The sequence below is a fragment of the Salvelinus fontinalis genome, chromosome 25 (genome assembly GCF_029448725.1).
Source record: "Salvelinus fontinalis isolate EN_2023a chromosome 25, ASM2944872v1, whole genome shotgun sequence".
NCBI lineage: Eukaryota > Metazoa > Chordata > Actinopteri > Salmoniformes > Salmonidae > Salvelinus > Salvelinus fontinalis.
In genome coordinates this window covers 80433-152521 of record NC_074689.1, presented here as the reverse complement: position 1 = coordinate 152521, position 72089 = coordinate 80433, and the positions used below count along the sequence as shown (strand labels likewise).

The following is a 72089-nucleotide window of genomic DNA, read 5'->3' as shown; positions in this document are numbered from 1 at the left end:
ACGGCAGTTTTTGTGAAAGTTGTTTTGAATTTAATGAATCTGCTAACTTCTGACATTTTTTACCGAAGCCAGAAAAACAGGCGAAGGGTTACAAAAATAGCTCTAGTTACAGATTGGTAGACCTGATTTGCAATCCGACTTGTTGCTTGAAAAGCTGAAGATTAGGGTTAGATTTTATATAGAAAACATTGTTTTCTGTAAAATGTTGGGAAAGGGGTCAAAACGGCAGTTTTTGTGAAAGTTGTTTTGAAGTTAATGAATCTGCTAACTTCTGACATTTTTTACCAAAGCCAGAAAAACAGGTGAAGGGTTACAAAAATAGCTCTAGTTACAGATTGGTAGACCCGATTTGAAATCCGACTTGTTGCTTGAAAAGCTGAAGATTAGGGTTAGATTTTATATAGAAAACATTGTTTTCTGTAAAATGTTGGGAAAGGAGTCAAAACGGCAGTTTTTGTGAAAGTTGTTTTGAATTTTATGAATCTGCTAACTTCTGACATTTTTTACCGAAGCCAGAAAAACAGGCGAAGGGTTACAAAAATAGCTCTAGTTACAGATTGGTAGACCTGATTTGAAATCCGACTTGTTGCTTGAAAAGCTGAAGATTAGGGGTAGATTTTATATAGAAAACATTGTTTTCTGTAAAATGTTGGGAAAGGGGTCAAAACGGCAGTTTTTGTGAAAGTTGTTTTGAAGTTAATGAATCTGCTAACTTCTGACATTTTTTACCGAAGCCAGATAAACAGGCGAAGGGTTACAAAAAAAGCTCTAGTTACAGATTGGTAGACCCGATTTGAAATCCGACTTGTTGCTTGAAAAGCTGAAGATTAGGGGTAGATTTTATATAGACTGTAAAATGTTGGGAAAGGGGTCAAAACGGCAGTTTTTGTGAAAGTTGTTTTGAATTTAATGAATCTGCTAACTTCTGACATTTTTTTACCGAAGCCAGAAAAACAGGCGAAGGGTTACAAAAAATAGCTCTAGTTACAGATTGGTAGACCTGATTTGCAATCCGACTTGTTGCTTGAAAAGCTGAAGATTAGGGGTAGATTTTATATAGAAAACATTGTTTTCTGTAAAATGTTGGGAAAGGGGTCAAAACGTCAGTTTTTGTGAAAGTTGTTTTGAAGTTAATGAATCTGCTAACTTCTGACATTTTTTACCAAAGCCAGAAAAACAGGTGAAGGGTTACAAAAATAGCTCTAGTTACAGATTGGTAGACCCGATTTGAAATCCGACTTGTTTCTTGAAAAACTGAAGATTAGGGTTAGATTTTATATAGAAAACATTGTTTTCTGTAAAATGTTGGGAAAGGAGTCAAAACGGCAGTTTTTGTGAAAGTTGTTTTGAATTTAATGAATCTGCTAACTTCTGACATTTTTTACCGAAGCCAGATAAACAGGCGAAGGGTTACAAAAATAGCTCTAGTTACAGATTGGTAGACCCAATTTGAAATCCGACTTGTTGCTTGAAAAGCTGAAGATTAGGGGTAGATTTTATATAGACTGTAAAATGTTGGGAAAGGGGTCAAAACGGCAGTTTTTGTGAAAGTTGTTTTGAATTTAATGAATCTGCTAACTTCTGACATTTTTTTACCGAAGCCAGAAAAACAGGCGAAGGGTTACAAAAAATAGCTCCAGTTACAGATTGGTAGACCTGATTTGAAATCCGACTTGTTGCTTGAAAAGCTGAAGATTAGGGGTAGATTTTATATAGAAAACATTGTTTTCTGTAAAATGTTGGGAAAGGGGTCAAAACGGCAGTTGTTTGTGAAAGTTTAAAAACCACATGGTAGTGCATTTAGTAAAACTGCTGTAACGTAAATTCCATACTAAATAAACCTTCTCCGCATTTGACAAGCAGAGAAGTAGAGGGAAGTTTTAATCTAATATATTTTTGTCAAAGTCTTTGGTTTAGTGGTCAAAATGATAGTTGTTTTGAATTTAATGAATCTGCTAACTTCTGACATTTTTTACCGAATCCAGAAAAACAGGCGAAGGGTTACAAAAATAGCTCTAGTTACAGATTGGTAGACCCGATTTGAAATCCGACTTGTTGCTTGAAAAGCAGAGGATTAGGTGTAGATTTTATATAGAAAACATTGTTTTCTGTAAAATGTTGGGAAAGGGGTCAAAACGGCAGTTTTTGTGAAAGTTGTTTTGAAGTTAATGAATCTGCTAACTTCTGACATTTTTTACCAAAGCCAGAAAAACAGGTGAAGGGTTACAAAAATAGCTCTAGTTACAGATTGGTAGACCCGATTTGAAATCCGACTTGTTGCTTGAAAAGCTGAAGATTAGGGTTAGATTTTATATAGAAAACATTGTTTTCTGTAAAATGTTGGGAAAGGAGTCAAAACGGCAGTTTTTGTGAAAGTTGTTTTGAATTTTATGAATCTGCTAACTTCTGACATTTTTTACCGAAGCCAGAAAAACAGGCGAAGGGTTACAAAAATAGCTCTAGTTACAGATTGGTAGACCTGATTTGAAATCCGACTTGTTGCTTGAAAAGCTGAAGATTAGGGGTAGATTTTATATAGAAAACATTGTTTTCTGTAAAATGTTGGGAAAGGGGTCAAAACGGCAGTTTTTGTGAAAGTTGTTTTGAAGTTAATGAATCTGCTAACTTCTGACATTTTTTACCGAAGCCAGATAAACAGGCGAAGGGTTACAAAAAAAGCTCTAGTTACAGATTGGTAGACCCGATTTGAAATCCGACTTGTTGCTTGAAAAGCTGAAGATTAGGGGTAGATTTTATATAGACTGTAAAATGTTGGGAAAGGGGTCAAAACGGCAGTTTTTGTGAAAGTTGTTTTGAATTTAATGAATCTGCTAACTTCTGACATTTTTTACCGAAGCCAGAAAAACAGGCGAAGGGTTACAAAAATAGCTCTAGTAACAGATTGGTAGACCCGATTTGAAATCCGACTTGTTGCTTGAAAAGCTGAAGATTAGGGGTAGATTTTAATAGAAAAACATTGTTTACTGTAAAATTTTGGGAAAGGGGTCAAAACGGCAGTTTTTGTGAAAGTTGTTTTGAATTTAATGAATCTGCTAACTTCTGACATTTTTTTACCGAAGCCAGAAAAACAGGCGAAGGGTTACAAAAAATAGCTCTAGTTACAGATTGGTAGACCTGATTTGCAATCCGACTTGTTGCTTGAAAAGCTGAAGATTAGGGTTAGATTTTATATAGAAAACATTGTTTTCTGTAAAATGTTGGGAAAGGAGTCAAAACGGCAGTTTTTGTGAAAGTTGTTTTGAATTTTATGAATCTGCTAACTTCTGACATTTTTTACCGAAGCCAGATAAACAGGCGAAGGGTTACAAAAATACCTCTAGTTACAGATTGGTAGACCCAATTTGAAATCCGACTTGTTGCTTGAAAAGCTGAAGATTAGGGGTAGATTTTATATAGACTGTAAAATGTTGGGAAAGGGGTCAAAACGGCAGTTTTTGTGAAAGTTGTTTTGAATTTAATGAATCTGCTAACTTCTGACATTTTTTTACCGAAGCCAGAAAAACAGGCGAAGGGTTACAAAAAATAGCTCCAGTTACAGATTGGTAGACCTGATTTGAAATCCGACTTGTTGCTTGAAAAGCTGAAGATTAGGGGTAGATTTTATATAGAAAACATTGTTTTCTGTAAAATGTTGGGAAAGGGGTCAAAACGGCAGTTGTTTGTGAAAGTTTAAAAACCACATGGTAGTGCATTTAGTAAAACTGCTGTAACGTAAATTCCATACTAAATAAACCTTCTCCGCATTTGACAAGCAGAGAAGTAGAGGGAAGTTTTAATCTAATATATTTTTGTCAAAGTCTTTGGTTTAGTGGTCAAAATGATAGTTGTTTTGAATTTAATGAATCTGCTAACTTCTGACATTTTTTACCGAATCCAGAAAAACAGGCGAAGGGTTACAAAAATAGCTCTAGTTACAGATTGGTAGACCCGATTTGAAATCCGACTTGTTGCTTGAAAAGCAGAGGATTAGGAGTAGATTTTATATAGAAAACATTGTTTTCTGTAAAATGTTGGGAAAGGGGTCAAAACGGCAGTTTTTGTGAAAGTTGTTTTGAATTTAATGAATCTGCTAACTTCTGACATTTTTTACCGAAGCCAGAAAAACAGGCGAAGGGTTACAAAAATAGCTCTAGTTACAGATTGGTAGACCTGATTTGAAATCCGACTTGTTGCTTGAAAAGCTGAAGATTAGGGGTAGATTTTATATAGAAAACATTGTTTTCTGTAAAATGTTGGGAAAGGGGTCAAAACGGCAGGTGTTTGTGAAAGTTTAAAAACCACATGGTAGTGCATTTAGTAAAACTGCTGTAATGTAAACTCCATACTGAATAAACCTTCTCCGCATTTGACAAGCAGAGAAGTAGAGGGAAGTTTTAATCTAATATATTTTTGTCAAAGTCTTTGGTTTAGTGGTCAAAATGATAGTTGTTTTGAATTTAATGAATCTGCTAACTTCTGACATTTTTTACCGAAGCCAGAAAAACAGGCGAAGGGTTACAAAAATAGCTCTAGTTACAGATTGGTAGACCCGATTTGAAATCCGACTTGTTGCTTGAAAAGCTGAAGATTAGGGTTAGATTTTATATAGAAAACATTGTTTTCTGTAAAATGTTGGGAAAGGGGTCAAAACGGCAGTTTTTGTGAAAGTTGTTTTGAATTTTATGAATCTGCTAACTTCTGACATTTTTTACCGAAGCCAGAAAAACAGGCGAAGGGTTACAAAAATAGCTCTAGTTACAGATTGGTAGACCTGATTTGAAATCCGACTTGTTGCTTGAAAAGCTGAAGATTAGGGGTAGATTTTATATAGAAAACATTGTTTTCTGTAAAATGTTGGGAAAGGGGTCAAAACGGCAGTTTTTGTGAAAGTTGTTTTGAAGTTAATGAATCTGCTAACTTCTGACATTTTTTACCGAAGCCAGATAAACAGGCGAAGGGTTACAAAAAAAGCTCTAGTTACAGATTGGTAGACCCGATTTGAAATCCGACTTGTTGCTTGAAAAGCTGAAGATTAGGGGTAGATTTTATATAGACTGTAAAATGTTGGGAAAGGGGTCAAAACGGCAGTTTTTGTGAAAGTTGTTTTGAATTTAATGAATCTGCTAACTTCTGACATTTTTTACCGAAGCCAGAAAAACAGGCGAAGGGTTACAAAAATAGCTCTAGTAACAGATTGGTAGACCCGATTTGAAATCCGACTTGTTGCTTGAAAAGCTGAAGATTAGGGGTAGATTTTAATAGAAAAACATTGTTTACTGTAAAATTTTGGGAAAGGGGTCAAAACGGCAGTTTTTGTGAAAGTTGTTTTGAATTTAATGAATCTGCTAACTTCTGACATTTTTTTACCGAAGCCAGAAAAACAGGCGAAGGGTTACAAAAAATAGCTCTAGTTACAGATTGGTAGACCTGATTTGCAATCCGACTTGTTGCTTGAAAAGCTGAAGATTAGGGTTAGATTTTATATAGAAAACATTGTTTTCTGTAAAATGTTGGGAAAGGAGTCAAAACGGCAGTTTTTGTGAAAGTTGTTTTGAATTTTATGAATCTGCTAACTTCTGACATTTTTTACCGAAGCCAGAAAAACAGGCGAAGGGTTACAAAAATAGCTCTAGTTACAGATTGGTAGACCCAATTTGAAATCCGACTTGTTGCTTGAAAAGCTGAAGATTAGGGGTAGATTTTATATAGACTGTAAAATGTTGGGAAAGGGGTCAAAACGGCAGTTTTTGTGAAAGTTGTTTTGAATTTAATGAATCTGCTAACTTCTGACATTTTTTACCGAATCCAGAAAAACAGGCGAAGGGTTACAAAAATAGCTCTAGTTACAGATTGGTAGACCCGATTTGAAATCCGACTTGTTGCTTGAAAAGCAGAGGATTAGGTGTAGATTTTATATAGAAAACATTGTTTTCTGTAAAATGTTGGGAAAGGGGTCAAAACGGCAGTTTTTGTGAAAGTTGTTTTGAATTTAATGAATCTGCTAACTTCTGACATTTTTTACCGAAGCCAGAAAAACAGGCGAAGGGTTACAAAAATAGCTCCAGTTACAGATTGGTAGACCTGATTTGAAATCCGACTTGTTGCTTGAAAAGCTGAAGATTAGGGGTAGATTTTATATAGAAAACATTGTTTTCTGTAAAATGTTGGGAAAGGGGTCAAAACGGCAGGTGTTTGTGAAAGTTTAAAAACCACATGGTAGTGCATTTAGTAAAACTGCTGTAATGTAAACTCCATACTGAATAAACCTTCTCCGCATTTGACAAGCAGAGAAGTAGAGGGAAGTTTTAATCTAATATATTTTTGTCAAAGTCTTTGGTTTAGTGGTCAAAATGATAGTTGTTTTGAATTTAATGAATCTGCTAACTTCTGACATTTTTTACCGAAGCCAGAAAAACAGGCGAAGGGTTACAAAAATAGCTCTAGTTACAGATTGGTAGACCTGATTTGAAATCCGACTTGTTGCTTGAAAAGCTGAAGATTAGGGGTAGATTTTATATAGAAAACATTGTTTTCTGTAAAATGTTGGGAAAGGGGTCAAAACGGCAGTTTTTGTGAAAGTTGTTTTGAATTTAATGAATCTGCTAACTTCTGACATTTTTTACCGAATCCAGAAAAACAGGCGAAGGGTTACAAAAATAGCTCTAGTTACAGATTGGTAGACCCGATTTGAAATCCGACTTGTTGCTTGAAAAGCAGAGGATTAGGTGTAGATTTTATATAGAAAACATTGTTTTCTGTAAAATGTTGGGAAAGGGGTCAAAACGGCAGTTTTTGTGAAAGTTGTTTTGAATTTAATGAATCTGCTAACTTCTGACATTTTTTACCGAAGCCAGAAAAACAGGCGAAGGGTTACAAAAATAGCTCCAGTTACAGATTGGTAGACCTGATTTGAAATCCGACTTGTTGCTTGAAAAGCTGAAGATTAGGGGTAGATTTTATATAGAAAACATTGTTTTCTGTAAAATGTTGGGAAAGGGGTCAAAACGGCAGGTGTTTGTGAAAGTTTAAAAACCACATGGTAGTGCATTTAGTAAAACTGCTGTAATGTAAACTCCATACTGAATAAACCTTCTCCGCATTTGACAAGCAGAGAAGTAGAGGGAAGTTTTAATCTAATATATTTTTGTCAAAGTCTTTGGTTTAGTGGTCAAAATGATAGTTGTTTTGAATTTAATGAATCTGCTAACTTCTGACATTTTTTACCGAAGCCAGAAAAACAGGCGAAGGGTTACAAAAATAGCTCTAGTTACAGATTGGTAGACCTGATTTGAAATCCGACTTGTTGCTTGAAAAGCTGAAGATTAGGGGTAGATTTTATATAGAAAACATTGTTTTCTGTAAAATGTTGGGAAAGGGGTCAAAACGGCAGTTTTTGTGAAAGTTGTTTTGAAGTTAATGAATCTGCTAACTTCTGACATTTTTTACCGAAGCCAGATAAACAGGCGAAGGGTTACAAAAAAAGCTCTAGTTACAGATTGGTAGACCCGATTTGAAATCCGACTTGTTGCTTGAAAAGCTGAAGATTAGGGGTAGATTTTATATAGACTGTAAAATGTTGGGAAAGGGGTCAAAACGGCAGTTTTTGTGAAAGTTGTTTTGAATTTAATGAATCTGCTAACTTCTGACATTTTTTTACCGAAGCCAGAAAAACAGGCGAAGGGTTACAAAAAATAGCTCCAGTTACAGATTGGTAGACCTGATTTGAAATCCGACTTGTTGCTTGAAAAGCTGAAGATTAGGGGTAGATTTTATATAGAAAACATTGTTTTCTGTAAAATGTTGGGAAAGGGGTCAAAACGGCAGTTGTTTGTGAAAGTTTAAAAACCACATGGTAGTGCATTTAGTAAAACTGCTGTAACGTAAATTCCATACTAAATAAACCTTCTCCGCATTTGACAAGCAGAGAAGTAGAGGGAAGTTTTAATCTAATATATTTTTGTCAAAGTCTTTGGTTTAGTGGTCAAAATGATAGTTGTTTTGAATTTAATGAATCTGCTAACTTCTGACATTTTTTACCGAATCCAGAAAAACAGGCGAAGGGTTACAAAAATAGCTCTAGTTACAGATTGGTAGACCCGATTTGAAATCCGACTTGTTGCTTGAAAAGCAGAGGATTAGGAGTAGATTTTATATAGAAAACATTGTTTTCTGTAAAATGTTGGGAAAGGGGTCAAAACGGCAGTTTTTGTGAAAGTTGTTTTGAATTTAATGAATCTGCTAACTTCTGACATTTTTTACCGAAGCCAGAAAAACAGGCGAAGGGTTACAAAAATAGCTCTAGTTACAGATTGGTAGACCTGATTTGAAATCCGACTTGTTGCTTGAAAAGCTGAAGATTAGGGGTAGATTTTATATAGAAAACATTGTTTTCTGTAAAATGTTGGGAAAGGGGTCAAAACGGCAGGTGTTTGTGAAAGTTTAAAAACCACATGGTAGTGCATTTAGTAAAACTGCTGTAATGTAAACTCCATACTGAATAAACCTTCTCCGCATTTGACAAGCAGAGAAGTAGAGGGAAGTTTTAATCTAATATATTTTTGTCAAAGTCTTTGGTTTAGTGGTCAAAATGATAGTTGTTTTGAATTTAATGAATCTGCTAACTTCTGACATTTTTTACCGAAGCCAGAAAAACAGGCGAAGGGTTACAAAAATAGCTCTAGTTACAGATTGGTAGACCCGATTTGAAATCCGACTTGTTGCTTGAAAAGCTGAAGATTAGGGTTAGATTTTATATAGAAAACATTGTTTTCTGTAAAATGTTGGGAAAGGGGTCAAAACGGCAGTTTTTGTGAAAGTTGTTTTGAATTTTATGAATCTGCTAACTTCTGACATTTTTTACCGAAGCCAGAAAAACAGGCGAAGGGTTACAAAAATAGCTCTAGTTACAGATTGGTAGACCTGATTTGAAATCCGACTTGTTGCTTGAAAAGCTGAAGATTAGGGGTAGATTTTATATAGAAAACATTGTTTTCTGTAAAATGTTGGGAAAGGGGTCAAAACGGCAGTTTTTGTGAAAGTTGTTTTGAAGTTAATGAATCTGCTAACTTCTGACATTTTTTACCGAAGCCAGATAAACAGGCGAAGGGTTACAAAAAAAGCTCTAGTTACAGATTGGTAGACCCGATTTGAAATCCGACTTGTTGCTTGAAAAGCTGAAGATTAGGGGTAGATTTTATATAGACTGTAAAATGTTGGGAAAGGGGTCAAAACGGCAGTTTTTGTGAAAGTTGTTTTGAATTTAATGAATCTGCTAACTTCTGACATTTTTTACCGAAGCCAGAAAAACAGGCGAAGGGTTACAAAAATAGCTCTAGTATCAGATTGGTAGACCCGATTTGAAATCCGACTTGTTGCTTGAAAAGCTGAAGATTAGGGGTAGATTTTAATAGAAAAACATTGTTTACTGTAAAATTTTGGGAAAGGGGTCAAAACGGCAGTTTTTGTGAAAGTTGTTTTGAATTTAATGAATCTGCTAACTTCTGACATTTTTTTACCGAAGCCAGAAAAACAGGCGAAGGGTTACAAAAAATAGCTCTAGTTACAGATTGGTAGACCTGATTTGCAATCCGACTTGTTGCTTGAAAAGCTGAAGATTAGGGTTAGATTTTATATAGAAAACATTGTTTTCTGTAAAATGTTGGGAAAGGAGTCAAAACGGCAGTTTTTGTGAAAGTTGTTTTGAATTTTATGAATCTGCTAACTTCTGACATTTTTTACCGAAGCCAGAAAAACAGGCGAAGGGTTACAAAAATAGCTCTAGTTACAGATTGGTAGACCCAATTTGAAATCCGACTTGTTGCTTGAAAAGCTGAAGATTAGGGGTAGATTTTATATAGACTGTAAAATGTTGGGAAAGGGGTCAAAACGGCAGTTTTTGTGAAAGTTGTTTTGAATTTAATGAATCTGCTAACTTCTGACATTTTTTACCGAATCCAGAAAAACAGGCGAAGGGTTACAAAAATAGCTCTAGTTACAGATTGGTAGACCCGATTTGAAATCCGACTTGTTGCTTGAAAAGCAGAGGATTAGGTGTAGATTTTATATAGAAAACATTGTTTTCTGTAAAATGTTGGGAAAGGGGTCAAAACGGCAGTTTTTGTGAAAGTTGTTTTGAATTTAATGAATCTGCTAACTTCTGACATTTTTTACCGAAGCCAGAAAAACAGGCGAAGGGTTACAAAAATAGCTCCAGTTACAGATTGGTAGACCTGATTTGAAATCCGACTTGTTGCTTGAAAAGCTGAAGATTAGGGGTAGATTTTATATAGAAAACATTGTTTTCTGTAAAATGTTGGGAAAGGGGTCAAAACGGCAGGTGTTTGTGAAAGTTTAAAAACCACATGGTAGTGCATTTAGTAAAACTGCTGTAATGTAAACTCCATACTGAATAAACCTTCTCCGCATTTGACAAGCAGAGAAGTAGAGGGAAGTTTTAATCTAATATATTTTTGTCAAAGTCTTTGGTTTAGTGGTCAAAATGATAGTTGTTTTGAATTTAATGAATCTGCTAACTTCTGACATTTTTTACCGAAGCCAGAAAAACAGGCGAAGGGTTACAAAAATAGCTCTAGTTACAGATTGGTAGACCTGATTTGAAATCCGACTTGTTGCTTGAAAAGCTGAAGATTAGGGGTAGATTTTATATAGAAAACATTGTTTTCTGTAAAATGTTGGGAAAGGGGTCAAAACGGCAGTTTTTGTGAAAGTTGTTTTGAAGTTAATGAATCTGCTAACTTCTGACATTTTTTACCGAAGCCAGATAAACAGGCGAAGGGTTACAAAAAAAGCTCTAGTTACAGATTGGTAGACCCGATTTGAAATCCGACTTGTTGCTTGAAAAGCTGAAGATTAGGGGTAGATTTTATATAGACTGTAAAATGTTGGGAAAGGGGTCAAAACGGAAGTTTTTGTGAAAGTTGTTTTGAATTTAATGAATCTGCTAACTTCTGACATTTTTTACCGAAGCCAGAAAAACAGGCGAAGGGTTACAAAAATAGCTCTAGTAACAGATTGGTAGACCCGATTTGAAATCCGACTTGTTGCTTGAAAAGCTGAAGATTAGGGGTAGATTTTAATAGAAAAACATTGTTTACTGTAAAATTTTGGGAAAGGGGTCAAAACGGCAGTTTTTGTGAAAGTTGTTTTGAATTTAATGAATCTGCTAACTTCTGACATTTTTTTACCGAAGCCAGAAAAACAGGCGAAGGGTTACAAAAAATAGCTCTAGTTACAGATTGGTAGACCTGATTTGCAATCCGACTTGTTGCTTGAAAAGCTGAAGATTAGGGTTAGATTTTATATAGAAAACATTGTTTTCTGTAAAATGTTGGGAAAGGAGTCAAAACGGCAGTTTTTGTGAAAGTTGTTTTGAATTTTATGAATCTGCTAACTTCTGACATTTTTTACCGAAGCCAGATAAACAGGCGAAGGGTTACAAAAATAGCTCTAGTTACAGATTGGTAGACCCAATTTGAAATCCGACTTGTTGCTTGAAAAGCTGAAGATTAGGGGTAGATTTTATATAGACTGTAAAATGTTGGGAAAGGGGTCAAAACGGCAGTTTTTGTGAAAGTTGTTTTGAATTTAATGAATCTGCTAACTTCTGACATTTTTTTACCGAAGCCAGAAAAACAGGCGAAGGGTTACAAAAAATAGCTCCAGTTACAGATTGGTAGACCTGATTTGAAATCCGACTTGTTGCTTGAAAAGCTGAAGATTAGGGGTAGATTTTATATAGAAAACATTGTTTTCTGTAAAATGTTGGGAAAGGGGTCAAAACGGCAGTTGTTTGTGAAAGTTTAAAAACCACATGGTAGTGCATTTAGTAAAACTGCTGTAACGTAAATTCCATACTAAATAAACCTTCTCCGCATTTGACAAGCAGAGAAGTAGAGGGAAGTTTTAATCTAATATATTTTTGTCAAAGTCTTTGGTTTAGTGGTCAAAATGATAGTTGTTTTGAATTTAATGAATCTGCTAACTTCTGACATTTTTTACCGAATCCAGAAAAACAGGCGAAGGGTTACAAAAATAGCTCTAGTTACAGATTGGTAGACCCGATTTGAAATCCGACTTGTTGCTTGAAAAGCAGAGGATTAGGTGTAGATTTTATATAGAAAACATTGTTTTCTGTAAAATGTTGGGAAAGGGGTCAAAACGGCAGTTTTTGTGAAAGTTGTTTTGAATTTAATGAATCTGCTAACTTCTGACATTTTTTACCGAAGCCAGAAAAACAGGCGAAGGGTTACAAAAATAGCTCTAGTTACAGATTGGTAGACCTGATTTGAAATCCGACTTGTTGCTTGAAAAGCTGAAGATTAGGGGTAGATTTTATATAGAAAACATTGTTTTCTGTAAAATGTTGGGAAAGGGGTCAAAACGGCAGGTGTTTGTGAAAGTTTAAAAACCACATGGTAGTGCATTTAGTAAAACTGCTGTAATGTAAACTCCATACTGAATAAACCTTCTCCGCATTTGACAAGCAGAGAAGTAGAGGGAAGTTTTAATCTAATATATTTTTGTCAAAGTCTTTGGTTTAGTGGTCAAAATGATAGTTGTTTTGAATTTAATGAATCTGCTAACTTCTGACATTTTTTACCGAAGCCAGAAAAACAGGCGAAGGGTTACAAAAATAGCTCTAGTTACAGATTGGTAGACCTGATTTGCAATCCGACTTGTTGCTTGAAAAGCTGAAGATTAGGGTTAGATTTTATATAGAAAACATTGTTTTCTGTAAAATGTTGGGAAAGGGGTCAAAACGGCAGTTTTTGTGAAAGTTGTTTTGAAGTTAATGAATCTGCTAACTTCTGACATTTTTTACCAAAGCCAGAAAAACAGGTGAAGGGTTACAAAAATAGCTCTAGTTACAGATTGGTAGACCCGATTTGAAATCCGACTTGTTGCTTGAAAAGCTGAAGATTAGGGTTAGATTTTATATAGAAAACATTGTTTTCTGTAAAATGTTGGGAAAGGAGTCAAAACGGCAGTTTTTGTGAAAGTTGTTTTGAATTTTATGAATCTGCTAACTTCTGACATTTTTTACCGAAGCCAGAAAAACAGGCGAAGGGTTACAAAAATAGCTCTAGTTACAGATTGGTAGACCTGATTTGAAATCCGACTTGTTGCTTGAAAAGCTGAAGATTAGGGGTAGATTTTATATAGAAAACATTGTTTTCTGTAAAATGTTGGGAAAGGGGTCAAAACGGCAGTTTTTGTGAAAGTTGTTTTGAAGTTAATGAATCTGCTAACTTCTGACATTTTTTACCGAAGCCAGATAAACAGGCGAAGGGTTACAAAAAAAGCTCTAGTTACAGATTGGTAGACCCGATTTGAAATCCGACTTGTTGCTTGAAAAGCTGAAGATTAGGGGTAGATTTTATATAGACTGTAAAATGTTGGGAAAGGGGTCAAAACGGCAGTTTTTGTGAAAGTTGTTTTGAATTTAATGAATCTGCTAACTTCTGACATTTTTTACCGAAGCCAGAAAAACAGGCGAAGGGTTACAAAAAATAGCTCTAGTTACAGATTGGTAGACCTGATTTGAAATCCGACTTGTTGCTTGAAAAGCTGAAGATTAGGGGTAGATTTTATATAGAAAACATTGTTTTCTGTAAAATGTTGGGAATGGAGTCAAAACGGCAGTTTTTGTGAAAGTTGTTTTGAATTTAATGAATCTGCTAACTTCTGACATTTTTTACCGAAGCCAGATAAACAGGCGAAGGGTTACAAAAATAGCTCTAGTTACAGAGTGGTAGACCCGATTTGAAATCCGACTTGTTGCTTGAAAAGCTGAAGATTAGGGTTAGATTTTATATAGACTGTAAAATGTTGGGAAAGGGGTCAAAACGGCAGTTTTTGTGAAAGTTGTTTTGAATTTAATGAATCTGCTAACTTCTGACATTTTTTACCAAAGCCAGAAAAACAGGCGAAGGGTTACAAAAATAGCTCTAGTAACAGATTGGTAGACCCGATTTGAAATCCGACTTGTTGCTTGAAAAGCTGAAGATTAGGGGTAGATTTTATATAGAAAACATTGTTTTCTGTAAAATGTTGGGAAAGGGGTCAAAACGGCAGTTGTTTGTGAAAGTTTAAAAACCACATGGTAGTGCATTTAGTAAAACTGATGTAACATAAATTCCATACTGAATAAACCTTCTCCGCATTTGACAAGCAGAGAAGTAGAGGGAAGTTTTAATCTAATATATTTTTGTCAAAGTCTTTGGTTTAGTGGTCAAAATGATAGTTATTTTGAATTTAATGAATCTGCTAACTTCTGACATTTTTTACCGAATCCAGAAAAACAGGCGAAGGGTTACAAAAATAGCTCTAGTTACAGATTGGTAGACCCGATTTGAAATCCGACTTGTTGCTTGAAAAGCTGAAGATTAGGGTTAGATTTTATATAGAAAACATTGTTTTCTGTAAAATGTTGGGAAAGGAGTCAAAACGGCAGTTTTTGTGAAAGTTGTTTTGAATTTTATGAATCTGCTAACTTCTGACATTTTTTACCGAAGCCAGAAAAACAGGCGAAGGGTTACAAAAATAGCTCTAGTTACAGATTGGTAGACCTGATTTGAAATCCGACTTGTTGCTTGAAAAGCTGAAGATTAGGGGTAGATTTTATATAGAAAACATTGTTTTCTGTAAAATGTTGGGAAAGGGGTCAAAACGGCAGTTTTTGTGAAAGTTGTTTTGAAGTTAATGAATCTGCTAACTTCTGACATTTTTTACCGAAGCCAGATAAACAGGCGAAGGGTTACAAAAAAAGCTCTAGTTACAGATTGGTAGACCCGATTTGAAATCCGACTTGTTGCTTGAAAAGCTGAAGATTAGGGGTAGATTTTATATAGACTGTAAAATGTTGGGAAAGGGGTCAAAACGGCAGTTTTTGTGAAAGTTGTTTTGAATTTAATGAATCTGCTAACTTCTGACATTTTTTTACCGAAGCCAGAAAAACAGGCGAAGGGTTACAAAAAATAGCTCTAGTTACAGATTGGTAGACCCGATTTGAAATCCGACTTGTTGCTTGAAAAGCTGAAGATTAGGGGTAGATTTTAATAGAAAAACATTGTTTACTGTAAAATTTTGGGAAAGGGGTCAAAACGGCAGTTTTTGTGAAAGTTGTTTTGAATTTAATGAATCTGCTAACTTCTGACATTTTTTTACCGAAGCCAGAAAAACAGGCGAAGGGTTACAAAAAATAGCTCTAGTTACAGATTGGTAGACCTGATTTGCAATCCGACTTGTTGCTTGAAAAGCTGAAGATTAGGGTTAGATTTTATATAGAAAACATTGTTTTCTGTAAAATGTTGGGAAAGGGGTCAAAACGTCAGTTTTTGTGAAAGTTGTTTTGAAGTTAATGAATCTGCTAACTTCTGACATTTTTTACCAAAGCCAGAAAAACAGGTGAAGGGTTACAAAAATAGCTCTAGTTACAGATTGGTAGACCCGATTTGAAATCCGACTTGTTTCTTGAAAAACTGAAGATTAGGGTTAGATTTTATATAGAAAACATTGTTTTCTGTAAAATGTTGGGAAAGGAGTCAAAACGGCAGTTTTTGTGAAAGTTGTTTTGAATTTTATGAATCTGCTAACTTCTGACATTTTTTACCGAAGCCAGATAAACAGGCGAAGGGTTACAAAAATAGCTCTAGTTACAGATTGGTAGACCCGATTTGAAATCCGACTTGTTGCTTGAAAAGCTGAAGATTAGGGGTAGATTTTATATAGACTGTAAAATGTTGGGAAAGGGGTCAAAACGGCAGTTTTTGTGAAAGTTGTTTTGAATTTAATGAATCTGCTAACTTCTGACATTTTTTACCGAATCCAGAAAAACAGGCGAAGGGTTACAAAAATAGCTCTAGTTACAGATTGGTAGACCCGATTTGAAATCCGACTTGTTGCTTGAAAAGCAGAGGATTAGGGGTAGATTTTATATAGAAAACATTGTTTTCTGTAAAATGTTGGGAAAGGGGTCAAAACGGCAGTTTTTGTGAAAGTTGTTTTGAATTTAATGAATCTGCTAACTTCTGACATTTTTTACCGAATCCAGAAAAACAGGCGAAGTATTACAAAATTAGCTCTAGTTACAGATTGGTAGACCCGATTTGAAATCCGACTTGTTGCTTGAAAAGCAGAGGATTAGGGGTAGATTTTATATAGAAAACATTGTTTTCTGTAAAATGTTGGGAAAGGGGTCAAAACGGCAGTTTTTGTGAAAGTTGTTTTGAATTTAATGAATCTGCTAACTTTTGACATTTTTTACCGAAGCCAGAAAAACAGGCGAAAGGTTACGAAAATTGTTCTAGTTACAGATTGGTAGACCCGATTTGAAATCCGACTTGTTGCTTGAAAAGCAGAAGATTAGGGGTAGATTTTATATAGAAAACATTGTTTTCTGTAAAATTTTGGGAAAGGAGTCAAAACGGCAGTTTTTGTGAAAGTTGTTTTGAATTTAATGAATCTGCTAACTTCTGACATTTTTTACCGAAGCCAGAAAAACAGGCGAAGGGTTACAAAAATAGCTCTAGTTACAGATTGGTAGACCTGAATTGAAATCCGACTTGTTGATTGAAAAGCTGAAGATTAGGGGTAGATTTTATATAGAAAACATTGTTTTCTGTAAAATGTTGGGAAAGGGGTCAAAACGGCAGTTTTTGTGAAAGTTGTTTTGAATTTAATGAATCTGCTAACTTCTGACATTTTTTACCAAAGCCAGAAAAACAGGTGAAGGGTTACAAAAATAGCTCTAGTTACAGATTGGTAGACCGGATTTGAAATCCGACTTGTTGCTTGAAAAGCTGAAGATTAGGGGTAGATTTTATATAGAAAACATTGTTTTCTGTAAAATTTTGGGAAAGGTGTCAAAACGGCAGTTTTTGTGAAAGTTGTTTTGAATTTAATGAATCTGCTAACTTCTGACATTTTTTACCGAAGCCAGAAAAACAGGCGAAGGGTTACAAAAATAGCTCTAGTTACAGATTGGTAGACCCGATTTGAAATCCGACTTGTTGCTTGAAAAGCTGAAGATTAGGGGTAGATTTTATATAGAAAACATTGTTTTCTGTAAAATTTTGGGAAAGGTGTCAAAACGGCAGTTTTTGTGAAAGTTGTTTTGAATTTAATGAATCTGCTAACTTCTGACATTTTTTACCGAAGCCAGAAAAACAGGCGAAGGGTTACAAAAATAGCTCTAGTTACAGATTGGTAGACCCGATTTGAAATCCGACTTGTTGCTTGAAAAGCAGAGGATTAGGTGTAGATTTTATATAGAAAACATTGTTTTCTGTAAAATGTTGGGAAAGGGGTCAAAACGGCAGTTTTTGTGAAAGTTGTTTTGAATTTAATGAATCTGCTAACTTCTGACATTTTTTACCGAAGCCAGAAAAACAGGCGAAGGGTTACAAAAATAGCTCTAGTTACAGATTGGTAGACCTGATTTGAAATCCGACTTGTTGCTTGAAAAGCTGAAGATTAGGGGTAGATTTTATATAGAAAACATTGTTTTCTGTAAAATGTTGGGAAAGGGGTCAAAACGGCAGGTGTTTGTGAAAGTTTAAAAACCACATGGTAGTGCATTTAGTAAAACTGCTGTAATGTAAACTCCATACTGAATAAACCTTCTCCGCATTTGACAAGCAGAGAAGTAGAGGGAAGTTTTAATCTAATATATTTTTGTCAAAGTCTTTGGTTTAGTGGTCAAAATGATAGTTGTTTTGAATTTAATGAATCTGCTAACTTCTGACATTTTTTACCGAAGCCAGAAAACAGGCGAAGGGTTACAAAAATAGCTCTAGTTACAGATTGGTAGACCTGATTTGAAATCCGACTTGTTGCTTGAAAAGCTGAAGATTAGGGTTAGATTTTATATAGAAAACATTGTTTTCTGTAAAATGTTGGGAAAGGGGTCAAAACGGCAGTTTTTGTGAAAGTTGTTTTGAAGTTAATGAATCTGCTAACTTCTGACATTTTTTACCAAAGCCAGAAAAACAGGTGAAGGGTTACAAAAATAGCTCTAGTTACAGATTGGTAGGCCCGATTTGAAATCCGACTTGTTGCTTGAAAAGCTGAAGATTAGGGTTAGATTTTATATAGAAAACATTGTTTTCTGTAAAATGTTGGGAAAGGAGTCAAAACGGCAGTTTTTGTGAAAGTTGTTTTGAATTTAATGAATCTGCTAACTTCTGACATTTTTTACCGAAGCCAGATAAACAGGCGAAGGGTTACAAAAATAGCTCTAGTTACAGAGTGGTAGACCCGATTTGAAATCCGACTTGTTGCTTGAAAAGCTTAAGATTAGGGGTAGATTTTATATAGACTGTAAAATGTTGGGAAAGGGGTCAAAACGGCAGTTTTTGTGAAAGTTGTTTTGAATTTAATGAATCTGCTAACTTCTGACATTTTTTACCAAAGCCAGAAAAACAGGTGAAGGGTTACAAAAATAGCTCTAGTTACAGATTGGTAGACCGGATTTGAAATCCGACTTGTTGCTTGAAAAGCTGAAGATTAGGGGTAGATTTTATATAGAAAACATTGTTTTCTGTAAAATTTTGGGAAAGGTGTCAAAACGGCAGTTTTTGTGAAAGTTGTTTTGAATTTAATGAATCTGCTAACTTCTGACATTTTTTACCGAAGCCAGAAAAACAGGCGAAGGGTTACAAAAATAGCTCTAGTTACAGATTGGTAGACCCGATTTGAAATCCGACTTGTTGCTTGAAAAGCTGAAGATTAGGGGTAGATTTTATATAGAAAACATTGTTTTCTGTAAAATTTTGGGAAAGGTGTCAAAACGGCAGTTTTTGTGAAAGTTGTTTTGAATTTAATGAATCTGCTAACTTCTGACATTTTTTACCGAAGCCAGAAAAACAGGCGAAGGGTTACAAAAATAGCTCTAGTTACAGATTGGTAGACCCGATTTGAAATCCGACTTGTTGCTTGAAAAGCAGAGGATTAGGTGTAGATTTTATATAGAAAACATTGTTTTCTGTAAAATGTTGGGAAAGGGGTCAAAACGGCAGTTTTTGTGAAAGTTGTTTTGAATTTAATGAATCTGCTAACTTCTGACATTTTTTACCGAAGCCAGAAAAACAGGCGAAGGGTTACAAAAATAGCTCTAGTTACAGATTGGTAGACCTGATTTGAAATCCGACTTGTTGCTTGAAAAGCTGAAGATTAGGGGTAGATTTTATATAGAAAACATTGTTTTCTGTAAAATGTTGGGAAAGGGGTCAAAACGGCAGGTGTTTGTGAAAGTTTAAAAACCACATGGTAGTGCATTTAGTAAAACTGCTGTAATGTAAACTCCATACTGAATAAACCTTCTCCGCATTTGACAAGCAGAGAAGTAGAGGGAAGTTTTAATCTAATATATTTTTGTCAAAGTCTTTGGTTTAGTGGTCAAAATGATAGTTGTTTTGAATTTAATGAATCTGCTAACTTCTGACATTTTTTACCGAAGCCAGAAAACAGGCGAAGGGTTACAAAAATAGCTCTAGTTACAGATTGGTAGACCTGATTTGAAATCCGACTTGTTGCTTGAAAAGCTGAAGATTAGGGTTAGATTTTATATAGAAAACATTGTTTTCTGTAAAATGTTGGGAAAGGGGTCAAAACGGCAGTTTTTGTGAAAGTTGTTTTGAAGTTAATGAATCTGCTAACTTCTGACATTTTTTACCAAAGCCAGAAAAACAGGTGAAGGGTTACAAAAATAGCTCTAGTTACAGATTGGTAGGCCCGATTTGAAATCCGACTTGTTGCTTGAAAAGCTGAAGATTAGGGTTAGATTTTATATAGAAAACATTGTTTTCTGTAAAATGTTGGGAAAGGAGTCAAAACGGCAGTTTTTGTGAAAGTTGTTTTGAATTTAATGAATCTGCTAACTTCTGACATTTTTTACCGAAGCCAGATAAACAGGCGAAGGGTTACAAAAATAGCTCTAGTTACAGAGTGGTAGACCCGATTTGAAATCCGACTTGTTGCTTGAAAAGCTGAAGATTAGGGGTAGATTTTATATAGACTGTAAAATGTTGGGAAAGGGGTCAAAACGGCAGTTTTTGTGAAAGTTGTTTTGAATTTAATGAATCTGCTAACTTCTGACATTTTTTACCGAAGCCAGAAAAACAGGCGAAGGGTTACAAAAATAGCTCTAGTAACAGATTGGTAGACCCGATTTGAAATCCGACTTGTTGCTTGAAAAGCTAAAGATTAGGGGTAGATTTTATATAGAAAACATTGTTTTCTGTAAAATGTTGGGAAAGGGGTCAAAACGGCAGTTGTTTGTGAAAGTTTAAAAACCACATGGTAGTGCATTTAGTAAAACTGATGTAACATAAATTCCATACTGAATAAACCTTCTCCGCATTTGACAAGCAGAGAAGTAGAGGGAAGTTTTAATCTAATATATTTTTGTCAAAGTCTTTGGTTTAGTGGTCAAAATGATAGTTATTTTGAATTTAATGAATCTGCTAACTTCTGACATTTTTTACCGAATCCAGAAAAACAGGCGAAGGGTTACAAAAATAGCTCTAGTTACAGATTGGTAGACCCGATTTGAAATCCGACTTGTTGCTTGAAAAGCAGAGGATTAGGGGTAGATTTTATATAGAAAACATTGTTTTCTGTAAAATGTTGGGAAAGGGGTCAAAACGGCAGTTTTTGTGAAAGTTGTTTTGAATTTAATGAATCTGCTAACTTCTGACATTTTTTACCGAATCCAGAAAAACAGGCGAAGTATTACAAAAATAGCTCTAGTTACAGATTGGTAGACCCGATTTGAAATCCGACTTGTTGCTTGAAAAGCAGAGGATCAGGGGTAGATTTTATATAGAAAACATTGTTTTCTGTAAAATTTTGGGAAAGGGGTCAAAACGGCAGTTTTTGTGAAAGTTGTTTTGAATTTAATGAATCTGCTAACTTTTGACATTTTTTACCGAAGCCAGAAAAACAGGCGAAAGGTTACGAAAATTGTTCTAGTTACAGATTGGTAGACCCGATTTGAAATCCGACTTGTTGCTTGAAAAGCAGAGGATTAGGGGTAGATTTTATATAGAAAACATTGTTTTCTGTAAAATGTTGGGAAAGGAGTCAAAACGGCAGTTTTTGTGAAAGTTGTTTTGAATTTAATGAATCTGCTAACTTCTGACATTTTTTACCAAAGCCAGAAAAACAGGTGAAGGGTTACAAAAATAGCTCTAGTTACAGATTGGTAGACCCGATTTGAAATCCGACTTGTTGCTTGAAAAGCTGAAGATTAGGGGTAGATTTTATATAGAAAACATTGTTTTCTGTAAAATTTTGGGAAAGGTGTCAAAACGGCAGTTTTTGTGAAAGTTGTTTTGAATTTAATGAATCTGCTAACTTCTGACATTTTTTACCGAAGCCAGAAAAACAGGCGAAGGGTTACAAAAATAGCTCTAGTTACAGATTGGTAGACCTGATTTGAAATCCGACTTGTTGCTTGAAAAGCTGAAGATTAGGGTTAGATTTTATATAGAAAACATTGTTTTCTGTAAAATGTTGGGAAAGGGGTCAAAACGGCAGTTTTTGTGAAAGTTGTTTTGAATTTAATGAATCTGCTAACTTCTGACATTTTTTACCGAAGCCAGAAAAACAGGTGAAGGGTTACAAAAATAGCTCTAGTTACAGATTGGTAGACCCGATTTGAAATCCGACTTGTTGCTTGAAAAGCTGAAGATTAGGGGTAGATTTTATATAGAAAACATTGTTTTCTGTAAAATGTTGGGAAAGGGGTCAAAACGGCAGTTTTTGTGAAAGTTGTTTTGAATTTAATGAATCTGCTAACTTCTGACATTTTTTACCGAAGCCAGAAAAACAGGTGAAGGGTTACAAAAATAGCTCTAGTTACAGATTGGTAGACCCGATTTGAAATCCGACTTGTTGCTTGAAAAGCTGAAGATTAGGGGTAGATTTTATATAGAAAACATTGTTTTCTGTAAAATTTTGGGAAAGGGGTCAAAACGGCAGTTTTTGTGAAAGTTGTTTTGAATTTAATGAATCTGCTAACTTCTGACATTTTTTTACCGAAGCCAGAAAAACAGGCGAAGGGTTACAAAAAATAGCTCTAGTTACAGATTGGTAGACCCGATTTGAAATCCGACTTGTTGCTTGAAAAGCTGAAGATTAGGGGTAGATTTTATATAGAAAACATTGTTTTCTGTAAAATGTTGGGAAAGGGGTCAAAACGGCAGTTTTTGTGAAAGTTTAAAAACCACATGGTAGTGCATTTAGTAAAACTGCTGTAACGTAAATTCCATACTGAATAAACCTCCTTAATTGCTCGTAGTAGTTCCATTGTCGTCACCTTGTCTTCTCCTTCCAACTCAATTGCCACCGTGTATTCTTTGCCATATTTCATTCCTTCTTTATCTTCATTTTTCTTCCGTTGCGCATTTCGTTGTCCTTGTCCATTCCGTTTGTCGTTTCCATGTTGTCCGTCATAGCAATTCAAAAAATGAATCCGAAAAAAACTCTCCCCCAAGCAGCAAAACTGCAAGGGGGGAAGACTAACCAAACTTAAGTGTTCAAATGCAAGAACAAAAATATTATTTTTCGAAATCCAAATAATTAACAAAAATAGCTCTCGAGCAAACACTCTCCAGCAAACACTTACTCACAGCTCAAACACTCGCACCTGTCGTCACTTCTCCAATCAGGATGGGCGTATTCAGGCTGGTATGGCCGTAAGCAAAGGTGCATCTCTTTGCACACCATATAAAGTCAAAGTGAGTCTGATAAACAGACGTTGCATTCTCACCAATTAGATAAGCAGCTTGAACTTTGGCTCACTCAAAAAGTGGAAGAAATTACATATACTGTAGCCATCACTTTTTAGCACAGATAGTTGGATGAAATACAAACAAACCTTGCAAACATTTCTAAGCGAGGGCACATATTTCAGCCTTGTGGGAAAAAACGGACAAATACAATGACTTCTGACAAATACATCATCAGCAAAAGTTTCCCATGCAGCTATCCTACTAGCCACAATAAATACACAAAAGCTCTGGATGTTGAAAACCTATTGCATTGTTCTGTGCTAAGGAGGAACGCATGTATGGACAATTTCATATTGGAAGCGCATGACACATCATGACCGGGGGGGGGGGGGGGGTTAGAGTGGCTTCCCAACTATCTCCTGATTGAAGTACCAGCGTGGCATAAATACAATGCTGCATTTCGCAACATAATGTTTCGACAAAATGCCAACAATATTTTACAAACAAATGTTTCCACCTTTCGATTGGTCCACAAAGTCTCCTTCACAACTGACTTCAAAGATCTCCATAAGCACAGTCAGTTGACTCAAGTCATCCTTAAGCCTGCCGCCAAGCAACGGTTTATCATTAACAAAGACATCAGGGTAAAGCGCAAACGAGCACTACCATAAATTTTGCAATCGAGATTCACACATTTGGAAAATTCGCAAGGGGTCAGCACAGCCAGAGTGCAATGGCTGAGCCCCACACCGGCTGAACCACCTTCTTGATTACAGTATCTCTTTTGCTTAGTGGAGGAAAAGTCTCTCCAGTGCCAACATTTTCCGCTAACGGTAACCACTTTGTGTTCTGATAATATCATATCACATCGACCTGCGTTAAATGCCGTTTAGGAATGCACTTGCACACAGAGTAGTGAAAAAGTAGTTTATTTTGTTTACTAGATTATATCAGTGAACCACTAGATTCCCATCATGCAACACTGTCGAAAAAAATCACCAATTACTTTTTAATATCTTAACCTATCTGATATCACAAATGTTTGCGATATGACGAAATACAATCACATTCAGACACACACACACACACACACAGACAAATGCATGAAACCAATTGATTTATTATCGATAACATCTCAGATTCCCTTGTGCTTTTGATTTACTCCATAAAAGAAGGGTTGTAATTCCAACATGGAAAACACAGGGCCATCAGACACCAGTCCAGTTCCACTCCTCACCAGCATTATTTCCTTTGATCATTTGAACAGGGCGAGGGAGCACAGAGCACACACAAGCTGCATTCAGTAACAATATTCTTATTTGTCTTATAAATAAAAGGCAGTTGCTCCCTGACAACACAAGGAACTTTGATCGTATTAAAAGGGCAGGGGAGACTAGCCCATAGAGGCTGCATTTAGTCAATTCAGCAACAAATGCTTACTACAAGGCAGTGTTGCTGATGAAATAATGCCACACCCCCTAGTGGACAAAAGGCTTACAGCACCTGGTATTCCCAGGCGGTCTCCCATCCAAGTACTAACCAGGCCCGACCCTGCTTAGCTTCCGAGATCAGACGAGATCGGGCGTATTTTTTTTTTTTATCTTTTATTATGAAAAAACACATAATATTTACAACATTCAATCAATAATAAAAATGGATGATCAATTCATCCTTTTACAAAATCAAAAAATCAAAAATAAATAAAATAAAACCTATTAAAAACACAATCATCCACTAAATCCACTTAATAATGAAATACAAGTTTCCCATTTGACAGAATTTCAATAAAAGTACTCCCCCACACAAACAATTTTTCAAAATTTCCTCCACCGTATCTATATATTATCTCTATATCTCTCTCTAATATGCTCCTAAAAAAACCTTCCACACTCACAATTTTCCCTTCATAATGACCTAAATTCCTTCTTAATCTTATCGCATATCTAGCATGACTTATTACAAAATTCACCAAATTAATATTTAAAACTTTACTTTTCCCATTTAAACCAAAAAGAAACAACCTCCTCCACTCCACCCCAGTAAAAATCTCTTCTCCCCAATGTTTTACTAAAAGCCCTTTTAAAAACTCATGAAAATCTTTCAACCTACTACATTCAATAAAAAAGTGCATCAAATTTTCCACCCCCGTACCACAAATATCACATTCTCTTTTAATATCCCTATTTATTTGATGCAAAACCACATTTGTAAAAATCCTATTATGTTTCAATTTAAAATCATTGTCTTCACATTCTATAAAATTATATTTTACATTTACATTCTTCCATATTGATTTTACATCCATGTTTGGAAACACCCTAGACCACACTTTCTCCGCAGCAGGACTTTTTATCTCTTTTAAAATACATTTTCTATAAACCATTTTAACTTTTAGACCTGATAAATCATGTTTCTCCCCATTACTTTCATAATATAAAACTGGTAAAGCCCTAGATCTTTTAACCACCTCTTTGTTTATTAAAATCACCCACTCCCCGGGAATACATCCTAATATTTTCTTATACATATTCTCCACAGTAGTTTTACTTATTTCTTCATCTACTTCAACCACATTGTCATATATAGCCTGAAATGGAAGAAACCCAGGAATTACCTCATATGCTATGTCACCTATCTGCCTCATCCCAGCCCTCATAAAATATTTACAAAACAACATCATATTATTGCACTTTATCTTTGGATTTAAAAATATCGGCTGATTTAAAATATTTTCTAAACTGGTACATTCATAATAAATATTTGGTAAAAACCGCCCCCAAGCCTCAAACACTTCTCTGTAAAACAAAGGTATATTACCTAACATTTCCTTCTTCATACTCATCAATAAACCATTGTCCCCCATCCTCCCAACCTCCTGCAAATACTCTTTAAAAAACCTTTTCCACCCATAATCCAATTCACCAAATAAATATTTCCGTACCATTTTTACTCTAATTGCTGTTTTCCTTACACTTAAATCTACCAACTTCAAACCCCCCTCCTCATAACCTGCAATCAAAGTTTTAAAAGCTATTCTCACCCCCTTCCCTTCCCATAAAAAATCAACTACAATTTTATTCATTTCAGATAAAACCCATTCTGGCATATCCAAAACATTCATTACATAAATAAATATTGACATCAACAATGAATTTATGACAATGACTTTCCCTTTTAATTTCAAAGACCTCCCCCTCCACATATTTACCACCTTTCTAACTTTATTTATTACACCACTCCATGTCAAATCCCTAGCTTCCATTTCTTTCACCCCTAAAAACACTCCTAATACCTTAAAATAATCTTTAACCACTTTAAAAGGAAAATTCCCCTCATTAATCTTCCCAATATACATTACTACTGACTTCTCCATGTTAACCTTTGCACCCGATGCTTGTCCATATACTTTAAAACACTCCATCACCCTTTTTACACTACCCTCATCTCTAACTGTTATAGTGGTATCATCTGCGTATTGATGTATCAAACTAAAACCTCCTTGCGGAGTCTCTACACAATTTATAAGATTATCTCTTTTAAGAAATGCTGCTAAAGGTTCTACCGATAAAACGAATAATAAAGCTGATAAAGGACAGCCCTGTCTCACAGATCTCTCAAGAATAAAAGAATCGGTTAAAACCCCATTACATTTCACCCTACTTTTTGCCTTCTTATATAATAATTTTATCCATCCTATTATTCTATTACCAAAACCATATTTATCCATTACCCTAAACATAAAATCATGTTCCACCCTATCAAAAGCTTTATTTAAATCTATGCTTAAAACAATTCCCCCCATCTTATCATGATTCATTTTATTTATCACATCTCTAATTGTATTAATTGTATCCGCAATATCTCTACCAGGCACACTATAATTCTGTGTAGGTGCTATAATATCATTTAAAACTTGCTTCATTCTATTTGCCAGTACCTTAGCTAAAATCTTATAATCCGAATTTAATAAACTAATTGGCCTATAATTCTCCAGTTTTAATTTACTCCCCTTATTTTTATATAAAATCGTTATCAGCCCTGTCACCATAGATTCAGAAATACTATCATTATCCTCCATATATTGATAAACTTCCAATAAAATAGGTGCTAAAAAACTGGCATATATTTTATAAAACTCTGCAATTATTCCATCTACTCCAGGACTCTTATTTACTTGTAAACCCTTAATCGCATCTTTAACTTCATTCAATGTTATCTTCCCATCACACATTTGTTTATCCTCTACCTTAATTTGCACATCCACACTATCCAATATCTCCTTTACACACCCCTCATCCACCTCCCCTTTCTTAAATAAATCCTTATAAAAATTCTGCACTGTTTCTAAAACCTCTACATAATCATTGACAACTTCACCCTTTATATTTTCGATCTCTCTAATATATGTTCTCCTCTGTTTATTCTTCTCTAAACCAAGAAAAAATGAAGTACATTTCTCCCCCTCCAAAACATACTTTGCCTTACTTCTTATAATTGCACCCTTACACTTATCTATTTCATATTTAGTCAATTGTGCTTTTAATTCCAAAAACGTTCCTATATTATAATTAGGTTCACTGTCACACTTCCTCATTTCTTTATCCAATTAAGCTCTCAACTCATTTTCTTCTCTTTTCATCCTACCTCTCTTTTTCCTTGCATATCCTATACTAAAAACTTTTATTTTTTGCCTTAACCTTATCCCACCATGAACACTTATCATTCTCTTTCTGCTTATCCTCCATTTCACATGCTATCAAAGATTTAAGTTGTTTCCCATATTCCTCATCTCCCAAATCCCCTGCATTCATACACCATATTCCACCCCCTGTTCTTTCCTTATCTAATCCCACTGAAAATGTTAAACCTGCATGATCACTAAAAGTTGTAAAAACATACTTAATATCTTTCATAAAATTCCTTAAACCTTCTTTTACTAAAACCAGATCTATCCTCGTTTGTTTTAAATCCCCTAAAACCACCTGCCTTCTAGAAAATTCTCTTTTTTCTGGATTTTCCTCTCTCCATATATCAATTATTCCTTTTTCTAACATCATCTTCTTTAAAACCCCCCTAGATACATCATTTCTAAAAATAGCTCCTCTTGTCATATCCAGTCTATCCATTTTAACATTAAAATCTCCAACTACAATACAGTTCCCCTCACACCATTTCCCTATTTCTAAAAATACATTTTTGCGCTCTATTTCAGTATTAGGCGCATAAATATTTATAATTCTAAAAACCATACTCATATATTCAAAATCTACAATTAAAATCCTCCCATTATTATCATTATATATCTGCTTCACATTATCCACCACATCCTTCCTCAATAAAATAGCAACCCCACTTGAATTCCCTCTGCCATTATTTACATAAATAAAATCCCTCCATATTTTTTTTACTTCTAAAACACATACATTATCCCAGTGTGTCTCTTGAATACATAAAATATCTTAATTCTTCATTTTTACTATTCTATTAAATTTTCCCATTGTCATCAAACCATTTGCATTTAATGACAATATATTAACCATTCTAATGAATAAAAATAAAAAATATATATATAATTTCATTATCCTCTACCTGTTATCCAGTTTCATTTCCTCTTCCACCCTTTCTCTCCCCCTCTTCCCGCCGCTTTCCTCTTCCTGTATCCTTCCCTTGTTCTTTCAATCTTTTCTCCATCATCCGTATCCGATATATCCTCCAAGTCCATGTTTTCCAGCCAACTCACCCCCTTGACATCCACATCCGTTGTGCTCCCCGTATTCATCTCCGTTTCTTGTATAGTCGTTGTGCTCCCCGTGCTCATCGCCGTCTCTGGTATTGTCATCAACTCCATAACCCCCTCCATTTCTTCACCCCCCGAGCTACTTGTTAGTGCTCTGCTTTCCCCCAAACCCTGTGAGTCCCCCGTGCTTCCCCCCAGTCCACTCCCCCCCTCCTCCTGAAAACTCCCTCTTCTTATTTCTGAGTCCATACTGCTCCCAATTTCATTTATCTTCTGTTCCTTCTTCCTTCTTCCTTCCTCCGTCTCTCCACCTTCCACCACGTCCTCTCCTCCATCTTCTTCTCCTTCTTGCGACAAAACACCTGCGTCCTCGTATAATGTTTGACTCCCCTCTTCAGCCATAACCTCTCCACAGTTGCACTCCGCCAATCTCTTTCTGCATCCACCACAAAAATTCCTTTCCTTCTCTCCATCACATTCTCTCGCATAGTGTCCTTGATTGCCACACTTAAAGCACTTAAATTCCGGGCAGTCTTTAACTATATGCCCTGGTTGAATACACATACGACACACTCTGACCTGTTTATCATGAATGACTCTGAAATATTCTGCTCCCTCCAACGTCTCAATTCTTGTAGAATAAGGCAATGATGTCACTTTTCCTGTGAACTTGACCTTGCAGAAACGTGTCCCGTCAACCACCTCCGTTCCTGGCCAAACTCTCCTCCTTATCTCCGAGACAGCCTCCACTCCCCAGCTACTCAGCTTGCCCAGTATCACACCATCTTCTACATATACTGGGAGATTCATGAACGACACCACCACTTCCTTCACATTAATATCTCTCGCCAGTATCTTGGTGTCCTTTATCCGTATTCCATCCATTAGCCGTTCTTTTCCTTTTTCATTCCTCATCGTAACTTCATACTTCTTTTCTCCTTTCATTCGGCATCCCACCACCTCTCCACACATCTCCTTAATTGCTCGCAGTAGTTCTATTGTCGTCACTTTGTCTTCTCCTTCCAACTCAATTGCCACTGTGTATTCTTTTCCATATTTCATTCCTTCTTTATCTTCATTTTTCTTCCGTTGCGCATTTTCGTTGTCCTTGTCCATTCCGTTTGTCGTTTCCATGTTGTCCGTCATAGCAATTCAAAAAAAAAATAATCAGAAAAAAAATAACTCTCCCCCAAGCAGCAAAACTGCAAGGGGGGAAGATTAACCAAACTTAAAAGTATTCAAATGCAAGAACAAAAAAAATATATATTTCAAAAACCAATTAATTAACAAAAATAGCTCTCAAGCAAACACTCTCCAGCAAACACTTACTCACAGCTCAAACACTCGCACCTGTCGTCACTTCTCCAATCAGGAAATGCGTATTCAGGCTGGTATGGCCGTAAGCAAAGGTGCATCTCTTGGCACACCATATAAAGTCAAAGTGAGTCTGATAAACAGACATTGCATTCTCACCAATTAGATAAGCAGCTTGAACTTTGGCTCAATTAAAAAGTGGAAGAAATTACATATACTGTAGCCATCACTTTTTAGCACAGATAGTTGGATGAATTACAAACAAACCTTGCAAACATTTCTAAGCGAGGGCACATATTTCAGCCTTGTGGGAAAAAACGGACAAATACAATGACTTCTGACAAATACATCATCAGCAACAGTTTCCCATGCAGCTATCCTACTAGCCACAATAAATACACAAAAGCTCTGGATGTTGAAAACCTATTGCATTGTTCTGTGCTAAGGAGGAACGCATGTATGGACAATTTCATATTGGAAGCGCATGACACATCATGACCGAGGTGGGGGGGGGTTAGAGTGGCTTCCCAACTATCTCCTGATTGAAGTACCAGCGTGGCATAAAAACAATGCTGCATTTCGCAACATAATGTTTCGACAAAATGCCAACAATATTTAACATACAAATGTTTCCACCTTTCGATTGGTCCACAAAGTCTCCTTCACAACTGACTTCAAAGATCTCCATAAGCACAGTCAGTTGACCCAAGTCATCCTTAAGCCTGCCGCCAAGCAACGGTTTATCATTAAAAAAGACATCAGGGTAAAGCGCAAACGAGCACTACCATAAATTTTGCAATCAAATTCACACATTCGGAAAAATCGCAAGGGGTCAGCACAGCCAGAGTGCAATGGCTGAGCCCCACACATGCTGAACCACCTTCTCGATTACAGTATCTCTTCCGCTTAGTGGAGGAAAAGTCTCTCCAGTGCCAACATTTTCCGCTAACGGTAACCACTTTGTGTTCTGATAATATCATATCACATCGACCTGCGTTAAATGCCGTTTATGAATGCACTTGCACACAGAGTAGTGAAAAAGTAGTTTATTTTGTTTACTAGATTATATCAGTGAACCACTAGATTCCCATCATGCAACACTGTCGAAAAAATCACCAATTACTTTTTAATATCTTAACCTATCTGATATCACAAATGTTTGCGATATGACGAAATACAATCACATTCAGACACACACACACACACACACACACACACACAGACAAATGCATGAAACCAATTGATTTATTATCGATAACATCTCACATTCTCTTGTACTTTTGATTTACACCGTTAAAAGAAGGGTTGTAATTCCACCATGGAAAACACAGGGCCATCAGACACCAGTCCAGTTCCACTCCTCACCAGCAGTATTTCCTTTAACCTGTTGAGGATGGGGGCGCTGTTGAGACTATTTATGCTAATTGGGTAATTTTTGAAACGGCTTCCCACAAAATCCTTGATCGTACAATATGCATATTATTATTATTATTGGATAGAAAACAGTCTATAGTTTCTATAGGAGTTGAAATTTTGTCTCTAAGTGGAACAGAGCCCATTCTACAGCAATTTCCCTGACATGGAGTCAGATTTCAGAAATGTTGGCCACTGTTCTGAAGTCAGTTAAAAGGGCACTGTTATGGCTATGACTATACGGACACTTCTTACGTCTTCCCCTGGATGCCTTTACGTGATGACGATTCCAATGGGGTCGATTGCGCGTTCACAGGCACTACAAATGAAAAAACCCTGAGGCTAGCAAGTCTTTTCTTGGTGCGTAACGCGCGTGGAGGACTCCGACCCGCTCCTGTTCCAAGCGTTAGTTTAGCCTGTTATATTTCTCCGGTCATCTTTTCACTCGTTATAGGAGTTAAAAACATCATAAGGTAGTTAATTTAAAGCGTTTTATAGCAATTTATATCCGTTTAGTGCGATTTTGGGACATTTATTTTTAAAAACGATGTGAATAACTGGGCACGCTTTTCAGTTCATCCCGAACGCAGTTGGCATTTCCACATGGCAAGAGGACAGCTTTCCACCAAAAGACGATTACTCCCAAGAAAGGATCCTTTGCCCAAGATACTGATGGAAGAACAGCTCAAAGTAGGACATTTTTATTATGATAAATCGTGTTTCTGTCGAAACATTTTAGTGGCTTAGGACGCCATGTTTTTTGACGTAGCTTCGCTTGGCGCAAACTGTATTGAAAAGTAAGGATAAATTAAAAAATGTAATTCCGCAATTGTATTAAGAATTAAATTGTCTATCAATCCCTGTCCACCCTATATTTTTTAGTCACGTTTATGAGTATTTATGTATAAGAGTAGATCACTGTCTAAGTGGCGCAAGGACATTTTCTGACCAGCTGAGTTACATTTCACATTGTCTAACCATGATTTTGGTGGCTAAATATAAACGTTTTCGAACAAACTCTATATGTATTGTGTAATATGATGTTACAGGAGTGTCATCTGAAGAATTCTGAGAAGGTTAGTGAAAAAATTAATATATTTTTGGCGATGTTGACGTTATCGCTCACTTTGGCTAGAATCAATGCTGGGCTGCTATGTGCTATGTGCTATGCTAATATAACGATTTATTGTGTTTTCGCTGTAAGACACTTAGAAAATCTGAAATATTGTCTGTATTCACAGGATCTGTGTCTTTCGATTCGTGTATGCTGTGTATTTTTACGAAATGTTTGATGATTAGTAAGTAGGTAAACACGTTGCTCTAAGTAGTTTTTCTATTCCATTTGTGACGGTGGGTGCAATTGTAACCTATGCCATCTACCTGAAATATGCACTTTTTTCTAACAAAACCTATCCCATACCATAAATATGTTATCAGACTGTCATCTGATGAGTTTTTTTGTTGGTTAGGGGCTATAAATATCTTAGTTTAGCCGAATTGGTGATGGCTACTGGTGTTGGTGGACAAATAAAAGATGGTGGATTATGCTAATGTGTTTTTAGGTAATAGATGTACATCTTTACATATTGTGTCTTCCCTGTAAAACATTTTAAAAATCGGACATGTTGACTGGATTCACAAGATCTGTGTCTTTCATTAGCTGTATTGGACTTTAATGTGTGAAAGTTAAATATTTAAAAAAAATATTTTTTTTGAATTTCGCGGCAATGGTTTTTCAGTGGGGGGGGGGGGGTGTGCCGCTAGCGCCACGCTGATCCTAGACAGGTTAATCATTTGAACAGGGTGAGGGAGCACAAAGCACACACAAGCTGCATTCAGTAACAATATTCTTATTTGTCTTATAAATAAAAGGCAGATGCTCCCTGGCAGCACAAGGAACTTTGATTGTATTAAAAGGGCATGGGAGACTAGCCCATAGAAGCTGCATTTAGTCAATTCGGCATCAAATGATTACTACAAGGCAGCGATGCTGATGAAATAATGCAAGAGGACACCCTAGTGGACAAAATGCTTACAGCACCTGGTATTCCCAGGCAGTCTCCCATCCAAGTACTAACCAGGCCCGAACCTGCTTAACTTCCGAGATCAGACGAGATCGGGCATATTTTTATTTTTATTTTTTTTTATTATAAAAAAGTTTCAATTACAACATTTTATCAAATGTACAATACACAAAAACCGAGACTAACATAGGCAGGTGAACAATTCACCCCTATCAAATCAAAGAACTCAAATAAATAAAATACAACAAAAACTAATAAAAGCCTAACATAAATTCCAATCTCACAAAACAGGCATGTTGAAATCAACTCCCGAACAACTATGAAAACCAATAAATTAATAAACATACCAATACTTTCAAAAATTATAAGTGATTCTTCCACCATCCACGTTTGAAATCAACCCACTCCCCTCCACAAAAGCTTCATCAAAACATTCCTTTCCATAACAATAAAACATATCTATATGCTTCTTTAACAATACTACAAAAATATCCCACACCCTTACCTTCTTCCCCTCAAAAAAAGCATAATTCCTCCTACAAAAAATAGCATACCTCAAGAAACTCAAAACAACATTCAACAAACCCACATTGACACCCTCACATTTACCAGACACGCCAAATAACACCAATTCATCCCACACATATTTTTTCACAATATCACCCCCCCAGTTTCTATGAATCATTCCTTTTACTTTACAAAATAAATCTTTTAACTCCTTACATTCCACAAACAAATGCATTAAATTTTCCGGTGACTCACCACATAAGTCACATTCTCTATTTATTTCCCTATTGATTTGATGTAAAACCACTTTTGTATATATACGATTATGCCTTATTTTAAAATCATTACTTTCACATTCCATACTATTATATTTTACATTTAAAGTTTTCCATATCTTTTTTACGTCCAAAGTCGGAAAAATTCCTTTCCAAACTTTCTCCGCAGCTGGCCTTTTCACATTTTTCTCTACCATTATTTTATAGAATCTTTTCACTGGGATACTAGATAAATGAGCCTTCTCCTTACTGTTACCAATAAACAAATTTGGAAAGACAAATAAATCTTCCCTAACAACTTCACTATTTATTAAATCCACCCATTTACTTGGTATACTTTCTTTTATCTTCTCATACATATTTCTCACTGTTCCCCTACTCACCTCTACATCCCATTCATGGATGGTATCAAAAATAGCTTCCTCAGGAAAAAAACCTGGAATTACCTCATATGTGTAATCTTTTATTTGTCTAAGACCTGCACTCATGAATACTTCACTATATAACACCTTTTCTTTGTACTTAAGTTTCTCATTGAGAAAAACAGGATGATTCATAATTAGGTCAATATGCCCACACTCATAATACACATTAGGCAACAACTCTGCCCATGCATTTAACACTTCTTTATAAAAATCTGGTACCTTTTCACACATTTTCCTTTTAAGACCCATCAACAAACCATTATCTTCACATCCACCACTCTCATCTAAATAAACTTTGAAAAAATGTTTCCAGCCATAATCTAAGCTGTCATACAAATATTTCTTTACTATTTTTATCCTAATAGCTTTTCTTTTAACATCCAAATCTACAAGTTTTAAACCTCCATCATCATAGTCTGCTATCAATGTTTTCTGCGCAATTCTAACACCTTTACCATCCCATATAAAATTAGACACCACATTATTCAATTCATTTAGAACCCACTCTGGCATGTCTAGAACTCCCAAAACATACACAAGTTTAGATGATACCAAAGCATTTACTACAATTATTTTACCTTTTAACTTTAATTTTCTATTTTTCCAGAAATTCAAAGTTTGCTTGATTTTATTGAGGATCCCTGTCCAAGTTATATCCCTTGCCTCTTTCTCCTCTACACCAATATGTACTCCCAGCACCTTCATAAAATCCTTAGCTACCTTAAATGGAATCACACACTTATTTGCATTGATATCCCCAAAGAACATAATTTCCGTCTTCTCTATATTAACTTCAGCCCCCGATGCCTTACAATAGATATCTATGATTTTCATAATGCTTTCAATGCTACCTACATCCTTCACAGTAAAAGTAGTGTCATCAGCGTACTGATGTATAACACTGACACCACCACCTGGGATTCCCACACCCCTCACCTCTTTGTCTCCAAGTATTAAAACAGCTAAAGGTTCTGTAGAAACACTGTACAACAGAGCTGACAAAGGACAACCCTGCCTTACTGACCTCTCTATAGGGAAAGTATCTGTTAACACTCCGTTACATTTAACACAACTTTTTGCTCCACTATACAACAAGTTAATCCAAGATACAAATTTTGGCCCAAAACCAAACCACTCCAAAGTCTGTAGTAGAAAACTATGTTCCACTTTATCAAAAGCTTTCTTAAAATCTAAACTTAAAACTATTCCACCTTCATTTTTCATTTGATTAACAACATCTCTAATTGTACAAATTACATCGGCAACATCTCTTCCGGGTATTCCGTAGGCTTGTGTTGATGTAATAATACTTCCAATCACCATTTTCATCCTATTAGCCAAAACTTTAGTCAGTATTTTATAATCTGAATTCAGAAGACTAATAGGCCTATAATTTTCTAACTTTAACCTACTGCCTCTATTTTTAAACAAGATGGTTAACATACCAATTGACATAGACTCAGGGATTTCCTTATTCTCTTCCATATACTGAAAAACCTTCAATAAAATGGGTGCCAAAATATCCACAAAAGCTTTATAGAATTAATTTGTTAAACCATCCAAACCTGGACTTTTATTTCCTTGAGTGTTCTCAATTGCTTTCTTGATTTCCACAATTGAAATATCTTCATCACACATCATTCTATCTGCCTGAGATACTTTGGCACTGATTTTCTCCAACACTTTTGCAACACACACTTTGTCCACATCATTCTTTTTATAAAGATTTCTGTAAAAGGATTCAACTGAATCTAAGATGTCAACAAAATCATTTACCTTTACACCTTTTTCATTTTCTAATTCTACAATATAACTCTTAAATTTCTTTCGTTTTTCAAGCCCCAGAAAAAAGGAAGTACATTTCTCTCCCTCCAAGGCGTACTGTGCCTTACTCCTAACAATAGCCCCTAAACATTCTTTTTTTCATAAAACCCTAGCTCTGCATGGATTTTCAAATAGTTCACAACATCATAGTCTGGATCAGCATCAGCCTTTTCAAGTTCATGTAACATCCTATTTCTAAGCATTTTTTCTTTCTGCTTATCTAAACGGTTACGATTTTTAGAGTACCTAATACTCCTGTTTTTTACTTTAACTTTCACTTCCTCCCACCATAAACACACATTCTCTTTTAACAGTACATTAGACATTTCATCCTCGATACATTCAACAATTTCCTTTATATAACTTTCTTCCTTTAACAGACTGGCATTTAAACACCAGACACCTCCCCCCCTCATCTCCACAGCAAAACCTATCTGAAATGACATTACTGCATGATCACTGTATGCTGTAAAATTATATGTCATCTTCTGAACCTGCTGTACCACATCTACCTTTGCTAAACATAAATCAATTCTACTTTGTTTTAGTTCATTTAACACCACCTGCCTTCTCGAAAACTCTCTTCTATTTACATTTTCAGCCCTCCATATATCTACAAGATTTTCCTTATTCATTAATTCCCGTAAAGCATTTCTAGACGAATCATGTCTGAAACTATCACATCTCGAGACATCCATTCTAGTACACTTCACGTTAAAATCTCCTACTAGTATACAGTTCTCTGAACACAGTGTTCTTAGGTTATTAAACATATCTCTCCTTTCCGCTTCAATATTCGAAGCATAAACATTAATTAGACGAAAAATGACATTTTGCACTTCAAACTCAATAACAATAATTCTTCCCTGATTATCTGCATATACCTGCTTGACATTTTTAACCACATCATTTTTTACCAAAATAGCCACTCCACATGTTTTATCACTTCCGTGACTACAAAAAATGAGCTCAGACCATTTGCTCTTAATTTCCAGCATTTTGGCGTCCGTCCAATTAGTCTCTTGAAAACACCACATGTCCGTTTCAACAGACACCAAAACCTGCTCCAATTTGTTCATATTTCTTAAACTGTTGCCATTTAGTGATGCAACTCTAATCATTGTTAATATATGCAGAAATATAGCCAAAAACAAACATGTCATTTCAAAATAGACTTTTTCTTTTTTCCAGATCCCGTCACCTCCTTAGCTTTCACTAATGCTCTCTTATTTCTAGCAAACCTCTGAAAATCCTCAATATCTATTTCTTCGTCTGACTCCTGACTTGTACTTGTAAGGGGAGCAACATCCAAGCCCTTTGTAAAACATTCTTTAACAGTGCCATCAACTCCAGTGGACCCAGTCCTCTCCTTGGTTTCATTTTCACACAGGTTTAAAGCTGGTTCAGGCACCTGAGAAGCACCTTGCACCATCTCTACCTGTGTATCCAATTCACCAATCATTTGCTGCTGCTCCACCTTGTCAGCAGCAGAGACCAAGACTGCGTCTCGAGTACTGCCAGAAGGCATTACATACTCTCCAAGCATATCTATAGCTGTCTCTGGAATCACCTGCGACACACTTTCCATATCACTCTCTTCCTCCCCCTCCATAGTCTCACTCCTCTCAACCTCTTCTTCAGTAATGAGGTCCAGTGTTTGCAGAAATAAGACATAATTTTCCTTCTTACATTTACATCTGTCCTTAGGTCTGTCACACCTTCTACACATATCACCGATGTTCGAACATTCTCTGGCATAATGTCCTTGTTCACCACATTTATGACATACAAATTCTGGACATTCTTTGAGTATGTGTCCCGGTTGAATACATAGTCTACATACCTTAACTTGGTTATCGTGGATCACTCGGAAATATTCAAATCCTTCTACAGTATTGAATTTGGTTGAGTAAGGTAATGATTGCACACTGTCCGTAAACTTCACCTTACAAAATCTCGTCCCGTCCACAATGTCCGTTCCTGGCCACATCCTCCTCTTGATTGGTGTTGTTGCGTTCACATTCCATCCTTGTAATTTGTCATGTATTTCCTCATCCGTAATATATGCCGGCAGGTTCAAAAAGGACACCACAAAGTCATCATTTCCCAGTTCTTTCGCCATTATTTGACAGCTCTTTATTTTTAGCCCGCCTAGTAGTCTTTCTTTTCCTTTCGCGTGTGACATGGTTATTTCGTACTTATTTCTGTCCTTCATTCTACATCCCAATATCATTCCACATACTTCTTTTATTCCTCTCAGCAATTCCATCGTTGTTATTTTTTCTTCTCCAATAACTTCCACGTTCACCGTCAATTCTTTCTCATATTTTCTTCTCCTTAAATCTTCATTCGACGTTCTTTTCTCTCCGTTGTCCATTCTCATTGTTGTTGTTATTCTTGATGTCGAAGCCATTGTATCCGTCCAATTATTTTACTTAGAATCCCCCAAACAGCTCACGCCGTTGGGGGATAAAAACGCAAATATTTACAAAGAAAATAAGCTACACTCCCCACACAAACTTCCAAACTTAAAGTATATAAACCAGCAAAACCAAAAACGATTTTCTCTCTACAAACAATCCAACACCTGCTGCTCACTCACTTCCTGAATCTTCCAAAAAGGGGCGTATTCAGGCTGGTATGGCCGTAAGCGAAGGAACAACTCTTGGTACACCACATAAAGTCATGCATTTCGCAACATGATGTTTCCACAAAATGTCAACAATGTTTTGCTACAAACAAATGTTTCTACCTTTCAATTGGTCCACAAAGTGTCTTTTTCAACTGACTTGAAAGATCTCCATAAGCACGGGCAATCGACTCAAGTCATCCTCAAGCCTGGCGCCAAGCAACGGTTTGTCATTAAACAAGCGATCAGGGGAGAGCGCGGACGCAGTCCCCCACTACCCTAAATTATGCAATCGAGATTTCCACATTTGGGAAATTCGCAGGGGTCAGCACAGCCGGAGTGCAATGGCTGAGCCTCGCCCTGGGTGAACCGCCTTCTTGATCACGGTATCTCCCTTGCCAGGTAAGTATGAGTTACACACATCGGTGGAGGGCATGTCTCTCCAGTGACAACATTTTCGGCTGAAGGTAACCACTTTGTGTTCTGATCATACCACATCACATCGACCTGCGTTAAATGCCGTTTAGGAATGCACTTGCAGACAGAGTGGTGAAAAAGTAGTTTATTTTGTTTCCTAGATGATATCAGTGAACCACTAGATTCCCATCATGCAACACTGTAAAAAAATCACCAATAGCTTTTGAATATCTTAACCTGTCTTATATCACAAATGTATGCGATATGACGAAATACAATCACATTCAGACACACACACACACACACAGACAAATGCATGAAACCAATTGATTTATTATCGATAACATCTCACATTCTCTTGTACTTTTGATTTACACCGTTAAAAGAAGGGTTGTAATTCCACCATGGAAAACACAGGGCCATCAGACACCAGTCCAGTTCCACTCCTCACCAGCAGTATTTCCTTTAATCATTTGAACAGGGTGAGGGAGCACAAAGCACACACAAGCTGCATTCAGTAACAATATTCTTATTTGTCTTATAAATAAAAGGCAGATGCTCCCTGGCAGCACAAGGAACTTTGATTGTATTAAAAGGGCATGGGAGACTAGCCCATAGAAGCTGCATTTAGTCAATTCGGCATCAAATGCTTACTACAAGGCAGCGATGCTGATGAAATAATGCAAGAGGACACCCTAGTGGACAAAATGCTTACAGCACCTGGTATTCCCAGGCGGTCTCCCATCCAAGTACTAACCAGGCCCGACCCTGCTTAGCTTCCGAGATCAGACGAGATCGGGCGTATTTTTATTTTTAATTTTTTTTATTATAAAAAATGTCAAAGTAATTTACAACCAAATCACATAACCACCAACAATCCTTCAACCAAATTCACTACCTGTACATCAGAAACAAAACCAATTTTCCAAAACACCAACAACACATATTACAAAAAAAAACAAAATCAACAAAACATAACAACAAATAAAACATAATTACACCATCCTTATTCACTAATCAACTTAAAATACATAATCTAATAAACATTATACATACACCATTTCAGAAGTTAACCCTAAATCCCCCTCCTCCCTCCTCCATGGACACCAAAGTACTCCCCTTTATAAACATACTTTCAAATTTCTCTAGTTTTGCATTATACATTAATTCCACCTGCTTTCTTAAACCTGCTTTAAAGATTACCCAAACATTCACCTTTTTCCCTTCAAAATGTTTCATATTCCTCCTACAGTAAATTGCATACCTCACAAAACTCAAAACAAGATTCAACAGGTACACATTCACACCCAAACATTTCCCCACTACTCCAAATAATATTAATCTATCCCATTCAAAACTTTCTATAAACTCTTTTCTCCAGTGCCTCCACAACAAAAGTTTTACTTTATTGAAAAAATCTGTCAGACATGGACATTCAACAAATAAATGCATCAAAGACTCTGGCTTCATCATACACACATCACATTCCCCCCGTACATCGAGGTTTATCTGATGTAAAATAATATTTGTGTATATACGATTATGCCGTAACATAAAATCCATGTTCTCACAATTTCGTTTATTCCCAAACAAAACCAAATTCTCCCACATCAAAGAAACATCCAAATCAATAAACATTTTTCTCCACATCCTCTCAGCCGGAGGCCTCACACACACAGACTTCAACATACACTTGTACATTCTTTTCTGTGTTACTTTTGATAATAATTGTTTCCCCAATCCTTTACCCACATAGAGACTTGGCATCACATACAAGTCCTCATATTCCCCCTCCCCATTTATCACTTTTATCCACTCACCCGGAATGCATAATTTAATTATTTCGTATATCTTTAATATTACATTTCTCTCCACTGTATCATCAAACTCCCACACAGTATCTAGAATTGCCTGCCCCCTTAAAAAACCAGGTATAACCTCATCAAGAAAATCTTTTACCAATATTAACCCCGCCTTCATAAACAATTTGTTGTACAACACCTTCCCACCACTCTCTATTTTTGGATTCAAAAACACAGGTTGATTAAATATGTTGTCCTTATTTGTACATGTGTACTCAACCTGAGGAAGAAATTCCCCCCATGCCAAGAACACCTCCTTATAGAACTCAGGCAAACCCTCCAACATATCCTTCTTCCATGACATCAATAATCCACTTTCTTCACAACCCCCACTTCTGTACAAAAAATATTTAAAGAACCTTTTCCATCCATAATCTACCTCCCCATATAAGTATTTTTGCACAGTTTTTATTCTCATTGCTTTTCTCTTCACATCCAAATCCACCAATTTCAACCCCCCATCCTTTAAATCCGAGATAAGAGTTGCCCTTGCAATCCTAGTCCCCTTTCCCTCCCATAGGAATTCTGTAACCAAACCATTGAATTCTTTTAACACCCATTGTGGCATATCCAACGAACCTAAAACATAGATACATTTGGATGCCACCAATGAATTAATCACCACCACTTTCCCCCTCAAAAACAGTTTTCTTGCCTTCCAATAGGATAGAGTATGTTTTATTTTATTCAAAACCCCAGTCCATGTCTCATCTCTCGTCCCTTCTTTATCCACCCCCAAAACCACCCCTAAATTCTTTATATAACCTTCAGCCTTTTTGAATGGGAATCCACAGTCCACTTTTTCATCTATCCCCACATACATTATTTCAGATTTTTCAACATTAAGTTTTGCCCCTGATGCCTTGCCATATACCTCAAAACACTCCATTACATTCTTCACACTTTCAACATCTATCACAGTACATGTAGTATCATCCGCATATTGCTGTATAACACTCCTCCCCCCCATCCGGTATCCGTATACCTCAAATTAATTTGTTTGCTTTAATCATTGCTGCAAACGGCTCCACCGATAAACTATAAAGAGCAGCCGATAATGGACATCCCTGCCTAACAGATCTCTCCAGAGGAAAAGAATCTGTTAAAATCCCATTACATTTTACTCTGCTCCTTGCAGATCCATTCAGTAATCTAATCCAACCTATCATTCTTTCACCAAAACCAAATTTCCCAAGTGTACGCAATAAAAAGGAATGATCAACTCTATCAAAAGCCTTATTTAGATCCAAACTCATCACAAACCCCCCTTCCTCCCCCATATGCTTTATCACATCCCTTATTGTTCCCACTGTGTCAGAAATATCCCTCCCTGGTACACTATATCCTTGTGTCTCTACTATTACTCCTCCCATAACTTTCTTAACTCTATTAGCTAAGACCTTGGCTAAGATCTTATAATCACAATTTAAAAGTGTCAACGGTCGATAATTATCCAAATTTACACGACTCCCTTTATTTTTATACAGTATGGTTAAAACTCCTGTGGCCAGCGAATCTGGCACCACTTGAGTCTTTTCAATATATTCATACAGTTTTCTTAAAAGTGGAGCCAACAAATCTGCAAAAGCTTTATAAAATTCCGCAGTTAGGCCATCAGACCCCGGACTCCTATTGCTATTCGCAGCTAATATGGCCTCCTTAATATCAGTTAGACTCATATCTTCATCACACATGTTTTTTTCCCCTTCTGTTAACTTAGTATCCACATGATCAAGCACCTTATCCATACATGAATCATTAACCTCTTCTTTTTTAAATAAACATTCATAATATCTCTCGACCGTATCCAGAATCCCCACCAAATCATTAACCTTTTCCCCTTTATCATTAATTAACTCCGTAATATAAATCTTCTCTTGCCTTCTTTTTTCTAAATTCAAGAAAAATGAAGTACACCTTTCCCCCTCTATCGCATATTGCACTCTACTCCTTACAATCGCCGCATAACATTTCTTCTTCTCATATTCATCAAGTGCATCCTTAGCCAGTAAATAATCCTCCACCCCATGATCTTCATCCTTTTCTATACACTCAAGTTCATGTTGAACCTTCTTACGTAGTTCCCTCTCCTTCTTTTTCAAAAAAGAATTCCTCTTAACTGCATATTTTATAGTCAATTCCTTACATTTGATTTTCAGCTCCTCCCACCACAACCCCATATTCTCCTCCATTAACTGCTGTCTTTTGGCTTTCCCAATACATTCTGATATCATCTCAATATAATTTTCCTCCTCTAGCAAGCTATTATTTAAACACCACAGCCCACCAGATTTAGTAGGTGTCCTTACTCCGCAAGAAAATACCAACACAGCATGATCACTAAAAGTTGTAAAAACATACTTAATATCTTTTATAAAATCCCTTAACCCTTCATTTACTAAAACCAAATCTATTCGCGTCTGTTTCAATTCCCCTAAAACCACCTGCCTTCTAGAAATACCTCTCTTGTTCGGATTCTCATCCCTCCATATATCAATCAAACTGTTATCAAACATAATCTTCCTTAAGACCCCCCTAGAAACGTCATTTCTAAAAATAGCTCCTCTTTTCATATCTAGTCTATTCATTTTAACATTAAAATCCCCTACTAAAATACAGTTACCCTTGCACCATTTCCCTAATCCTAAAAATAAATTATTTCGCTCTATCTCATTATTCGGCGCATAAATATTTATAATCCTAAAAACCCTATTCATATATTCAAAATCCAAAATTAAAATCCTCCCATTATTATCATTATATATCTTCTTCACATTTTCTACTACATCCTTCCTTAATAAAATTGCAACCCCACTTGAATTTCCCCTGCCATTGTTTACATAAATAAAATCCCTCCATATTTTTTTTACTTCTGAAACACATACATTATCCCAGTGCGTCTCTTGAATACATAAAATATCTGAATTCTTCATTTGTACTATTCTATTAAATTTTCCATTGTTCTCAAACCATTTGCATTCATTGACATTATATTTACCATTCTAATAAATAATAAAATAATAAAATATAATTTCATTATCCTCTACCTGTTATCCAGTTTCCTTCCTCTTCCACCCTTTCTCTCCCCCTCTTCCCCCCGCTTTCCTCTTTCTGTATCCTTCCCTCGTTCTTTCAATCTTTTCCCCATCATCCGTGTCCGATATCTCCTCCAAGACCATGTTATCCAGCCAACTCAACTTCTTGACACCCACATCCGTTGTGCTCCCCGTGTTCATCTCCGTCTCTGGTATTGTCATCGTTGTGCTCCCCGTGTTCATCTCCGTCTCATGTATAGCCGTCGTTGTCGTTTCTGTTATTGTCATCAAACTCGAACCCCTCTCTATTTCTTCACCCCCCGAGGGACTTGTTAGTGCTGTGCTTTCCCCCAATCCACTCCCCCCCTCCTCCTGAAAACTCCCTCTTCTTATTTCCGAATCCATACTGCTCCCAATTTCATTCATCTTCTGGTCCTTCTTCTCCCTTCTTCTTTCCTCCGTCTCTCCACTCTCCACCACATCCTCTCCTCCATCTTCTTCTCCTTATTGCGACAATACAACTGCTTCCTCGAACAGTGCTTGACTCCCCTCTTCAGCCATAACCTCTCCACAGTTGCACTCCGCCAATCTCTTTCTGCATCCACCACAGAAATTCCTTTCCTTCTCTCCGACACATTCTCTCGCATAGTGGCCTTGATTGCCACACTTGAAACAGTTAAAGATTGCCCTGAATTTAAGTATGTGCCCGGGTTGAATACACAAACGACACACTCTGACCTGTTTGTCATGAATTACCCTGAAGTATTCTGCTCCCTCCAGCATCTCAATTCTTGTGGAATATGGCAATGATGTTACTTTTTCTGTGAACTTGACCTTGCAAAATCGTGTCCCGTCAACCACCTCCGTTCCTGGCCAAACTCTCCTCCTTATCTCCGAGACGGCCGTTACGCCCCAGCTACTCAGCTTGCCCATTGTCACAACATCTTCTACGTATACTGGGAGATTCATGAAAGACACCACCAATTCTTTCACATTCACATCTCTCGCCAGAATCCTGGTGTCCCTTATCCGTAGTCCATCCATTAGACGTTCTTTTCCTCTTTCGTTTCTCATCGTAATTTCATACTTCTTCTCACCTTTCATTCGGCATCCCACCACCTCTCCACACACCTCCTTAATTGCTCGTAGTAGTTCCATTGTCGTCACCTTGTCTTCTCCTTCCAACTCAATTGCCACCGTGTATTCTTTGCCATATTTCATTCCTTCTTTATCTTCATTTTTCTTCCGTTGCGCATTTTCGTTGTCCTTGTCCATTCCGTTTGTCGTTTCCATGTTGTCCGTCATAGCAATTCAAAAAATGAATCCGAAAAAAACTCTCCCCCAAGCAGCAAAACTGCAAGGGGGGGAAGACTAACCAAACTTAAAAGTATTCAAATGCAAGAACAAAAATATTATTTTTCGAAATCCAAATAATTAACAAAAATAGCTCTCGAGCAAACACTCTCCAGCAAACACTTACTCACAGCTCAAACACTCACACCTGTCGTCACTTCTCCAATCAGGATGGGCGTATTCAGGCTGGTATGGCCGTAAGCGAAGGAACAACTCTTGGTACACCACATAAAGTCATGCATTTCGCAACATGATGTTTCCACAAAATGTCAACAATGTTTTGCTACAAACAAATGTTTCTACCTTTCAATTGGTCCACAAAGTGTCTTTCTCAACTGACTTGAAAGATCTCCATAAGCACGGGCAATCGACTCAAGTCATCCTCAAGCCTGGCGCCAAGCAACGGTTTGTCATTAAACAAGCGATCAGGGGAGAGCGCGGACGCAGTCCCCCACTACCCTAAATTATGCAATCGAGATTTCCACATTTGGGAAATTCGCAGGGGTCAGCACAGCCGGAGTGCAATGGCTGAGCCTCGCCCTGGGTGAACCGCCTTCTTGATCACGGTATCTCCCTTGCCAGGTAAGTATGAGTTACACGCATCGGTGGAGGGCAAGTCTCTCCAGTGACAACATTTTCGGCTGAAGGTAACCACTTTGTGTTCTGATCATACCACATCACATCGACCTGCGTTAAATGCCGTTTAGGAATGCACTTGCAGACAGAGTGGTGAAAAAGTAGTTTATTTTGTTTCCTAAATTACATCAGTGAACCACTAGATTCCCATCATGCAACACTGTACAAAAATCACCAATAGCTTTTGAATATCTTAACCTGTCTTATATCACAAATGTATGCGATATGACGAAATACAATCACATTCAGACACACACACACACACACACAGACAAATGCATGAAACCAATTGATTTATTATCGATAACATCTCACATTCTCTTGTACTTTTGATTTACACCGTTAAAAGAAGGGTTGTAATTCCATCATGGAAAACACAGGGCCATCAGACACCAGTCCAGTTCCACTCCTCACCAGCAGTATTTCCTTTAATCATTTGAACAGGGTGAGGGAGCACAAAGCACACACAAGCTGCATTCAGTAACAATATTCTTATTTGTCTTATAAATAAAAGGCAGATGCTCCCTGGCAGCACAAGAAACTTTGATTGTATTAAAAGGGCATGGGAGACTAGCCCATAGAAGCTGCATTTAGTCAATTCGGCATCAAATGCTTACTACAAGGCAGCGATGCTGATGAAATAATGCAAGAGGACACCCTAGTGGACAAAATGCTTACCGCACCTGGTATTCCCAGGCGGTCTCCCATCCAAGTACTAATCAGGCCCGACCCTGCTTAGCTTCCGAGATCAGACGAGATCGGGCGTATTTTTTATTTTTTTTAATCTTTTATTATGAAAAAACACATAATATTTACAACATTCAATCAATAATAAAAATGGATGTACAATTCATCCTTTTACAAAATCAAAAAATCTAAAATAAATAAAATAAAACCTATTAAAAACACAATCATCCACTAAATCAACTTAATAATGAAATACAAGTTTCCCATTTGACAGAATTTCAATAAAAGTACTCCCCCACACAAACAATTTTTCAAAACTTCCTCCACCGTATCTATATATTATCTCTATATCTCTCTCTAATATGCTCCTAAAAAAACCTTCCACACTCACAATTTTCCCTTCATAATGACCTAAATTCCTTCTTAATCTTATCGCATATCTAGCATGACTTATTACAAAATTCACCAAATTAATATTTAAAACTTTACTTTTCCCATTTAAACCAAAAAGAAACAACCTCCTCCACTCCACCCCAGTAAAAATCTCTTCTCCCCAATGTTTTACTAAAAGCCCTTTTAAAAACTCATGAAAATCTTTCAACCTACTACATTCAATAAAAAAGTGCATCAAATTTTCCACCCCCGTACCACAAATATCACATTCTCTTTTAATATCCCTATTTATTTGATGCAAAACCACATTTGTAAAAATCCTATTATGTTTCAATTTAAAATCATTGTCTTCACATTCTATAAAATTATATTTTACATTTACATTCTTCCATATTGATTTTACATCCATGTTTGGAAACACCCTAGACCACACTTTCTCCGCAGCAGGACTTTTTATCTCTTTTAAAATACATTTTCTATAAACCATTTTAACTTTTAGACCTGATAAATCATGTTTCTCCCCATTACTTTCATAATATAAAACTGGTAAAGCCCTAGATCTTTTAACCACCTCTTTGTTTATTAAAATCACCCACTCCCCGGGAATACATCCTAATATTTTCTTGTACATATTCTCCACAGTAGTTTTACTTATTTCTTCATCTACTTCAACCACATTGTCATATATAGCCTGAAATGGAAGAAACCCAGGAATTACCTCATATGCTATGTCACCTATCTGCCTCATCCCAGCCCTCATAAAATATTTACAAAACAACATCATATTATTGCACTTTATCTTTGAATTTAAAAATATCGGCTGATTTAAAATATTTTCTAAACTGGTACATTCATAATAAATATTTGGTAAAAACCGCCCCCAAGCCTCAAACACTTCTCTGTAAAACAAAGGTATATTACCTAACATTTCCTTCTTCATACTCATCAATAAACCATTGTCCCCCATCCTCCCAACCTCCTGCAAATACTCTTTAAAAAACCTTTTCCACCCATAATCCAATTCACCAAATAAATATTTCCGTACCATTTTTACTCTAATTGCTGTTTTCCTTACACTTAAATCTACCAACTTCAAACCCCCCTCCTCATAACCTGCAATCAAAGTTTTAAAAGCTATTCTCACCCCCTTCCCTTCCCATAAAAAATCAACTACAATTTTATTCATTTCAGATAAAACCCATTCTGGCATATCCAAAACATTCATTACATAAATAAATATTGACATCAACAATGAATTTATGACAATGACTTTCCCTTTTAATTTCAAAGACCTCCCCCTCCACATATTTACCACCTTTCTAACTTTATTTATTACACCACTCCATGTCAAATCCCTAGCTTCCATTTCTTTCACCCCTAAAAACACTCCTAATACCTTAAAATAATCTTTAACCACTTTAAAAGGAAAATTCCCCTCATTAATCTTCCCAATATACATTACTACTGACTTCTCCATGTTAACCTTTGCACCCGATGCTTGTCCATATACTTTAAAACACTCCATCACCCTTTTTACACTACCCTCATCTCTAACTGTTATAGTGGTATCATCTGCGTATTGATGTATCAAACTAAAACCTCCTTGCGGAGTCTCTACACAATTTATAAGATTATCTCTTTTAAGAAATGCTGCTAAAGGTTCTACCGATAAAACGAATAATAAAGCTGATAAAGGACAGCCCTGTCTCACAGATCTCTCAAGTATAAAAGAATCGGTTAAAACCCCATTACATTTCACCCTACTTTTTGCCTTCTTATATAATAATTTTATCCATCCTATTATTCTATTACCAAAACCATATTTATCCATTACCCTAAACATAAAATCATGTTCCACCCTATCAAAAGCTTTATTTAAATCTATGCTTAAAACAATTCCCCCCATCTTATCATGATTCATTTTATTTATCACATCTCTAATTGTATTAATTGTATCCGCAATATCTCTACCAGGCACACTATAATTCTGTGTAGGTGCTATAATATCATTTAAAACTTGCTTCATTCTATTTGCCAGTACCTTAGCTAAAATCTTATAATCCGAATTTAATAAACTAATTGGCCTATAATTCTCCAGTTTTAATTTACTCCCCTTATTTTTATATAAAATCGTTATCAGCCCTGTCACCATAGATTCAGAAATACTATCATTATCCTCCATATATTGATAAACTTCCAATAAAATAGGTGCTAAAAAACTGGCATATATTTTAGAAAACTCTGCAATTATTCCATCTACTCCAGGACTCTTATTTACTTGTAAACCCTTAATCGCATCTTTAACTTCATTCAATGTTATCTTCCCATCACACATTTGTTTATCCTCTACATTTATTTGCACATCCACACTATCCAATATCTCCTTTACACACCCCTCATCCACCTCCCCTTTCTTAAATAAATCCTTATAAAAATTCTGCACTGTTTCTAAAACCTCTACATAATCATTGACAACTTCACCCTTTATATTTTCGATCTCTCTAATATATGTTCTCCTCTGTTTATTCTTCTCTAAACCAAGAAAAAATGAAGTACATTTCTCCCCCTCCAAAACATACTTTGCCTTACTTCTTATAATTGCACCCTTACACTTATCTATTTCATATTTAGTCAATTGTGCTTTTAATTCCAAAAACGTTCCTATATTATAATTAGGTTCACTGTCACACTTCCTCATTTCTTTATCCAATTTAGCTCTCAACTCATTTTCTTCTCTTTTCATCCTACCTCTCTTTTTCCTTGCATATCCTATACTAAAAACTTTTATTTTTTCCTTAACCTTATCCCACCATGAACACTTATCATTCTCTTTCTGCTTATCCTCCATTTCACATGCTATCAAAGATTTAAGTTGTTTCCCATATTCCTCATCTCCCAAATCCCCTGCATTCATACACCATATTCCACCCCCTGTTCTTTCCTTATCTAATCCCACTGAAAATGTTAAACCTGCATGATCACTAAAAGTTGTAAAAACATACTTAATATCTTTCATAAAATTCCTTAAACCTTCTTTTACTAAAACCAGATCTATCCTCGTTTGTTTTAAATCCCCTAAAACCACCTGCCTTCTAGAAAATTCTCTTTTTTCTGGATTTTCCTCTCTCCATATATCAATTATTCCTTTTTCTAACATCATCTTCTTTAAAACCCCCCTAGATACATCATTTCTAAAAATAGCTCCTCTTGTCATATCCAGTCTATCCATTTTAACATTAAAATCTCCAACTACAATACAGTTCCCCTCACACCATTTCCCTATTTCTAAAAATACATTTTTGCGCTCTATTTCAGTATTAGGCGCATAAATATTTATAATTCTAAAAACCATACTCATATATTCAAAATCTACAATTAAAATCCTCCCATTATTATCATTATATATCTGTTTCACATTATCCACCACATCCTTCCTCAATAAAATAGCAACCCCACTTGAATTCCCTCTGCCATTGTTTACATAAATAAAATCCCTCCATATTTTTTTTACTTCTAAAACACATACATTATCCCAGTGTGTCTCTTGAATACATAAAATATCGGAATTCTTCATTTTTACTATTCTATTAAATTTTTCCATTGTCCTCAAACCATTTGCATTTAATGACAATATATTAACCATTCTAATAAATAAAAATAAAAAATATATATATAATTTCATTATCCTCTACCTGTTATCCAGTTTCATTTCCTCTTCCACCCTTTCTCTCCCCCTCTTCCCGCCGCTTTCCTCTTCCTGTATCCTTCCCTTGTTCTTTCAATCTTTTCTCCATCATCCGTATCCGATATATCCTCCAAGTCCATGTTTTCCAGCCAACTCACCCCCTTGACATCCACATCCGTTGTGCTCCCCGTATTCATCTCCGTTTCTTGTATAGTCGTTGTGCTCCCCGTGCTCATCGCCGTCTCTGGTATTGTCATCAACTCCATAACCCCCTCCATTTCTTCACCCCCCGAGCTACTTGTTAGTGCTGTGCTTTCCCCCAAACCCTTTGAGTCCCCCGTGCTTCCCCCCAGTCCACTCCCCCCCTCCTCCTGAAAACTCCCTCTTCTTATTTCTGAGTCCATACTGCTCCCAATTTCATTTATCTTCTGTTCCTTCTTCCTTCTTCCTTCCTCCGTCTCTCCACCTTCCACCACGTCCTCTCCTCCATCTTCTTCTCCTTCTTGCGATAAAACACCTGCTTCCTCGTATAATGTTTGACTCCCCTCTTCAGCCCTAACCTCTCCACAGTTGCACTCCGTCAATCTCTTTCTGCATTCACCACAAAAATTCTTTTCCTTCTCTCCATCACATTCTCTCGCATAGTGTCCTTGATTGCCACACTTAAAGCACTTAAATTCCGGGCAGTCTTTAACTATGTGCCCTGGTTGAATACACATACGACACACTCTGACCTGTTTGTCATGAATGACTCTGAAATATTCTGCTCCCTCCAACGTCTCAATTCTTGTAGAATAAGGTAATGATGTCACTTTTCCTGTGAACTTGACCTTGCAGAAACGTGTCCCGTCAACCACCTCCGTTCCTGGCCAAACTCTCCTCCTTATCGCCGAGACAGCCTCCACTCCCCAGCTACTCAGCTTGCCCAGTATCACACCATCTTCTACATATACTGGGAGATTCATGAACGACACCACCACTTCCTTCACATTAATATCTCTCGCCAGTATCTTGGTGTCCTTTATCCGTATTCCATCCATTAGCCGTTCTTTTCCTTTTTCATTCCTCATCGTAACTTCATACTTCTTTTCTCCTTTCATTCGGCATCCCACCACCTCTCCACACACCTCCTTAATTGCTCGCAGTAGTTCCATTGTCGTCACTTTGTCTTCTCCTTCCAACTCAATTGCCACTGTGTATTCTTTTCCATATTTCATTCCTTCTTTATCTTCATTTTTCTTCCGTTGCGCATTTTCGTTGTCCTTGTCCATTCCGTTTATCGTTTCCATGTTGTCCGTCATAGCAATTCAAAAAAAAATAATCCGAAAAAAAAACTCTCCCCCAAGCAGCAAAACTGCAAGGGGGGAAGATTAACCAAACTTAAAAGTATTCAAATGCAAGAACAAAAAAAAATATATTTCAAAAACCAATTAATTAACAAAAATAGCTCTCGAGCAAACACTCTCCAGCAAACACTTACTCACAGCTCAAACACTCGCACCTGTCGTCACTTCTCCAATCAGGAAATGCGCATTCAGGCTGGTATGGCCGTAAGCGAAGGAACAACTCTTGGTACACCACATAAAGTCATGCATTTCGCAACATGATGTTTCCACAAAATGTCAACAATGTTTTGCTACAAACAAATGTTTCTACCTTTCAATTGGTCCACAAAGTGTCTTTCTCAACAGACTTGAAAGATCTCCATAAGCACGGGCAATCGACACAAGTCATCCTCAAGCCTGGCGCCAAGCAACGGTTTGTCATTAAACACGCGATCAGGGGAGAGCGCGGACGCAGTCCCCCGCTACCCTAAATTATGCAATCGAGATTTCCACATTTGGGAAATTCGCAGGGGTCAGCACAGCCGGAGTGCAATGGCTGAGCCTCGCCCTGGGTGAACCGCCTTCTTGATCACGGTATCTCCCTTGCCAGGTAAGTATGAGTTACACACATCGGTGGAGGGCAAGTCTCTCCAGTGACAACATTTTCGGCTGAAGGTAACCACTTTGTGTTCTGATCATACCACATCACATCGACCTGCGTTAAATGCCGTTTAGGAATGCACTTGCAGACAGAGTGGTGAAAAAGTAGTTTATTTTGTTTCCTAGATTATATCAGTGAACCACTAGATTCCCATCATGCAACACTGTAAAAAACTCACCAATAGCTTTTGAATATCTTAACCTGTCTTATATCACAAATGTATGCGATATGACGAAATACAATCACATTCAGACACACACACACACACACACACACACACACACAGACAAATGCATGAAACCAATTGATTTATTATCGATAACATCTCACATTCTCTTGTACTTTTGATTTACACCGTTAAAAGAAGGGTTGTAATTCCATCATGGAAAACACAGGGCCATCAGGGACCAGTCCAGTTCCACTCCTCACCAGCAGTATTTCCTTTAATCATTTGAACAGGGTGAGGGAGCACAAAGCACACACAAGCTGCATTCAGTAACAATATTCTTATTTGTCTTATAAATAAAAGGCAGATGCTCCCTGGCAGCACAAGGAACTTTGATTGTATTAAAAGGGCATGGGGGACTAGCCCATAGAAGCTGCATTTAGTCAATTCGGCATCAAATGCTTACTACAAGGCAGCGATGCTGATGAAATAATGCAAGAGGACACCCTAGTGGACAAAATGCTTACCGCACCTGGTATTCCCAGGCGGTCTCCCATCCAAGTACTAATCAGGCCCGACCCTGCTTAGCTTCCGAGATCAGACGAGATCGGGCGTATTTTTTTTTTTTATCTTTTATTATGAAAAAACACATAATATTTACAACATTCAATCAATAATAAAAATAGATGTACAATTCATCCTTTTACAAAATCAAAAAATCTAAAATAAATAAAATAAAACCTATTAAAAACACAATCATCCACTAAATCAACTTAATAATGAAATACAAGTTTCCCATTTGACAGAATTTCAATAAAAGTACTCCCCCACACAAACAATTTTTCAAAACTTCCTCCACCGTATCTATATATTATCTCTATATCTCTCTCTAATATGCTCCTAAAAAAACCTTCCACACTCACAATTTTCCCTTCATAATGACCTAAATTCCTTCTTAATCTTATCGCATATCTAGCATGACTTATTACAAAATTCACCAAATTAATATTTAAAACTTTACTTTTCCCATTTAAACCAAAAAGAAACAACCTCCTCCACTCCACCCCAGTAAAAATCTCTTCTCCCCAATGTTTTACTAAAAGCCCTTTTAAAAACTCATGAAAATCTTTCAACCTACTACATTCAATAAAAAAGTGCATCAAATTTTCCACCCCCGTACCACAAATATCACATTCTCTTTTAATATCCCTATTTATTTGATGCAAAACCACATTTGTAAAAATCCTATTATGTTTCAATTTAAAATCATTGTCTTCACATTCTATAAAATTATATTTTACATTTACATTCTTCCATATTGATTTTACATCCATGTTTGGAAACACCCTAGACCACACTTTCTCCGCAGCAGGACTTTTTATCTCTTTTAAAATACATTTTCTATAAACCATTTTAACTTTTAGACCTGATAAATCATGTTTCTCCCCATTACTTTCATAATATAAAACTGGTAAAGCCCTAGATCTTTTAACCACCTCTTTGTTTATTAAAATCACCCACTCCCCGGGAATACATCCTAATATTTTCTTGTACATATTCTCCACAGTAGTTTTACTTATTTCTTCATCTACTTCAACCACATTGTCATATATAGCCTGAAATGGAAGAAACCCAGGAATTACCTCATATGCTATGTCACCTATCTGCCTCATCCCAGCCCTCATAAAATATTTACAAAACAACATCATATTATTGCACTTTATCTTTGAATTTAAAAATATCGGCTGATTTAAAATATTTTCTAAACTGGTACATTCATAATAAATATTTGGTAAAAACCGCCCCCAAGCCTCAAACACTTCTCTGTAAAACAAAGGTATATTACCTAACATTTCCTTCTTCATACTCATCAATAAACCATTGTCCCCCATCCTCCCAACCTCCTGCAAATACTCTTTAAAAAACCTTTTCCACCCATAATCCAATTCACCAAATAAATATTTCCGTACCATTTTTACTCTAATTGCTGTTTTCCTTACACTTAAATCTACCAACTTCAAACCCCCCTCCTCATAACCTGCAATCAAAGTTTTAAAAGCTATTCTCACCCCCTTCCCTTCCCATAAAAAATCAACTACAATTTTATTCATTTCAGATAAAACCCATTCTGGCATATCCAAAACATTCATTACATAAATAAATATTGACATCAACAATGAATTTATGACAATGACTTTCCCTTTTAATTTCAAAGACCTCCCCCTCCACATATTTACCACCTTTCTAACTTTATTTATTACACCACTCCATGTCAAATCCCTAGCTTCCATTTCTTTCACCCCTAAAAACACTCCTAATACCTTAAAATAATCTTTAACCACTTTAAAAGGAAAATTCCCCTCATTAATCTTCCCAATATACATTACTACTGACTTCTCCATGTTAACCTTTGCACCCGATGCTTGTCCATATACTTTAAAACACTCCATCACCCTTTTTACACTACCCTCATCTCTAACTGTTATAGTGGTATCATCTGCGTATTGATGTATCAAACTAAAACCTCCTTGCGGAGTCTCTACACAATTTATAAGATTATCTCTTTTAAGAAATGCTGCTAAAGGTTCTACCGATAAAACGAATAATAAAGCTGATAAAGGACAGCCCTGTCTCACAGATCTCTCAAGTATAAAAGAATCGGTTAAAACCCCATTACATTTCACCCTACTTTTTGCCTTCTTATATAATAATTTTATCCATCCTATTATTCTATTACCAAAACCATATTTATCCATTACCCTAAACATAAAATCATGTTCCACCCTATCAAAAGCTTTATTTAAATCTATGCTTAAAACAATTCCCCCCATCTTATCATGATTCATTTTATTTATCACATCTCTAATTGTATTAATTGTATCCGCAATATCTCTACCAGGCACACTATAATTCTGTGTAGGTGCTATAATATCATTTAAAACTTGCTTCATTCTATTTGCCAGTACCTTAGCTAAAATCTTATAATCCGAATTTAATAAACTAATTGGCCTATAATTCTCCAGTTTTAATTTACTCCCCTTATTTTTATATAAAATCGTTATCAGCCCTGTCACCATAGATTCAGAAATACTATCATTATCCTCCATATATTGATAAACTTCCAATAAAATAGGTGCTAAAAAACTGGCATATATTTTATAAAACTCTGCAATTATTCCATCTACTCCAGGACTCTTATTTACTTGTAAACCCTTAATCGCATCTTTAACTTCATTCAATGTTGTCTTCCCATCACACATTTGTTTATCCTCTACATTTATTTGCACATCCACACTATCCAATATCTCCTTTACACACCCCTCATCCACCTCCCCTTTCTTAAATAAATCCTTATAAAAATTCTGCACTGTTTCTAAAACCTCTACATAATCATTGACAACTTCACCCTTTATATTTTCGATCTCTCTAATATATGTTCTCCTCTGTTTATTCTTCTCTAAACCAAGAAAAAATGAAGTACATTTCTCCCCCTCCAAAACATACTTTGCCTTACTTCTTATAATTGCACCCTTACACTTATCTATTTCATATTTAGTCAATTGTGCTTTTAATTCCAAAAACGTTCCTATATTATAATTAGGTTCACTGTCACACTTCCTCATTTCTTTATCCAATTTAGCTCTCAACTCATTTTCTTCTCTTTTCATCCTACCTCTCTTTTTCCTTGCATATCCTATACTAAAAACTTTTATTTTTTCCTTAACCTTATCCCACCATGAACACTTATCATTCTCTTTCTGCTTATCCTCCATTTCACATGCTATCAAAGATTTAAGTTGTTTCCCATATTCCTCATCTCCCAAATCCCCTGCATTCATACACCATATTCCACCCCCTGTTCTTTCCTTATCTAATCCCACTGAAAATGTTAAACCTGCATGATCACTAAAAGTTGTAAAAACATACTTAATATCTTTCATAAAATTCCTTAAACCTTCTTTTACTAAAACCAGATCTATCCTCGTTTGTTTTAAATCCCCTAAAACCACCTGCCTTCTAGAAAATTCTCTTTTTTCTGGATTTTCCTCTCTCCATATATCAATTATTCCTTTTTCTAACATCATCTTCTTTAAAACCCCCCTAGATACATCATTTCTAAAAATAGCTCCTCTTGTCATATCCAGTCTATCCATTTTAACATTAAAATCTCCAACTACAATACAGTTCCCCTCACACCATTTCCCTATTTCTAAAAATACATTTTTGCGCTCTATTTCAGTATTAGGCGCATAAATATTTATAATTCTAAAAACCATACTCATATATTCAAAATCTACAATTAAAATCCTCCCATTATTATCATTATATATCTGTTTCAAATTATCCACCACATCCTTCCTCAATAAAATAGCAACCCCACTTGAATTCCCTCTGCCATTGTTTACATAAATAAAATCCCTCCATATTTTTTTTACTTCTAAAACACATACATTATCCCAGTGTGTCTCTTGAATACATAAAATATCGGAATTCTTCATTTTTACTATTCTATTAAATTTTTCCATTGTCCTCAAACCATTTGCATTTAATGACAATATATTAACCATTCTAATAAATAAAAATAAAAAATATATATATAATTTCATTATCCTCTACCTGTTATCCAGTTTCATTTCCTCTTCCACCCTTTCTCTCCCCCTCTTCCCGCCGCTTTCCTCTTCCTGTATCCTTCCCTTGTTCTTTCAATCTTTTCTCCATCATCCGTATCCGATATATCCTCCAAGTCCATGTTTTCCAGCCAACTCACCCCCTTGACATCCACATCCGTTGTGCTCCCCGTATTCATCTCCGTTTCTTGTATAGTCGTTGTGCTCCCCGTGCTCATCGCCGTCTCTGGTATTGTCATCAACTCCATAACCCCCTCCATTTCTTCACCCCCCGAGCTACTTGTTAGTGCTGTGCTTTCCCCCAAACCCTTTGAGTCCCCCGTGCTTCCCCCCAGTCCACTCCCCCCCTCCTCCTGAAAACTCCCTCTTCTTATTTCTGAGTCCATACTGCTCCCAATTTCATTTATCTTCTGTTCCTTCTTCCTTCTTCCTTCCTCCGTCTCTCCACCTTCCACCACGTCCTCTCCTCCATCTTCTTCTCCTTCTTGCGACAAAACACCTGCGTCCTCGTATAATGTTTGACTCCCCTCTTCAGCCATAACCTCTCCACAGTTGCACTCCGCCAATCTCTTTCTGCATCCACCACAAAAATTCCTTTCCTTCTCTCCATCACATTCTCTCGCATAGTGTCCTTGATTGCCACACTTAAAGCACTTAAATTCCGGGCAGTCTTTAACTATGTGCCCTGGTTGAATACACATACGACACACTCTGACCTGTTTGTCATGAATGACTCTGAAATATTCTGCTCCCTCCAACGTCTCAATTCTTGTAGAATAAGGTAATGATGTCACTTTTCCTGTGAACTTGACCTTGCAGAAACGTGTCCCGTCAACCACCTCCGTTCCTGGCCAAACTCTCCTCCTTATCGCCGAGACAGCCTCCACTCCCCAGCTACTCAGCTTGCCCAGTATCACACCATCTTCTACATATACTGGGAGATTCATGAACGACACCACCACTTCCTTCACATTAATATCTCTCGCCAGTATCTTGGTGTCCTTTATCCGTATTCCATCCATTAGCCGTTCTTTTCCTTTTTCATTCCTCATCGTAACTTCATACTTCTTTTCTCCTTTCATTCGGCATCCCACCACCTCTCCACACACCTCCTTAATTGCTCGCAGTAGTTCCATTGTCGTCACTTTGTCTTCTCCTTCCAACTCAATTGCCACTGTGTATTCTTTTCCATATTTCATTCCTTCTTTATCTTCATTTTTCTTCCGTTGCGCATTTTCGTTGTCCTTGTCCATTCCGTTTATCGTTTCCATGTTGTCCGTCATAGCAATTCAAAAAAAAATAATCCGAAAAAAAAAACTCTCCCCCAAGCAGCAAAACTGCAAGGGGGGAAGATTAACCAAACTTAAAAGTATTCAAATGCAAGAACAAAAAAAAATATATTTCAAAAACCAATTAATTAACAAAAATAGCTCTCGAGCAAACACTCTCCAGCAAACACTTACTCACAGCTCAAACACTCGCACCTGTCGTCACTTCCCCAATCAGGAAATGCGCATTCAGGCTGGTATGGCCGTAAGCGAAAGAATAACTCTTGGTACACCACATAAAGTCATGCATTTCGCAACATGATGTTTCCACAAAATGTCAACAATGTTTTGCTACAAACAAATGTTTCTACCTTTCAATTGGTCCACAAAGTGTCTTTCTCAACAGACTTGAAAGATCTCCATAAGCACGGGCAATCGACTCAAGTCATCCTCAAGCCTGGCGCCAAGCAACGGTTTGTCATTAAACACGCGATCAGGGGAGAGCGCGGACGCAGTCCCCCGCTACCCTAAATTATGCAATCGAGATTTCCACATTTGGGAAATTCGCAGGGGTCAGCACAGCCGGAGTGCAATGGCTGAGCCTCGCCCTGGGTGAACCGCCTTCTTGATCACGGTATCTCCCTTGCCAGGTAAGTATGAGTTACACACATCGGTGGAGGGCAAGTCTCTCCAGTGACAACATTTTCGGCTGAAGGTAACCACTTTGTGTTCTGATCATACCACATCACATCGACCTGCGTTAAATGCCGTTTAGGAATGCACTTGCAGACAGAGTGGTGAAAAAGTAGTTTATTTTGTTTCCTAGATTATATCAGTGAACCACTAGATTCCCATCATGCAACACTGTAAAAAACTCACCAATAGCTTTTGAATATCTTAACCTGTCTTATATCACAAATGTATGCGATATGACGAAATACAATCACATTCAGACACACACACACACACACACACACACACACACAGACAAATGCATGAAACCAATTGATTTATTATCGATAACATCTCACATTCTCTTGTACTTTTGATTTACACTGTTAAAAGAAGGGTTGTAATTCCACCATGGAAAACACAGGGCCATCAGGGACCAGTCCAGTTCCACTCCTCACCAGCAGTATTTCCTTTAATCATTTGAACAGGGTGAGGGAGCACAAAGCACACACAAGCTGCATTCAGTAACAATATTCTTATTTGTCTTATAAATAAAAGGCAGATGCTCCCTGGCAGCACAAGGAACTTTGATTGTATTAAAAGGGCATGGGGGACTAGCCCATAGAAGCTGCATTTAGTCAATTCGGCATCAAATGCTTACTACAAGGCAGCGATGCTGATGAAATAATGCAAGAGGACACCCTAGTGGACAAAATGCTTACCGCACCTGGTATTCCCAGGCGGTATCCCATCCAAGTACTAATCAGGCCCGACCCTGCTTAGCTTCCGAGATCAGACGAGATCGGGCGTATTTTTTTTTTTTTTTTTTTTTTTATTATAAAAAAGTTTCAATTACAACATTTTATCAAATGTACAATACACAAAAACCGAGACTAACATAGGCAGGTGAACAATTCACCCCTATCAAATCAAAGAACTCAAATAAATAAAATACAACAAAAACTAATAAAAGCCTAACATAAATTCCAATCTCACAAAACAGGCATGTTGAAATCAACTCCCGAACAACTATGAAAACCAATAAATTAATAAACATACCAATACTTTCAAAAATTATAAGTGATTCTTCCACCATCCATGTTTGAAATCAACCCACTCCCCTCCACAAAAGCTTCATCAAAACATTCCTTCCATAACAATAAAACATATCTATATGCTTCTTTAACAATACTACAAAAATATCCCACACCCTTACCTTCTTCCCCTCAAAAAAAGCATAATTCCTCCTACAAAAAATAGCATACCTCAAGAAACTCAAAACAACATTCAACAAACCCACATTGACACCCTCACATTTACCAGACACGCCAAATAACACCAATTCATCCCACACATATTTTTTCAAAATATCACCCCCCCAGTTTCTATGAATCATTCCTTTTACTTTACAAAATAAATCTTTTAACTCCTTACATTCCACAAACAAATGCATTAAATTTTCCGGTGACTCACCACATAAGTCACATTCTCTATTTATTTCCCTATTGATTTGATGTAAAACCACTTTTGTATATATACGATTATGCCTTATTTTAAAATCATTACTTTCACATTCCATACTATTATATTTTACATTTAAAGTTTTCCATATCTTTTTTACGTCCAAAGTCGGAAAAATTCCTATCCAAACTTTCTCCGCAGCTGGCCTTTTCACATTTTTCTCTACCATTATTTCATAGAATCTTTTCACTGGGATACTAGATAAATGAGCCTTCTACTTACTGTTACCAATAAACAAATTTGGAAAGACAAATAAATCTTCCCTAACAACTTCACTATTTATTAAATCCACCCATTTACCTGGTATACTTTCTTTTATCTTCTCATACATATTTCTCACTGTTCCCCTACCCACCTCTACATCCCATTCATGGATGGTATCAAAAATAGCTTCCTCAGGAAAAAAACCTGGAATTACCTCATATGTGTAATCTTTTATTTGTCTAAGACCTGCACTCATGAATACTTCACTATATAACACCTTTTCTTTGTACTTAAGTTTCTCATTCAGAAAAACAGGATGATTCATTATTAGGTCAATATGCCCACACTCATAATACACATTAGGCAACAACTCTGCCCATGCATTTAACACTTCTTTATAAAAATCTGGTACCTTTTCACACATTTTCCTTTTAAGACCCATCAACAAACCATTATCTTCACATCCACCACTCTCATCTAAATAGACTTTGAAAAAATGTTTCCAGCCATAATCTAAGCTGTCATACAAATATTTCTTTACTATTTTTATCCTAATAGCTTTTCTTTTAACATCCAAATCTACAAGTTTTAAACCTCCATCATCATAGTCTGCTATCAATGTTTTCTGCGCAATTCTAACACCTTTATCATCCCATATAAAATTAGACACCACATTATTCAATTCATTTAGAACCCACTCTGGCATGTCTAGAACTCCCAAAACATACACAAGTTTAGATGATAACAAAGCATTTACTACAATTATTTTACCTTTTAACTTTAATTTTCTATTTTTCCAGAAATTCAAAGTTTGCTTGATTTTATTGAGGATCCCTGTCCAAGTTATATCCCTTGCCTCTTTCTCCTCTACACCAATATGTACTCCCAGCACCTTCATAAAATCCTTAGCTACCTTAAATGGAATCTCACACTTATTTGCATTGATATCCCCAAAGAACATAATTTCCGTCTTCTCTATATTAACTTCAGCCCCCGATGCCTTACAATAGATATCTATGATTTTCATAATGCTTTCAATGCTACCTACATCCTTCACAGTAAAAGTAGTGTCATCAGCGTACTGATGTATAACACTGACACCACCACCTGGGATTCCCACACCCCTCACCTCTTTGTCTCCAAGTATTAAAACAGCTAAAGGTTCTGTAGAAACACTGTACAACAGAGCTGACAAAGGACAACCCTGCCTTACTGACCTCTCTATAGGGAAAGTATCTGTTAACACTCCGTTACATTTAACACAACTTTTTGCTCCACTATACAACAAGTTAATCCAAGATACAAATTTTGGCCCAAAACCAAACCACTCCAAAGTCTGTAGTAGAAAACTATGTTCCACTTTATCAAAAGCTTTCCTAAAATCTACACTTAAAACTATACCACCTTCATTTTTCATTTGATTAACAACATCTCTAATTGTACAAATTACATCGGCAACATCTCTTCCGGGTATTCCGTAGGCTTGTGTTGATGTAATAATACTTCCAATCAGCATTTTCATCCTATTAGCCAAAACTTTAGTCAGTATTTTATAATCTGAATTCAGAAGACTAATAGGCCTATAATTTTCTAACTTTAACCTACTGCCTCTATTTTTAAACAAGATGGTTAACATACCAATTGACATAGACTCAGGGATTTCCTTATTCTCTTCCATATACTGAAAAACCTTCAATAAAATGGGTTCCAAAATATCCACAAAAGCTTTATAGAATTCATTTGTTAAACCTTCCAAACCTGGACTTTTATTTCCTTGAGTGTTCTCAATTGCTTTCTTGATTTCCACAATTGAAATATCTTCATCACACATCATTCTATCTGCCTGAGATACTTTGGCACTGATTTTCTCCAACACTTTTGCAACACACACTTTGTCCACATCATTCTTTTTATAAAGATTTCTGTAAAAGGATTCAACTGAATCTAAGATGTCAACAAAATCATTTACCTTTACACCTTTTTCATTTTCTAATTCTACAATATAACTCTTAAATTTCTTTCGTTTTTCAAGCCCCAGAAAAAAGGAAGTACATTTCTCTCCCTCCAAGGCGTACTGTGCCTTACTCCTAACAATAGCCCCTAAACATTTATTTTTTCATAAAACCCTAGCTCTGCATGGATTTTCAAATAGTTCACAACATCATAGTCTGGATCAGCATCAGCCTTTTCAAGTTCATGTAACATCCTATTTCTAAGCATTTTTTCTTTCTGCTTATCTAAACGGTTACGATTTTTAGAGTACCTAATACTCCTGTTTTTTACTTTAACTTTCACTTCCTCCCACCATAAACACACATTCTCTTTTAACAGTACATTAGACATTTCATCCTCGATACATTCAACAATTTCCTTTATATAACTTTCTTCCTTTAACAGACTGGTATTTAAACACCAGACACCTCCCCCCCTCATCTCCACAGCAAAACCTATCTGAAATGACATTACTGCATGATCACTGTATCCTGTAAAATTATATGTCATCTTCTGAACCTGCTGTACCACATCTACCTTTGCTAAACATAAATCAATTCTACTTTGTTTTAGTTCATTTAACACCACCTGCCTTCTCGAAAACTCTCTTCTATTTACATTTTCAGCCCTCCATATATCTACAAGATTTTCCTTATTCATTAATTCCCGTAAAGCATTTCTAGACGAATCATGTCTGAAACTATCACATCTCGAGACATCCATTCTAGTACACTTCACGTTAAAATCTCCTACTAGTATACAGTTCTCTGAACACAGTGTTCTTAGGTTATTAAACATATCTCTCCTTTCCGCTTCAATATTCGAAGCATAAACATTAATTAGACGAAAAATGACATTTTGCACTTCAAACTCAATAACAATAATTCTTCCCTGATTATCTGCATATACCTGCTTGACATTTTTAACCACATCATTTTTTACCAAAATAGCCACTCCAAATGTTTTATCACTTCCGTGACTACAAAAAATGAGCTCAGACCAGTTGCTCTTAATCTCCAGCATTTTGGCGTCCGTCCAATTAGTCTCTTGAAAACACCACATGTCCGTTTCAACAGACACCAAAACCTGCTCCAATTTGTTCATATTTCTTAAACTGTTGCCATTTAGTGATGCAACTCTAATCATTGTTAATATATACAGAAATATGGCCAAAAACAAACATTTCATTTCAAAATAGACTTTTTATTTTTTCCAGATCCCGTCACCTCCTTAGCTTTCACTAATGATCTCTTATTTCTAGCAAACCTCTGAAAATCCTCAATATCTATTTCTTCGTCTGACTGCTGACTTGTACTTGTAAGGGGAGCAACATCCAAGCCTTTTGTAAAACATTCTTTAACAGTGCCATCAACTCCAGTGGACCCAGCCCTCTCCTTGGTTTCATTTTCACACAGGTTTAAAGCTGGTTCAGGCACCTGAGAAGCACCTTGCACCATCTCTACCTGTGTATCCAATTCACCAATCATTTGCTGCTGCTCCACCTTGTCAGCAGCAGAGACCAAGACTGCGTCTCGAGTACTGCCAGAAGGCATTACATACTCTCCAAGCATATCCATAGCTGTCTCTGGAATCACCTGCGACACACTTTCCATATCACTCTCTTCCTCCCCCTCCATAGTCTCACTCCTCTCAACCTCTTCTTCAGTAATGAGGTCCAGTGTTTGCAGAAATAAGACATCCTTTTCCTTCTTACATTTACATCTGTCCTTAGGTCTGTCACACCTTCTACACATATCACCGATGTTCGAACATTCTCTGGCATAATGTCCTTGTTCACCACATTTATGACATACAAATTCTGGACATTCTTTGAGTATGTGTCCCGGTTGAATACATAGTCTACATACCTTAACTTGGTTATCGTGGATCACTCGGAAATATTCAAATCCTTCTACAGTATTGAATTTGGTTGAGTAAGGTAATGATTGCACACTGTCCGTAAACTTCACCTTACAAAATCTCGTCCCGTCCACAATGTCCGTTCCTGGCCACATCCTCCTCTTGATTGGTGTTGTTGCATTCACTTTCCATCCTTGTAATTTGTCATGTATTTCCTCATCCGTAATATATGCCGGCAGGTTCAAAAAGGACACCACAAGTTCATCATTTCCCAGTTCTTTCGCCATTATTTGACAGCTCTTTATTTTTAGCCCGTCTAGTAGTCTTTCTTTTCCTTTCGCGTGTGACATGGTTATTTCGTACTTATTTCTGTCCTTCATTCTACATCCCAATATCATTCCACATACTTCTTTTATTCCTCTCAGCAATTCCATCGTTGTTATTTTTTCTTCTCCAATAACTTCCACGTTCACCGTCAATTCTTTCTCATATTTTCTTCTCCTTAAATCTTCATTCGACGCTCTTTTCTCTCCGTTGTCCATTCTCATTGTTGTTGTTATTCTTGATGTCGAAGCCATTGTATCCGTCCAATTATTTTACTTAGAATCCCCCAAACAGCTCACGCCGTTGGGGGATAAAAACGCAAATATTTACAAAGAAAATAAGCTACACTCCCCACACAAACTTCCAAACTTAAAGTATATAAACCAGCAAAACCAAAAACGATTTTCTCTCTACAAACAATCCAACACCTGCTGCTCACTCACTTCCTGAAACTTCCAAAAAGGGGCGTATTCAGGCTGGTATGGCCGTAAGCGAAGGAACAACTCTTGGTACACCACATAAAGTCATGCATTTCGCAACATGATGTTTCCACAAAATGTCAACAATGTTTTGCTACAAACAAATGTTTCTACCTTTCAATTGGTCCACAAAGTGTCTTTCTCAACTGACTTGAAAGATCTCCATAAGCACGGGCAATCGACTCAAGTCATCCTCAAGCCTGGCGCCAAGCAACGGTTTGTCATTAAACAAGCGATCAGGGGAGAGCGCAGACACAGTCCCCCACTACCATAAATTATGCAATCGAGATTTCCACATTTGGGAAATTCGCAGGGGTCAGCACAGCCGGAGTGCAATGGCTGAGCCTCGCCCTGGGTGAACCGCCTTCTTGATCACGGTATCTCCCTTGCCAGGTAAGTATGAGTTCCACACATCGGTGGAGGGCAAGTCTCTCCAGTGACAACATTTTCGGCTGAAGGTAACCACTTTGTGTTCTGATCATACCACATCACATCGACCTGCGTTAAATGCCGTTTAGGAATGCACTTGCAGACAGAGTGGTGAAAAAGTAGTTTATTTTGTTTCCTAGATTATATCAGTGAACCACTAGATTCCCATCATGCAACACTGTAAAAAAATCACCAATAGCTTTTGAATATCTTAACCTGTCTTATATCACAAATGTATGCGATATGACGAAATACAATCACATTCAGACACACACACACACACACAGACAAATGCATGAAACCAATTGATTTATTATCGATAACATCTCACATTCCCTTGTGCTTTTGATTTACTCCATAAAAGAAGGGTTGTAATTCCAACATGGAAAACACAGGGCCATCAGACACCAGTCCAGTTCCACTCCTCACCAGCATTATTTCCTTTGATCATTTGAACAGGGCGAGGGAGCACAGAGCACACACAAGCTGCATTCAGTAACAATATTCTTATTTGTCTTATAAATAAAAGGGAGTTGCTCCCTGACAACACAAGGAACTTTGATCGTATTAAAAGGGCAGGGGAGACTAGCCCATAGAGGCTGCATTTAGTCAATTCAGCAACAAATGCTTACTACAAGGCAGTGTTGCTGATGAAATAATGCCACACCCCCTAGTGGACAAAAGGCTTACAGCACCTGGTATTCCCAGGCGGTCTCCCATCCAAGTACTAACCAGGCCCGACCCTGCTTAGCTTCCGAGATCAGACGAGATCGGGCGTATTTTTATTTTATTTTTTTTTATTTTTTTTTTATCTTTTATTATGAAAAAAACACATAATATTTACAACATTCAATCAATAATAAAAAAGGATGAACAATTCATCCTTTTACTAAATCAAAAAATCAAAAATAAATAAACTAAAACCTATTAAAAACACAATCATCCACTAAATCAACTTAATAATGAAATACAAGTTTCCCATTTGACAGAATTTCAATAAAAGTACTCCCCCACACAAACAATTTTTCAAAATTTCCTCCACCGTATCTATATATTATCTCTATATCTCTCTCTAATATGCTCCTAAAAAAACCTTCCACACTCACAATTTTCCCTTCATAATGACCTAAATTCCTTCTTAATCTTATCGCATATCTAGCATGACTTATTACAAAATTCAAAAAATTAATATTTAAAACTTTACTTTTCCCATTTAAACCAAAAAGAAACAACCTCCTCCACTCCACCCCAGTAAAAATCTCTTCTCCCCAATGTTTTACTAAAATCCCTTTTAAAAACTCATGAAAATCTTTCAACCTACTACATTCAATAAAAAAGTGCATCAAATTTTCCACCCCGTACCACAAATATCACATTCTCTTTTAATATCCCTATTTATTTGATGCAAAACCACATTTGTAAAAATCCTATTATGTTTCAATTTAAAATCATTGTCTTCACATTCTATAAAATTATATTTTACATTTACATTCTTCCATATTGATTTTACATCCATGTTTGGAAACACCCTAGACCACACTTTCTCCGCAGCAGGACTTTTTATCTCTTTTAAAATACATTTTCTATAAACCATTTTAACTTTTAGACCTGATAAATCATGTTTCTCCCCATTACTTTCATAATATAAAACTGGTAAAGCCCTAGATCTTTTAACCACCTCTTTGTTTATTAAAATCACCCACTCCCCGGGAATACATCCTAATATTTTCTTATACATATTCTCCACAGTAGTTTTACTTATTTCTTCATCTACTTCAACCACATTGTCATATATAGCCTGAAATGGAAGAAACCCAGGAATTACCTCATATGCTATGTCACCTATCTGCCTCATCCCAGCCCTCATAAAATATTTACAAAACAACATCATATTATTGCACTTTATCTTTGGATTTAAAAATATCGGCTGATTTAAAATATTTTCTAAACTGGTACATTCATAATAAATATTTGGTAAAAACCGCCCCCAAGCCTCAAACACTTCTCTGTAAAACAAAGGTATATTACCTAACATTTCCTTCTTCATACTCATCAATAAACCATTGTCCCCCATCCTCCCAACCTCCTGCAAATACTCTTTAAAAAACCTTTTCCACCCATAATCCAATTCACCAAATAAATATTTCCGTACCATTTTTACTCTAATTGCTGTTTTCCTTACACTTAAATCTACCAACTTCAAACCCCCCTCCTCATAACCTGCAATCAAAGTTTTAAAAGCTATTCTCACCCCCTTCCCTTCCCATAAAAAATCAACTACAATTTTATTCATTTCAGATAAAACCCATTCTGGCATATCCAAAACATTCATTACATAAATAAATATTGACATCAACAATGAATTTATGACAATTACTTTCCCTTTTAATTTCAAAGACCTCCCCCTCCACATATTTACCACCTTTCTTACTTTATTTATTACACCACTCCATGTCAAATCCCTAGCTTCCATTTCTTTCACCCCTAAAAACACTCCTAATACCTTAAAATAATCTTTAACCACTTTAAAAGGAAAATTCCCCTCATTAATCTTCCCAATATACATTACTACTGACTTCTCCATGTTAACCTTTGCACCCGATGCTTGTCCATATACTTTAAAACACTCCATCACCCTTTTTACACTACCCTCATCTCTAACTGTTATAGTGGTATCATCTGCGTATTGATGTATCAAACTAAAACCTCCTTGCGGAGTCTCTACACAATTTATAAGATTATCTCTTTTAAGAAATGCTGCTAAAGGTTCTACCGATAAAACGAATAATAAAGCTGATAAAGGACAGCCCTGTCTCACAGATCTCTCAAGAATAAAAGAATCGGTTAAAACCCCATTACATTTCACCCTACTTTTTGCCTTCTTATATAATAATTTTATCCATCCTATTATTCTATTACCAAAACCATATTTATCCATTACCCTAAACATAAAATCATGTTCCACCCTATCAAAAGCTTTATTTAAATCTATACTTAAAACAATTCCCCCCATCTTATCATGATTCATTTTATTTATCACATCTCTAATTGTATTAATTGTATCCGCAATATCTCTACCAGGCACACTATAATTCTGTGTAGGTGCTATAATATCATTTAAAACTTGCTTCATTCTATTTGCCAGTACCTTAGCTAAAATCTTATAATCCGAATTTAATAAACTAATTGGCCTATAATTCTCCAGTTTTAATTTACTCCCCTTATTTTTATATAAAATCGTTATCAGCCCTGTCACCATAGATTCAGAAATACTATCATTATCCTCCATATATTGATAAACTTCCAATAAAATAGGTGCTAAAAAACTGGCATATATTTTATAAAACTCTGCAATTATTCCATCTACTCCAGGACTCTTATTTACTTGTAAACCCTTAATCGCATCTTTAACTTCATTCAATGTTATCTTCCCATCACACATTTGTTTATCCTCTACCTTAATTTGCACATCCACACTATCCAATATCTCCTTTACACACCCCTCATTCACCTCCCCTTTCTTAAATAAATCCTTATAAAAATTCTGCACTGTTTCTAAAACCTCTACATAATCATTGACAACTTCACCCTTTATATTTTCGATCTCTCTAATATATGTTCTCCTCTGTTTATTCTTCTCTAAACCAAGAAAAAATGAAGTACATTTCTCCCCCTCCAAAACATACTTTGCCTTACTTCTTATAATTGCACCCTTACACTTATCTATTTCATATTTAGTCAATTGTGCTTTTAATTCCAAAAACTTTCCTATATTATAATTAGGTTCACTGTCACACTTCCTCATTTCTTTATCCAATTTAGCTCTCAACTCATTTTCTTCTCTTTTCATCCTACCTCTCTTTTTCCTTGCATATCCTATACTAAAAACTTTTATTTTTTCCTTAACCTTATCCCACCATGAACACTTATCATTCTCTTTCTGCTTATCCTCCATTTCACATGCTATCAAAGATTTAAGTTGTTTCCCATATTCCTCATCTCCCAAATCCCCTGCATTCATACACCATATTCCACCCCCTGTTCTTTCCTTATCTAATCCCACTGAAAATGTTAAACCTGCATGATCACTAAAAGTTGTAAAAACATACTTAATATCTTTCATAAAATTCCTTAAACCTTCTTTTACTAAAACCAGATCTATCCTCGTTTGTTTTAAATCCCCTAAAACCACCTGCCTTCTAGAAAATTCTCTTTTTTCTGGATTTTCCTCTCTCCATATATCAATTATTCCTTTTTCTAACATCATCTTCTTTAAAACCCCCCTAGATACATCATTTCTAAAAATAGCTCCTCTTGTCATATCCAGTCTATCCATTTTAACATTAAAATCTCCAACTACAATACAGTTCCCCTCACACCATTTCCCTATTTCTAAAAATACATTTTTGCGCTCTATTTCAGTATTAGGCGCATAAATATTTATAATTCTAAAAATCATACTCATATATTCAAAATCTACAATTAAAATCCTCCCATTAAATCATTATATATCTGTTTCACATTATCCACCACATCCTTCCTCAATAAAATAGCAACCCCACTTGAATTCCCTCTGCCATTATTTACATAAATAAAATCCCTCCATATTTTTTTTACTTCTAAAACACATACATTATCCCAGTGCGTCTCTTGAATACATAAAATATCTGAATTCTTCATTTTTACTATTCTATTAAATTTTTCCATTGTCCTCAAACCATTTGCATTTAATGACAATATATTAACCATTCTAATAAATAAAATAAAAATATATATATATAATTTCATTATCCTCTACCTGTTATCCAGTTTCATTTCCTCTTCCACCCTTTCTCTCCCCCTCTTCCCGCCGCTTTCCTCTTCCTGTATCCTTCCCTTGTTCTTTCAATCTTTTCTCCATCATCTGTATCCGATATATCCTCCAAGTCCATGTTTTCCAGCCAACTCACCCCCTTGACATCCACATCCGTTGTGCTCCCCGTATTCATCTCCGTTTCTTGTATAGTCGTTGTGCTCCCCGTGCTCATCGCCGTCTCTGGTATTGTCATCAACTCCATAACCCCCTCCATTTCTTCACCCCCCGAGCTACTTGTTAGTGCTGTGCTTTCCCCCAAACCCTGTGAGTCCCCCGTGCTTCCCCCCAGTCCACTCCCCCCCTCCTCCTGAAAACTCCCTCTTCTTATTTCTGAGTCCATACTGCTCCCAATTGCATTTATCTTCTGGTCCTTCTTCCTTCTTCCTTCCTCCGTCTCTCCGCCTTCCACCACGTCCTCTCCTCCATCTTCTTCTCCTTCTTGCGTCAATACCACTGCTTCCTCGAATAGTGCTTGACTCCCCTCTTCAGCCATAACCTCTCCACAGTTGCACTCCGCCAATCTCTTTCTGCATCTACCACAAAAATTCCTTTCCTTCTCTCCATCACATTCTCTCGCATAGTGTCCTTGATTGCCACACTTAAAGCACTTAAATTCCGGGCAGTCTTTAACTATGTGCCCTGGTTGAATACACATACGACACACTCTGACCTGTTTGTCATGAATGACTCTGAAATATTCTGCTCCCTCCAACGTCTCAATTCTTGTAGAATAAG

At 36.4% G+C, this 72089-nt stretch overlaps 5 non-coding genes and 1 pseudogene across 5 annotated transcripts; all 6 read right to left on the bottom strand.

Annotated features, from left to right (window-relative positions):
- Positions 1-23399: 23399 nt before the first annotated feature.
- LOC129823392 (U1 spliceosomal RNA) lies at positions 23400-23549 on the bottom strand (annotated as a pseudogene).
- A 15599-nt stretch (positions 23550-39148) lies between these two features.
- On the bottom strand, positions 39149-39312 carry LOC129823389 (U1 spliceosomal RNA). Its single transcript, XR_008754631.1, has one exon. It is a non-coding gene; the product is annotated as a U1 spliceosomal RNA (small nuclear RNA).
- A 6683-nt stretch (positions 39313-45995) lies between these two features.
- Positions 45996-46159, bottom strand: LOC129823388 (U1 spliceosomal RNA). The gene has a single exon (XR_008754630.1). It is a non-coding gene; the product is annotated as a U1 spliceosomal RNA (small nuclear RNA).
- A 6590-nt stretch (positions 46160-52749) lies between these two features.
- On the bottom strand, positions 52750-52913 carry LOC129823391 (U1 spliceosomal RNA). The gene has a single exon (XR_008754633.1). It is a non-coding gene; the product is annotated as a U1 spliceosomal RNA (small nuclear RNA).
- Positions 52914-59512: 6599 nt separating this feature from the next.
- LOC129823390 (U1 spliceosomal RNA) lies at positions 59513-59676 on the bottom strand. The gene has a single exon (XR_008754632.1). It is a non-coding gene; the product is annotated as a U1 spliceosomal RNA (small nuclear RNA).
- A 6631-nt stretch (positions 59677-66307) lies between these two features.
- LOC129823387 (U1 spliceosomal RNA) lies at positions 66308-66471 on the bottom strand. The gene has a single exon (XR_008754629.1). It is a non-coding gene; the product is annotated as a U1 spliceosomal RNA (small nuclear RNA).
- Positions 66472-72089: the final 5618 nt, after the last annotated feature.